This window comes from Tenrec ecaudatus, chromosome 17 (genome assembly GCF_050624435.1).
Source record: "Tenrec ecaudatus isolate mTenEca1 chromosome 17, mTenEca1.hap1, whole genome shotgun sequence".
NCBI classification, from domain to species: domain Eukaryota; kingdom Metazoa; phylum Chordata; class Mammalia; order Afrosoricida; family Tenrecidae; genus Tenrec; species Tenrec ecaudatus.
In genome coordinates, this window is record NC_134546.1 from 5,620,925 (window position 1) to 5,693,013 (window position 72,089).

General features: G+C 40.3%; 1 pseudogene; it reads right to left on the reverse strand.

The window, feature by feature from the left end:
• Nucleotides 1-24,413: 24,413 nt before the first annotated feature.
• On the reverse strand, nt 24,414-57,158 carry LOC142430997 (U2 small nuclear ribonucleoprotein B'' pseudogene; annotated as a pseudogene).
• Between the last annotated feature and the right edge of the window lie 14,931 nt (nt 57,159-72,089).

Sequence of the window (72,089 nt, forward strand, 5' to 3'; positions counted from 1 at the left end):
CTGAAGAGCAAGCGTGCCACAAAGAGAGGATATTGATAAGGAGACTAAATTCATTTGGAATCACTAAAACTCAGTTAGGGGCATATTGTATTAAGTGAAATGCCATTACTAAAGGGCCCAGGGAAAGACTGGATGCCAAATCATGAGAGCTTTTCAACTCACTGGAAGGCAGCCATTGCGCCCACGCACGACATTTGATGGTTTGGAAGTAGAGATAATTTGTGCATAGATCATAAAGGGACTTGAAATGGCTCAGTCCCTAGGAACAGAAGCATGCGCTGAATTGTTCCCCAGTGCAAACAAGCCAAGAAGGATCCCTGTGTAGTAAAATGCACACAGTAAATGGGTATGAATCCCAACTTTCCAGGCAGAATTGCCTTCACAGTGAAACACGGGGGGGATATGTGATGCACTGTGTACCAAGGACAACCTGTCCATTCGATGAGTTTTGCCAAGTGTCTTATTCTTGCTTCAGAAGAGCATGGCGGGAGGAATCCAGTTCATTTCATATTTGGTACCTGTTCTTAGTTTAAAAGTTCTTTCCAAAGCATTCCCTTTCCAGACAGGCCATATCAACAACTTGATGTCTAATCTAGTGCATGAGGGAGCTTGCCACCTACCACAGGTCAAAGAGGAGATTTGAAACTTCCTGAAGGTTGTTCGAGGTTTCCTTGCTTGATGTCGCTCTAGCTGCCCTTGCACTGCTAATCCTGGTGAACAAGGACACGCTGTAACCGCCAGCCCATTTCAGTGATGTGTATAAATCGTGTTCCGGGTATGCAGCTCCTTATCTAACAAGCAGCAGAGCCGACTTTGGAGAACACTTCTCACCGGTGACAATGGCGGCCTAGTTTTTCTCCTTGCCAGCAATGGACGAGACGCATGGTCTCATGTCAGCCCACGGCATGTCTTATTTATGCCAAATTCGTCTGGGTTCAACATTTTAAGACAGGCTGTGTATTAGGATTTGATTCCAGTATGGACTCCCGGAATAGCACTGCTCTGAAGGAGAAAGGCTGCTTTTTCTTTTAAGTAAAAATCTTTAATGACCGCACTGGAAATGGGTTCTTGTCCTATCTGTCTTATTTCACCTCACCCATTCTGTATTTAATCAGAATATATCATGTTTGAACCTACAATGAGAAATATACCGAAAACACCAATTGCAGTACAGAAACACTTTCCAATGATTCAGGTAGTCAGCACGCAAAACTAAGTGGTGCTTGGAGGGACATGCAGGGTTATTTACTACCCATTGAGGACGTACACCTAAAAATAAGCTTTATTTTTGGTTAGGGTATGCATGCTAATGTGAAAGTTCTAAGGGGATTATTCGCATAATAGGAGATACTCAAATTTTCAGACACACACACATTCTTTTCTCTGTGAGCACAGAGTACTGCCTGGCTTTGGGGTAGCACAAATATAATTTAATTCTTGATACTACCAAAACCCCAAACTGAACCTCATTTTCCATCACTCTTATATTATCTATCTATCTATCTATCTATCTATCTATCTATCTATCTATCTATATAATAGATATAGAAATGTAACTGTTTGTGAAATTGTCAGGCATGACTGGTGCTTAAGAATGAATTCCTTAGAGAAGCAAAACCAGGCAACTTTATATATGAGGAGTTTCCAAAAGCATGTGTAAAATGGAATGAAAAGATAACTGAATTTCCATGAACCTTTTGAAGACCCCTTGCATGTTTTATGTATATGTTTATGTATACATGTACACATATGCATATGCACATACATATACAAATGTTTTTGTGTGTATACATATAAGCATGCATGTATGCACATGTATACATGTTATTGTTGAGTACTCTCAAATTGCTTCCTAATCATTTGTGACCCTATGTACACAGAAAGAAACATGATAGATAGATAGATAGATAGATAGATAGATAGATAGATAGATAGATCTGCAAAAAGATCCCTTTACATCGAATCTTGGCTCTGGCAACAATGTGTGTTGCTCCCCACAATAATCTCCTTCTGCTTGATCAGATCACAGCACTCTCGGCAAGAGTAGTCCCTATGCAACTGCCACATGGCATCATAACCAAGTCAGTGAATCCTGGCTCAGCCGAGATGCCATGAAAATGCTATCATCACCGCTGGCAGCGTCTGTTTTAAAGGTCTTAACAATTTCATCAGTATGACAAAGCAAAATGCTCCTTCATTCACTGTAAGGCTTTCCTTGAAATAAAAACGAAGAAAAATCATAGAGTCGCTACACTGCCACCCAACAGTGGCAGTTCTCCTGCCACCCAACAGTCTACATGCTACCTGGCTTGCTCTTCAACATTCAGATCTGATCATATCATTCTTCCCCCCAAATTCCTCCATTGTTTCCCACTTTCTCTTGGATTGACATACCATTTCTTGGGGTGATTTTGCATATCCACTTCTGACACCTCTTTCTATCTTTTTCCAAGCCATCCTTTGAAGGTTCGGCAATTCGGAACTCCTTATTGCAGGCACATGCCGTATCTCCAGGCTTTTACGCTTTGCACTGCTACTTCCTAACCTTGGTAGCATAGAGGGTTTTCTGTTGGACTGCTAACTGCAAGGTCAGGAGTTCTAAACCACTAGCTGCCCCACGTCATAAAGGCAAGGCTTTCTATACCCATAAAGGCTTATAGCCAGGGTCGCTGTGACACAAAGCCAACTCAATGGCAGGAGGGCCTGTCAAGTATTCCTACTAACAGGCTGGCAAATTTCTATTCCTTTAAGCCTTAGGTTAAGTGTTGTCCCCTCCTGAATGTCCTTCCCAACTGCCTCAGACTCTTCTCCTTCTGTGATGCATCCCCCATCACCCGTTTTACTCATTCCTATTATAAATACTTGTTGATGTATCTGTATTTCCACTCAACTATATAAAATTCTTGAGGGCAGAACTCATGTAATTTCATCTCCCCCCTTTTTAAAGTACATAATACAATGCCTGTAATATACAGTCTTAAATAAGCTTGTGAAGTAGGGTCTTGAAAATTTTGTTGAAGGTGTGAATGAATAAATGAATGAATCAATCAATGACAGATGTGAAAAAAATAAATTTGAAGTTTCAAATGCAGAGCAATACAATTAAAATAAAGAGGAAGAGAATCTAAGTACCTATTTGTTCCATTTTAGTCTTTTCAATAGAATTTAGGGAGAGTTAGAGATGAAATTCCCAGAAATGACTTTGTGATTGTCTTTATTGGTCCCATGAATCACCCTTAAATTTTCTCAGAGGCATCATGGTACCATCTTCACCGCCATCTCCATTATTAATAAGCACTCTCGTTATGCTTTACTTTGTTTCAAAATCTGTTCATTCACTCAAGGAAAAGGCATCCTAATTTTTACACATTTCTATTTATGGTTCAAAGAAAACAAAATTTTCCTAGTGTGAAGAAAAACAACCTTACAGAAGCAAAATTATCATAGAATGAAAGAAATCTGAAGGTCCAAATATATGCTTTTGTCATCTTTTAAAATAAATAAAACATATTTCTACATAATGGCTTAATAATTGGAACTCACAGATAGCATCGTGCAGAGACTTGTGTCTGGCCAAGCAGTATGTTCTGTAGCAAAACAATGAGGAGATGCAATTGCTTCTGAATGCTCCTTTTATTCTGATAGGCTGCTTATTCATGGTTCCCTCTTTCTAAGATTATTTATTTGACTATTTATGTGAAGGCGCTGTCCTCAGATGCAATGTTCGCAGCTAATTCCCGGAGGTGGTATTCTAGATATGTAAGTTGGTATCTACAGAAGCTTTGATTTCTTTTTCAGGAAGCTACCTGGTGAGAACGTTAAGCAACACCATATCAATATCTGCAGTGCCAGGAAGTGTGCTTACCAATCTTCTCCCCTTGCTCCTTGAGTATGAAAATGTCCGTAGAGTCCTCAGCGGATGGAAACAGCACACATCTATGCTACCTGGAGATTGTACGTTTGAGTTTAGGCAGAGACCTCTTAGAAGTAAGGCCCTGGTGAGCTGCTTCAGAAAGACGAGTCATTCTCACCCTTGGGGAATGCAGTCCCACTCAGGCACACAGAGGGCCGCCATAAGCCAGAATCAACAGGGTGGCAATTGGCATTGGGACTTTCCTGGGTTGCCCTGTAATCAGGGGACTAGAGTTTGAAGTCACTCTACTTGAGTTCAAAACTATGCCATGGTAAATTCTGCCTGTGTGACTTTGGATAACTTTAGTCACCGGTGTGGACCTTCAGTGTCTTCGTCAGCACAGAAAACAGTGATCACATCTCTTTCCAGCACCAAGTCATATTCAAGCCTGAAGAAGCAGGGAAAGCATATGCCCTTGTGAACATTGCTGCAGTGTTCTTCCATGTCGTTAACTAGGTTGAAGCATGGAATACAAATTCCACAGCCAAATATGTCTGATTATATTTCAAGCCTTGTATTGTCCAATATTGTCCCACATTGTCCGGAGACTTTGAGCTCATTGGAAATTACTCTTTCAGTAATAAATACTAAGTCAGAATTATAAAATTCTTTAAAAACATTGGATTTATTTAACACTTTCAGTGTTTCATACACAGATTAACTACATTGCGTTTCACTTTCTTTAATTCTTGAATTAAAATAGAATTTATCTTGATTATTGATTGGTTTGGTATCCTTTAAGTTGTGCCATATGCAAACGCTTTGCCTGACCATGGCCCCACAGGTCACAGATGTTGCTGTAAGAATTAAAAAAGGAAGCTGTGTAAAACTTTTTTGTCTAATAGATACTTAAGGCTCTATAAGCATAATTAACAGTAGTTTTCATAAGCCCTGTCTGGGCATGGACCACTAACTTCAAATTACCTCCAAACATGGAGAGAACTGTGAGACTGAAGAAAAACGTGGGCCGTTCTATAATTATAGTAAAGGAAATTATTGAGGGCTTCTTACAGAGTCCTGGTGGCTTAGTAACTAGGAGTTAGGCTGATACCCTCAAGGTCAGCAGTTCAAACCACCAATAGTTCCTCAGTAAAAAGAAAAGGAGGCTTTCTACTTCCATGAAGAGTTACAGTCTCAGAATCCCACTGAGATATTTCTTCCCTACCGTATAGGGTCACCATGACTCAGTGGTCATGAATTTGGTTTTGAACATGGGAATGGGGTCCTAGGTGTCGGCAAGCCTGCCTTAATTCTCTGTGCCCCATAGTAGGTGTTATTTAACAGTGATTTAGCAAGGAGAAATGGCATCTTAGAGAGCAAAGAAGACAATATTTAGCTTTACAGAACACATGCATATGAATTAGATTTTTTGAAATATTTGAGTCATTTTAGTGGTAATTTTCCCATTATGCCATTGTTAGACCTGAATTTAGAGTTCTGTCTACTTAAACCACCTGACTTACCATATTACAAATTTTACAAATTTCTGGCTTTTGGTATTTTTAATAACTCTGCTACTAAATTGAAGACACTGATCTAACCTAACACTGAAGTTTATGACTTGCCAATGAAGTCATCATTTTTTGCATTCATTGACTCTATAGTTTGCACATAACAATTGAGCCTGTAGTTTGGGCAGAGTTAGTACTTAAGCTGTCTGCATTGTGAGGTAAAGTTGTTTCTGAAGAAAATAGAGTATTTGAAGACAGGTCTCTAATCACATTGCGCTTTGTGTCTTCATAAAGTGATACCTGTGCCAATCCTACCAGGCCTTAATGTCCCTCTGGAAGCAACACACCCTGCAGCCAGGGCAACATCGTCCTTTAGAAATCAATGTACTTGGCCAGAATAGGATGTTGTTTATACCTTGAAATGTGACACACAAATATTTAAAAGAGTGATTGCAATAGCAACCTTTTCAAAATATATTTGCTCTCTTTAAATGTAACGCAACAACTGCATGGCTGGTTTCAATGTACACAAAGCACACAGTAAATAAGGGGGAAAAAACAAATTCAAAAGGAAATTTAGCTGATACTATTTTCAGTCAAGTGATATTTGGTGGTGGGGGGGGGGTATGTGTGAAGTATTCCCATAACTTGCATAGGATGGTAAAGACTCAACTTTGGTAACTACATGAGAATATTATAAGCCAAGCCCACACAATATTAAAATAAAGTAAAATATATGCAAAATTTATGAGAGAATGTCAGGTGTAATGCTTGATAAAGTAAGCTTAATGCTTAAGAAATTTATCTTCAGGCAGAAAAAGCTCACTCTTGCAATTCTGAGGTAGAGTATAATTTTAGAAACTCTTTTCTGTAAAGTCATTCTTTTATTAATGAGATCAACTCCTGGGGAGCTCAAAGTGGTAACTTCCTAAAGCGGCTGGGAGGGCGGACAAGCGCATCAGAAGTCCCCGGAAGTCAAGATGCCAGGTGAAAAATTACCTAAAGGCAACCTCTTTGTGTTTCTTCGTTTATTTTTTATCTGGGGGGAAAACAAAGTGAAGTACATGTTCTCAAAATTTTCCAAATTTGTTTCCTTCAATCCATTTGTTTGTTTGTGTCTGCTAGCTACACTGCTGAAACATGTGAACAAAGGCTTTGGGACCCGTGGTAACTTTGCATCATTTTCAATGATTTTGGCCTCTCTCTATGTCTTCCAATTACTTTGTGTGATGCCCTAGTTACCGGGCCAGACCTCACAGTAAAGGCAACACCAGGAAGTCCACAGGGATGAGTTCCATCGACTAACCGAATGTTCAATGTTGAATGTTCTAGACCCTGCTCACATGCTGCTGTGGAATATTCTAGACCCTGCTCACATGCTGCTGTGGATCATCAAGTGTGTTAGACCGGGTTGACCAGAGAACAAATCCAGAGACACTTATATATGAATAAGAGAGCTTTACATCAAGAAGTAATTATATATCAAGAAAATAGCCCAGCCCAGTCCAGTTGAAGTCCCTAAGTCCAGCACTAGTCCCTAAGTCCCTCTTCAGAATGACACAGTCACAGGCAAAGATGCAGAGTAGCACAGGTCGGTGTATGCTGAGTGGATGTGGCAGTTACATAGTTTCATGTCAACTTGAAGAACTATAAAAGTGTATGGGGTGGTATTCAAACTGTCACGCAGGTCGTAGCCTGATGGCGCCTCCCTGTGGGCGTGGCTTTTCCCCTCAGTAGGTCCTGGGAACCTCCCCTCCTCTCTCTGCCTTCACCTTCTCTGTCTGTCGTTGGGCGCTACGAGAGCCCAGCAGATGTCACCACCGCCATTGGGACCTCAGGACTGTGGACCTGCCAGTCCATAGTATTCCTGCATTCTGCATCATTGCCTGTGGCTGCACGAATCTGAAGAGAGACTTATGGACTAGTGTCGGACTTACAGACTTGAGTTGCATTGGGCTGGGGTGTTTTCTTGATAAGTAAGTATTTGTTGATTTATAAAGATCTTTCTTATACATATATGAGTTTCTCTAAATTTGTTTCTCTAGTCAACCTTGCCTAACACAGTCATGTAGATCCAGTGGCAGTGGATGCCTCACAGGGCCCTGCCAGCAACCCAAGTCAGACAACAGAAAGGGGAAGGCAGAGAGAGAAGGGGAACTCCCCAAGGCCCTCCTTATGAGAAGTCCACCAGGAGGGACCATCAGGCTGTGACCTGATTGACAGGTTGACTGCCACGTCTACACTCTTATATTCCAGTTGGCACGAAACTGCATAATAAAAACGAGGCAATGGATGAAAAGAACATCTGCATGCTACATTGCTGGCTGCAGTCGGACATGGTCTACCTACCTTCCATTTGTAACACAAATGTCCTTTCTCCACAAAGCTCACTACTGTTAACTGATCAGCCAAGGTAAATAATTAACAGCAGGCATTGCTGACTTATCCGGGAAATGTTAGAAAGAAATATCAGACATGTTTAAACTTGTGAAGTTGCATAGTTTTAAACTCCACTAGTCATTTCTTGATAACCTTAAGATTCAGGCCTTCTGTCATGTAGCCGAGGGAACTGTAGCCTCATATGTCTGTCTTTTTCTTGGATATGCCTGTGTGGGTGAGAAGGTTAGAGGAACTTGGAATATTTCATGCATGACATGCTAAAATAGTCTCTTTGCAAATATTTCAATCCTGGATGTTTTTTCTCTAATGTGCAAAAAGTTTCCGAATAAGTATGGCATTCTGAAGCAAAGTTGGTCAGAAGAGAATGTCCTAATGATTGACTTCATACATTTCATGTCTCTTTACAGTAAAATGTTTGATTCCACAAGAAAGCATCAACAATAACAATAAAAGGAATGCAACAGTTTGTTTAACTTTGGCTGTAACTTCTCAACCTGATCCAAGAAATGTGTGACGATAGGATAAAAGACACTCACTATTTTAAAATGGTCTTGCAAGCCACATGGCAAAGTTGTTTGAATTGGTACTTTTATGAATTTCAAATAGGAACAATTAATGTGTTCATCATTGCTCTGCCTCTTCTATTAACCACCATAATTATTTTAAAAGTTGCCATTTTGAAGGCTACCAAAGTCTTTTGACATCAGATTAGCTTCCTTTGCTCAGAAGTCAATTATGATTGTCTCACAAGAAGGGTTATTTTCTATCTTTCATTTATCCCATTCATCCCTCTCTTCTTTCATTTTCATCACCTCCAATTTTTACATGATTTCATTTTATGTAGTTTTTATTTCATGAAATCTTTGTAGTAGCTGCATAATTTCGTGTCAACTTGTAGTCTAGGGGTAGAGTCTAGCCTGTCAATCAGGCCACAGCCTGACCGTACCTCCTTGTGGGTGTGACCTCCTCATAAGGAAGGTCCTTGGACCTTCTGCATCTCTCTCTGCCTTCCCCTCCCTGTTGAGGAGCCGCGCTGAGACCTGCGGCAGCCCTGGAAATACTTCCTTTGGATCCGGAAGGCTTTGCACCCACCGGCCTATGATCTTCCCGCCTTCTGCATCATTGCATGTGGTTGCTTGAGTCTGAAGAGGGATGTATGGACTAGTATTAGACTTATGGACAAGTATCGGACTTATGAACTTGATCTGGACTGGGCTGGTGGATTTACTTGATATAAATTACCTCTTCATATAAAGCTTTCTTTAACACAGACATGAGTGTCACTGGATTTGTTTCTCTAGTCAACCTTGCTTAACATACCATTCAACCCTTTTTCACAAAATGAGAATGACCAATAGATTATTTGCATGCCAATTCACTTTTTAAACTGTTTTCAAAAGGGAGAGAAGAGATGTTGAGGCATGACTGCCAGATGTCAGAAGAGGGAGAATTCAGATGATTAAATGCAAATCTCCATACACGAGGGAGTACGAATCTGGAGCTGGATTTCTATATTCAATGGAATTAGCTGTAGCTTTTACATCGATATTTGATATTGAACCTGACCTTTCTTGGAGGAATGCTTTATGGACTGGGCAGCTGACATGATTGAAGGTCATAAGGGTTACAAGGTAGTGTACTTACCGTAAGCATTAAAGGCTTCTGGAGAAAGAAATGGGTAGCTGTGGAGGCTCAGAGCTCTCAATATCTGTGGCCAGAGGCCAGCATGTCCGAAAGAAAGCTATCACCCACGTCTTCAACAGCGACTGCCCAGCAAGGGGGCACAAAGGCCTCTTTGGCATTCACTATGCCCAGACTCGGAATGTGGCTCCTTCTGGATTTTGTACAGGGCCTGGGTCTACGCACACTCATGACAAGGTCATTACCTTCATTATGGTGGACAATGCAATAATACTTTAAATGGGAGAAATTTGGCTCCCAGCTCTTCATGAGCTACTCTTGCAGGCCTTAGGGAAAATAGTGTCGGTGTTCGGGAAAATCGACTCTGGCCCACATCCCATCGCTGCCTCTACTACAAATCAGGAAGAGCCTCTGAGAAAACTGTCCTGGGTTCTGGTTCACGGGAGCTCTGATGATAAGAAGTTGTCCTTGCTGATCACTCTTAAAAGAGGACTAATTGCAGAACTGGCTTTGGGTAGATATAGAGTCCAAGTGAACTTAGTTACTCATGCCCTTCATTTACCCTTTCTGACTGATTTCCCTAACATCCTGGGTGTCCTTGCTGATCCCCTTTTTTCATGCATCATTTTTTCTCTTATAAAGAAAAAAAGTTCACAGGCATTCAACATTTACAAAATGTTGTTTCATGGGATCATCGACATTAAAAATACCCCATTCTATAAGGATTGTGGAGTCTAATAAATGCGGAGAATGTCTTTTCTCTGGGATTCTTACAGTGCACACAAGCATGTTAGAGAATTGGAGTCACTCCAGAGGAAAGATTTTGCTTAATTGTATTTAACTCTCCATGAATTAGTTCATTATGAACTACCTCTGTGGCCGTTATTATTTTAGAGAATTTAAAATTTCCAGGTTTTACCTTTCAGAGGTCCCACTGGAATCCATTGACTAATGTAAATGGTTGGAATTTCTAATATGCCCAGTGACACTTCATAAGAAAGGCCTGGTGCTCTACTTCCGAAAGATCAAGCATTGAAGAGTCTAGGGAGTTCAGTTCTCCTGTGACACACGTGGGATGTGATAAGTCAGAGTTCTTTGATGGCAAACGGTTTGGGAGCTGCATGGAGACTGGGATGTTTCTCGTTGGGCGTGTCATTGTGTTTACAGAGACCATTTAGAGGCAGAGCTTTCCCTGGGACATTCTTAAGCTCTTCAGCCTATAACTCATATCGCCTTTTTCTTACTCCTCATTCCCTCCCCCTTCAAGACAATCACATTCCTCATTAAAAGGTCAGTTTTCCTCAACACCCAAGATCTACCAACTGACTATTTAAAATCATGTGAGTGTTCAAAACCTTGTTGAACTAGGTGTTTTAGGAATGGTTTAGAAAAGTCACGAGGATTTATTAAGTCTTTGGAGAGAAAATTGCTTATTGCTTCTATTTGAGCGACAACGTATCTGATCATGGAAAATTCTAGGGCATGTGATGTTTATGATGGTGTTAACAACTGCAACTCATAATAATCCTGATTTAATGTGTCAACCGTGACAGATCAGCTCTAGTTCAAGAGATAAGGTTTGTCATTGAATCCATGCATTTTTAAACCAAAGCTAAATGTGAGCCATGGTGTGACTTGTAGTCTGAATAGCAATGGCTCTATTGGGGATATATGCCCTCTAACATACAAAGTAAAAATGTAAAACTCAGATTCCTAGTAATTTACCTGTGGTAAGTTTAGCAAACTGATTCTTTACAATGTGAAATTGTGGTCCCAGCAAGATTGTTTTTGCAAAGATGCCAAGTATTAGCTTGGCCCTTCTCTATAGAATTTCTGTGGAAACGTGATCCCTGGTCAACTAGCTTATTTTGTGGGTAAGCATTCTACCTACAGGGTAGAACTAACTTATCAAGCTACCCATTGTCAGCAGACTATGGCTTGTGCACAGGAATTAGAGACCCCATTGTGCAGTAGAGCTTGTTTTCATATGTCCATTCCCAAGAGCAATGGGGTGCTATTGGAACAAACGTGGGAGGAATGGCTGACAAAATGATGCATACCCTTTCTCCCATGGAAGTGATTCTTAATTCAGAATAAGGACCAGATTTTATTTTTTGATGCGAAAACCAAAACTGTATTGTCAATCCTTGTAGTATGTTATATGTGTGAGAAGGCCTATATACGCATGATAACCTAGCCCTTTCATGTAGAGATGCCTGGTACCAAAGAGTGGAGAAACTACAGGACCAGAAGTCATTTCTACTTAAGACCTTTTGATTCAGTGATGTTTCACCTGATGAAAACCAAGTCCAAGTCAGATCTATTTCCCTGACTGATAGCAAATCACTTTCCATGGATTCCAATCACCTGTATCTGGTTCTCACCCAAAATATTCCTTTTCTATTGGCCCAATCAGCTCTACTGTATACAAAGCCTTGTTGTTGATCAAATGCACAGATAAACTAGTGTTCTGAAACCATCACTGAATTTGAATCTTCTTGTGTTTGAACATCTACAATCATGTCCAAACTCAACACAAACGTGAGTGGGCTAACTTACCCCCACCACTGAGGCCTTTCATTCACATCCCTAGATAGTGCCTCGCCTCCCCATCACTTATATTTTAAATCCTTCAGTTTCTACTGCTTGGATCTATGACATCTAAGGCTTTAAAGTACTACTAATTTAGGCAAGCTCAAGGAGGTCCATTGTCAAATTAAAACAGTTGAACTACAAGTATAAGAACTTCAGGCAACGGTCAATAAGTCACAGGAAATGTCAGGACCACGTGTTTCTCCTGATGTGTGAGGCATCATAGGGTGCTGTGCGAAGTCCATCACTCATCTCTTGTACCTCAGTTTCTGTATTAGTAAACTATAGGTGAAGAATGCTGTAATAGGACTGACTGATGTAAAGGATGTTATTTATTTGTAGTTTAGGAAATATAATATGTGTCTAATCAATCAGTACAAATAGGTTCTAGATCTCTCAGAGTGGTAGCAATGAAGTGCTAAGTCCTAGGTCATTCATGATAGGATTCCAATGCCTTCCATCCCTATGTGCTTCCTTCAGCTCCTCTGCTCTTGACTGACACCTCTGATACTTGTAATATTTCCTTGAAGTGAGTTTTTCTGTATTCCCTCTTCTTAGGTTACTCTTTCTTCTCTACATCTTAATATTTTGCTTATTCTTCAGGGTTTGAATTCAGTTTGACTCATGAGTCAGCTCTTACTTCATCTGAACAGCAATAACCCATGAGGCAAAAGCATGTCTTCCCGTGAGTGCTAGACACATAGGAAGTGAGCTGACAGTTCAAGATGATAATCATTTCTCTGTTCTCCATTGGGATAACTGACCTTCTTCATCCTCCTGTCTCTGTACAGCAGGATTTGAGGTGACTGGATAACTTAACCTCCTGTCCTCCTTGGTTCATTTCTGTGGATTGAGGGTCTTCTCAGCCAGTAAGCATTTCTGTGTGTGATGACCAGCCCACTTCAGCCTATCTCCTCAAATGACTCTCACAGCACCAAGCATGCTTCTCTCCAACACGGGAACTGCCCTGGCACAGAGGGCTTCCTGCTCCCGTCTATCTCAAGTGGTTACTCCCTTGGCACAAAAATGGAGAAATATAGACTTACGCATTAACTTTTTTCTCGTGGTATTTAGCAACATTTATGTTGTTTACTGGTTTCTGCCTAAAATGTTCATCAGAGGTTTGCCGAGCATCCACTGTGCAAGGCCCTAAACAATCAGAGAAGGGGGATAAATAAAACTAAGCCAGCCCTTGTCTTCAGAGAACTCTTGTAAGGTCTTAACGTGTCTATTAATATGGCTATTTTACTACTGTACTCTCGGGGTTCTAATATCGATGGCAATGGCTACACAGAGAAAATTCTTTAGGAAAGGGTTTTTTAAGGAAATTAACAAGTTGTAATGACAGTGATAAAAGTTCAGGGTAGTTGTTGACCAGGACATGTTACAAAGTTTCAGGTCTGCCAATAAAAGCTCGAAGGGGTATACCACTCTGCTGTATGCCTGAACCCACAGGCATTCAGCAAGCTCCAGGGGTTCAGCCAAGCAAGCGTCCTGAATTAAGTACCCAGAGGCACTCCAGGAAGCCTCAGCTCAAAGGTATTCAGCTTTATTTCCATGAGTCAGCAAGTCCAACTTCCCCAAGTAAGTGCCCAGAGACAAGCCTGCCTCTTGCACAAAAGTATTCATGTTGACTTGCTCAGTGGGTTGGGACTCATAGTGATCCTGTTGAATCCAGCAGGGCTCCCAAAGCTGTAAATATTTATGGGAGAAGATAGCCTTAACTTTTTCCTTTTTAGTGGCTGGTAGTGTTGAACTTCTGACCTAACAGTTAGAAGACCAAGAATGAATAACCCATTAAAACACCAGAACTCTTCAGTGCTGCAAAAAGATGGGAAGAAGAAAAAAAAAAGTTTCTAATGAAAAAAAAAATACAAACCATAAAGCTTAGAGATATAGTATTGAGAGAGGTCGCGATTTATGGGCTCCGTAAGTCTATGGCAGACAGATCCCCCATTCTGTACCACCCTTGTGAATATCAGGATCTAATACAAAGTGAGTTATGTTAGACTCCAGTTACCTTAATATCTTCATACCTGAACACATTAAGAAATTAGTTGACATTGACTCTTTCTATTCACTCAAATCCATCTAGACCTTTCTAAAAGAACCCCTGGCTTGTTCAAAGCAAGCTGATCCCAGCTGTTCCATTATACACAAGAGAGACTCATATCACAGCAATTATTGAGAAATTAACTCTTCGATCTAGTCACTCCTGTAATGAACGTTCATTCTTAATCACTAAAGTGTCCTATCTTAACTATTTCTGATAGAAATATTTCTAAAGTGTCTCATTCCCTTAGAGTATAGTAAATGCTCTGAAATCATTCATAAAGTCAATCACTCAGGGTTTTTTTTGGTATTAATTCTGTAATGTACTCAGGAAATGTCAACCTATATATGACAGTTGATTTTATCTTTTTTCATAATGTGCTTTCTATAACATTCTTAGTCACTCTCTCCTCATATTGCCAGTGTTCCTCTCCTTAGAGCCTCCTCTACTCTGCTGTCCGTAGAACATCCTCTGCTTTGACGCACCACTCACAGTAGTTGGGAAACTACAGTTGGCAAAGATTTCTCTAACTAGTAGTTCCTTTCAGATGGCGTGAGATTGGGGTCACCCACTTCATGGTATCGCTTCTGCTTGCTTTCCAGAGCAGCATCAACGGTTTGCCCATTTGGGTTTGGAATAGGAAAACCTATTGCTGGCTAAATGACAGGAGATATATTGAATTATGCTATTTTATATGTCACTAGATTATCAGCTGGTTCAGAAAATGGGATTATCTTAGACAAATTTAGCGAGATATTTGATTTGATTGACTAGCTATCACCAGGTAAATTCAGTTGATTGGTTATGTGTGTGCATCAGTGTTAAGTACTTATACCCCCTCCCATCCCCCCCCCCAACCAAACACTCTTCAATGCAAAGTCTATGAGAACCAGGAAACCTCTAAAGCAAAATGATGAAATGCTCACCTGTCACTAGTAAACGTTACACTCTTCACTGGCTGGACATGTGATGCTCCTCATTTGGCTTTGCTCAGATTCGGTCTTCAGTTTTAGTTAACTTTTCAATGTAAAGAGATAGAAAAAGACACACACACTGGAATGTGAATAAGTATATTCAGGTCAAGACTAAAACATGCAAACCATAAAAACTAAACTTTAAGAATACTCAGACCAGAAAAGAGAACTACATGGCCATATGCTTATTTGTTTTCATCTGAATATGTCATTGTTTTCTTTATCCCCAATTCCAAGAAACTCCCTAAGTATTTAAAATCAGAGCCCCAAATATTTGTATTTGTACATATTTTAATCAAGTAACATATTTTGTGGTTATATTTTACACATATTACTTTCAGAGTGGAATTTAATAGTCTCTTAAACTCAAAATTTATAAATATAATGGATAAGATACTTGTGTTAGTCTGCGAAACAAATCCACAGAAACTCAAATGTATGAGAGTTTTATAAAAAGAGTAAGTGTACATTCAGAAAGCATCCCAACACAGTGCTGTCCAAGCCTATAAATCCAACATTAGCCCATATGTCTGACATCAATCTACAAAGTCCTCCTCAATCTCATAAAACACTTGCAATGATGCCTGCTGCAGGAGGAAAGCTGAATCAGTAAGCATGTAGGCATCTCAGCGCTGGCAGGGGTTTCCACGCAGCTGCTCCAGCACCTATGGATGCATCAGGGTAGGTCCATGTGGCTTCTCCACAGGGATGTTTTGCAGGAAGTGAGACTTGCCAGCTGAAGGAGGGAATTGGCTAAGGAAGCTACACCCTGGTTCGACCATCAGAGAACAAGATACCTGAGAAATTATGCTTTCTTAATGTACAGTTACTGTTTATATAAAACTCTCTCTTATATACATATGAGTTTCTATGGATTTGTTTCTCTAGTCTACCCAGACTAACACATTATGGTATGAACCCACACAGGCACTACCACATTGGATTTTAAATCCAATCCCTTAATCACTTGGCCATCCCGGTGGATGAGGCATTCTGTAAATCCTCAAGTGATAGGTTTGTCAGAAGGATTGCACGCAGGTAAATCAAATCCATATCCAGTGTAGGTGTTAATTCCATTAAGAACAAAATGCTACCCTGCTTGCTGCACCATATATCTCTCCACCCTTCAATTAATCCCACATGTGTTCAATGGCCAGGTTGGCACAATAAACCTATCTATCACAATACTTAATAAAAAAGACAACCAATTACAAGCATCAACATATAACCTCCTCCCTGGGGGACAGACAACAGAAAAATGGGTGAAGTGAGACATCAGTTGGTGTAAGACATGAAAAAAAATAATAACAATAATAATAATAATTTATAAATTATCAAGGGTTCATGAGGGAGGGGAGAGCAGAGAGGGACGGGAAAAATGAGGAGCTGATAACAAGGTCTCAAGTAGAAAGCAAATGTTTTGAGAATGATGATGGCAACAAATGTACAAATGTGCTTGACACAATGGAAGGATGTATGGATTGTGATAAAGTTCTATGAACCCCCAATAAAATGATTTAAAAAGAAGACAAGCTCAAACAATGCATCACTGCCTGGAACCCTTATGGTGTAGTGAGTTATACTTGGACTGTGAGCCATAGGTCAGTGATTCCACTACCCCAGCTGCTCCCTAGAAGAAAGGTGAGGTCTCTGCTCCCATAAAGATTTAGAAACCCCAAAGCACACAGTGTCAGTTCTATTGTCCTGTAGGATATATGGGAGTCAAATTCTACTCAATGGCACTTAGTTCTGTTGTTGTTGTTGTTGTTTTGCTTGGGCAAATGCTGGGTAAAAGATTTATAACTGAAATGAAAACTTCAGATAACACTAAATGTTTGCTCAACTCATCTGCCATTCTTTTATCTTAATAAAATGAGTTATGTGTATGTAAATTATTGAATTTGAGGGGTTCTTTATATATTTTGTATACACATATTTGCATCACTTTTCAATGTTCAAATATTTCCCCCTTTGTAAAATTTGTTTTTTTCATACTTTCAATACATTTCCAGAGTTTTAATTTTTATTATGTACAATGTATCAATGTTATTGATATTCTATCTAAGACATCTTTACCTCTTTCGATATCACAAGGATTTTTATTAAATATATTTTATTTTAGAAGTTTTTAGTGTCAGGTTTTGCAGTTAGTCTATGATCTAAAATGTGTGTAAGGGTTTTGTTTTCATCTTTTCAGATGTTGCAAGGTAGGGAACAGAATTTAATTCTTTACATATGTGTAGTCAGTCCAGAACTATTTTAAAATTATTTTTCCAGTACAATTTAGTTAACCATGTATGTGTGGATCTACTTTGGGTTATTTAATTTGTTCCATCAATTTTCTATCTTCACATTAATAACACATTGTTTAATTACTGTTGCTTGAAAATAAAGTGTTAAAATCAGGTAGTGTTAATACTCTAAATTATGTTCTTTATAAAATTGGCTTTATAAGCCTAGTTTTTTATATTAACATGTTAATTTTGAATGTTTGTCAATTTGCACACAAAAAACTCTGCTATCAATCAATTGGATAAAATTGTTATCTTAGTATTCAGCTTTTCTAGACGTAAGACCTGCTTTCCATTTATTTGCCATTTTAATTTTTTTTGCCTTAGTAATAAACTGTAGTTTTCAGTGGGTATATCTTTTATATCACTTGTCTTTCAGTATCCAAAATTTATGATGATATTGTAAATGTTATTCATTCTAATTTAGTTGCTATTCTTAATTCAAAATAGATAGAGATATAATAATTCTCATATTCTTCAACCTTGCTGACCTCAATTATTCTAGAGGCATCTCTAGAGATTCCATCAGATATTATACATGGTGATACTGTGCCTAAATTAAGATAGTTTTATCTTTCCCTTTCTCTCGGATTTTCTTTCATTTTCATTTCTTGTGTGCTTTCCCTGACCACAGTGGTGAGGTGGTGAGGGTCAATATTCTTGTCTTGATGCTGATCTCAGAGAGGGATTGTCACCATGTCACCACTATGGTGCTGCCTGTAAGCATTTTCATCGAAGCTCTTCATCGGTTTGAAGAAGTTCTTTTTATTGTTAGTTTACTTTGGATTTTAAAAAATCAGAAATAGATGTGAGATATTTATCGAATGAGTATATATATAGTGTATGGTGAATTTTAAATATGATGAATTACATTACTATATTACACAATTCATTTTCCAAAGTTAATTCATACATTCCTAGAAAAATGCATACTTGATTATGATGGGTTCTTTTAGATTAGTGTTGCATTCTACTTGACAACACTTTATTTAGAAATGTTACCTTCAGGCTGTGTCTTTAATTTTCTGGTAATATCCTCACCTTATTTTAGCCTCAGACTTCTTTTAGTTTCATAGTATTAGTTAGAAAGAGTTTCCTCCATTTCAGTTTCCTGAAAGAGATTTTCGCAGAACTGCATTATTTCCTAAACATGAAGTCAAGTCACAAGAGCCTTGAGTTTTGTTGATAACTACAATTAAAATGTATTTCCTAAAATATTGAGCTTTTGGGATATTTTTGTCTTCATGAGCAAGCTTTGTTAATTTGCAACGTTTAAGAAATGTATCCAAGAAACAAAGTTTTTTGATCAATATTCACTTAATTTACAAATAAAATCTTTGAAAGAGATAGTGATATAGTAATTAATGACAACTCTCTAATTTTTACATTTGGCAATTTATTCTGTTTCCTCTTTTCCTTCACCCATCTGGTGATAAACTTAGCAATTGTATTTGTCTTAAGGAGGAGCCAGTTTTTGCTTTCTTACATTTTCTCTATTATTTTCTTTCCTTTCTGCCTCCTTTCTTGCTTCATTTAGTGAGTTGCTTTAATTTTTATTTCCGTCTTTCTTTCACTTATTTTGGATTGAGTTTTCTCATCTGAGGTTACTCATTAGGGACTTGGCTCTGTCTTATATGCAAGGTGTTTACTCTCTCCAAACCAAACTCACTCTTATTGCATCGATTCCAACTCATAGCAACTCTGCAGAGCAGAGTAGAACTGCCCTTGTGCATATCAGAGACTGTAACTTTTTGTCGGGGGTCTTTTCCCTGCAGAGTAGCCAATGGCTTCAGACTGCAAATCTTGCCGTTTGCCAACCCAACGTGTAATCACTACGCTACCTGGAATAGTGCTGAAAACTATGCTGCAAACACTGTGTCAGTGGCATCTCACATGTTTTGGAATGTTTCTTATGCACAGTTTAAAATACCTCCTAATTTCCACATTTTACGTTCTCTTTGACCTAGGCACTGTTTCGACATGTGTTTTATAGTTTTAAAAATATTTTGAATTTACCTGAGATCTTAATTTTAGTATACTCCTGTTGAACCCCATTGTAATCAGAAAATATTGTTTTTACAAATCAAATATTTAATATTTATCATGATATAGCTATGGTTAAAGTATGCCATAGCATAAGATATGTTCTTTGCACAATTGACAATCGTTTTTTTCCTACTGTTCTTTAGTGGGGGAGAAAGGTGAAACTTTCTACTCACTCAAAGAGTTACGGTCTTGAAAACCCAAGAGGGCAATTCTACCTTATCCTGCAGTGTCACTCTGAGTAAGAATTGACTTGATGGCAGTGAGTTTGGTGTTAGTTGTGGGGTAGGCAGTTTTATAAATGTCCACTAGCTGAATTTTATTTATTTGTTGTTGTTGCTGGGTTCTGATGAGTCAATTCTGACTCTTAGCAACCTTATGTACTAGAGAGCTAAATTTTGCCTGGTCCTGCTCCATCCTGAGAGTGGTTTCTATGTTTGAATTCAATATTATAGCTACTGGATCAATACATTTCAGTGAGGGCCTTCCCCTTTGTGTGAGTCTGGGTAGATGGGAGAAACAAATTCATAGACACTCATGTGTGTAAGAAAAAGTTTTATAAAATGAGTATTTGTACATTAAGAAAACATCCCAGCCCAGTCTAGTTCAAGTCCTATAGTACAAAATTAGCCCATATATCCAATACTAGTCCATAAATTCCTCTTTAGATTCACACAGTCATGTAATAATGCCAAATGCAGGAAGATCACAGGGCAGTGGGTGGAAATTCTTGTGGATCCAGTGGCAGTACAAGCATCTCCACGTGGCTCCTCCAATTCCTAGGGCTCTGGCTGCCATCAGCATAGCTCCATGTGGCTCATCATCTGTAATATGTCGTGGGGAGTAAACATGTGTCCCACCTCCAGGGAGCTATTTTACTGCTTCCAAATGAGGTCATCAAGCTGTGACCTGATTAACAGGCTAAACTCCACCCCTTCACGCATAAGTCTTAAATTGACAACAGACTACCACGCTCTTTGCTGACTCTTTACCAGGCATGACGTCCTTCTCCAGGAGCCAGTCCCACTTGCTGCCATTGTTCAAAGTCCACGAGATAAAGTCTGGCCTTCTTTGCTTAAGGAACATTCCAGCTGGGCTTCTTGCAACACAAATGTGTTTGTAAGTCTGGAAGTTCATGATATATTTAATCTTCTTCACCAACACCAGAATCCAAAGACATCAATTTTCCTTTGTCTTCTTTATTCCCTACTCACTTGCACGTGCAATAATGAAAATACTGTGTTTGTCTTCCAACTGACAGCTTTTCTTTTTAACATCTTAAAGAGATCTTGTTTGACCAATGCCATTCATGATTTGATTTCCTGACTGTTGCTCCTGTTGATGTAAATGTGGATCCAATAATAAAGAAACCCTGGACAATGTCATTCCTAGCTTCATTTATCATCATGTTGCTCATTGATCTGGCATGAGAATAGTGGATTTCTTTTTTGTTCAAGGGTGATTCATCAATGAAGGTTGTAGTCTTTGGTCAGTCCTTCAAGTTCTTTTCACTTAAAGCAAACAAAGTTGTGTCATCTGCATAGCACAGGTTGCTGAAGACCCTTGAAACCTAAGACAACTCTATTCTTCATGCAGGTCATTTTCCTAGAGGATTGATTCAGTATACGTAGTGAATAAGTGTGGTGAATTGAGTCTTTTCAGTTTTGAAACCCTTACTGATTTTCTTTGTAGAAGCTCTGACAATTACTGAGAGAGATATATAAAAATATTTTAATATGATTGTACATTTTTATTTCTCCTTAAATTTACATTGTTTTTCATGTATTTGGATCTCTATTATGAGGCACAGAGACTGACTCACACTTTCATCATTAGGAAATAACTTTGTTATGAAATTTATAGCTAATATAGCTACTGCGGATTTCTTATTTAGCATGGCATATATTTTTCCATAATTTTAGTTTTCATGTTTTTGGGGTCTTTATGTTTAGTGTTGCTCTGTTTAGTTTTTGTTTTTGTAATAAGCCTGTAGTAGGGACTTGCTGCCTGACGCAGTTGACAGTAGTTACCTTTTTATTTAAATCATTTTTAGTTCATGTGCTTATTGTGTGGTTGAATTTAACTCTGTCATACTGACATTTGCTTTCAATCTGGCCTGTTTTCAGAAAATATAACTTTTCTTCTGCTTGAAAAACATCCTTTAATATATCTTATGGTTCTGGTCTGCTCTTAATGCATCTTTTGTTATGTCTGTGTTTTAAAGTATTTACCTTTTAAAACCATGTTAACCTTTTAAACCAGTTTTTTTTAACCATATTTACCTTTTAAACCATTTTTACCATTTATCTTTTAAAACCAGTTTTACCTTTTAAAGCCATTCCCTTTAAATAACTCTACGTTCTCCCCAGCCTCCATTAATTAATATTGCTTCACTGACTTCTTGATGAGAAAATTGCTATTTTTTTCCTACAGCTGTCTTTATGATGCTTTCTTTACTATTACGTGTCCTGGAGATTTTTTTCTTGACATGCCTTTTGATATACATTGTATCGACCTCTTGATTTTTAGGGCTATGTTTTAAATCATTGTTAGAAACATTTTGGTCATTACTAAGAAAATGAGTGGAGTAGGAGCACTCAGGGAAGCTTTGTTTATCGATGTCTACTTTTAACTTTTTAAATTGAAAATAGAATTTGTTTTTTTAGCCAGTGTGAGATTCTATGAGCTGAGCAATCTGGAAGCTGCATGAAAGGAAGCGTGGGTCAGCCAAGACCAAGAGCTTAGCAGCAAGAATGAGATTGACAGGAAAGAGAGCAGATGCCGGAGCATGGGGTGCTAGGCTGTACAGCAAGGTAGGTGGTGTCAGTGTCGGACTCACACTTGACACCGATCAGAGAGGGCGGGCTTCTGATAGGCATTCACCACGAGCGCGCTTTTACGGCACAATGGCTTTGCTTGGACTCTTCAGAGCACGCGCGCTGTAATGTGTCCTCCCACCACTAGACTGCTGGGAGCTGTACCCGGAGCTCTCAGATGAAGTAGACGCTATTGGGAAGGGTTTTCATCAGAACAAGGTCTCTATTCAGAGCGAATTAATATATACATAAATAAACAAATTTAGATTTTAAAAAAGAATAGCAAATTGTGAGGCAGGAAAAGATAGGAGCTGTGAACCTTCACCGCTCTTTTCTGAAGCACACAGGGAAAGCCCCCAGGCTGCCTTTTCAACTACCCAGCAAGCACTGGGAAATGAGATTTCTCTGTGATTTAATAACATCATTGACAGGAAACTAACTTAACTTTTAAAAAAATAACTGCTAAGAGAAAGAAGCAGAAGAATTCTAAGGCAGTATCCAATGAACAATTCATTATCTTTGTGAAAATGAACATGTAAATAATCATCTATTTAGTGTTGTGGATGTAGAATGGGCAGGAGAGAAAGTAAATCCTTTTCAGACATTTTGCTGGTGGCGATAAAACCTCTCTCACCCAGCTCTGTGGTCCCACTGACATCTTGGTGCTAAAGTACACATACTCTACCAATTCTAATAAACAGAAAATAAAAATAAACCGCTTAATTACATGGTGGGTGTTTTTGAATGGCTTCCTGAATTTTAAAGTGTTCATCATATGTTTCAATTATTCCCACATGCCACACAGCCTCCGTGATGAAAGGACTCAACGGAGGGACAAGGAGTGCACAGCCTGGAAGCTTTGTGTCTCGAACCCCATCACCTCTGTCTGTTTTCAGCACCTGAACATTAGTTATTGCAGAGATAGACGCTGTGGTATCATTGCCTATTTCTACCTGAATGTAATGCCCACCTCATAACTTTTATTTCAATTTGGAACTTTAAAAAACACCTATTGGGAGATAGGCATTTAATTAATTTTTTTAATTAACTGAGGTGGTGATTTTAGGTTTCAGGATATGTTGTGAGTTTCTGGGACCTGGAAACCACATCTTCTTGACTTGTTAAGGTGTTTCATCCAAAGAGAAACCTCAGCAAAGGCTTACCAATAAAAACAGGATGCCATGTTGTTCATAAGGAAAAATAATTTTGAAAACCCCCCTTCTGTAAAGCTCAGTTGGTGGACTTTGCATTGCAATCAGCCGATACATTTTTTTCCGTGTCTAACTTTTCATTTTATTAATAATTTTTTTCCAGCGCTAAGCTTGAGGAAGGGTTCACGCTGTTGTGTAATATTGATCCACTTTTTCTTTCCTCATTTTGGAGAGAGAGGGGGAGGGAGGAAAGCAAAAACAAATGAATAAAAAACAGAAGAAAAGAAAAACAAGAGGGAGAAAAATTGGAAAAAAAAACTAAAATTTTTACAATTCCACAAGTAATAGTTTTCCAAAAACTCTTCTTGGACCTGATGTGTGTTGGAAATAAGAATCCCTCTTCAGATGGTCAGAGACATTTTATGACTTATACCAGAGAATGGTCTTCTTCATCTTTTAATCCTTTTATTGGGAGCTCTTATAGATATTATAACACTCCATGGTTCCATCACATCAAGCAGTATTGTACAATTGCTGCCACAATCCGTTTCAAAGCACTTTCTTCTTGAGCTCCTTGATATCAGCTCCCCTTTGTCCCCTCCATCCTCCACCATACCCCTCTAGGAACCCTTGCCCCACCCCCAGGGTACTTTCAATACACCCATTCACATACAATTCTGTTGTTAGATCCCACCAAGTAGGGTTATACAATCATCCAGCAGTCTTATTACATTATACGCAATTTTATAATGAGCAAAACATATTGCCCATTCCATTTGCCAGGCTTATTTTTGAATTCTATTTCACCCCCCTTAACATTCAGCTATGTATCAGATTTATTTGTGAATTTTATTTCCTCCCACCCCTAAAACTCAGGCTGGGTTTCTTTCTCTCTCTCTGGAATACAAATAAAACTTGATTGTATAAAATTAAGGCCTTCATATTTCATAGCTAAGGCTAAAAAAAGATTAATTATTTAAGTTTGCAAAGTTTAATTTTACTTTCCCCTCTGTTCCCAACTCTAAAATGGCCTGACCAAAAGCGATCAAAATAAACACTGTGAATAAAGCCAAGATCATTAAAGAAGCTTACCCAAGGTGCAATTTCTTGGCGTAAGTGATCGGAAGGCATGGAATGGTGTGAACTAGAATTCTTGTAAAACTTCTCTGGCAGCTCCAGCCTGCTGATCATTTTCAAATTCATAAAAGGCAATGCCATGCCTTCCATGTGCCAACCACGTTTCCTTAAAACCAAGACACCGATTAAACAGCATGTGTGGCATCATCTCATCAGTCTCCCCTGGTTAAGTTATTGAGGTACAAAACATTGCTTGGAGGCTCACCAGGGACGTGAAGACATGGTATTGACTTTTCCCGGAGTGCTAGCTGACTTTGGTGTGCCCTGGCCACATCGTTGGATTTGAGTTGTTGCAGACTGTCCCACAGTGTGGGCTTTTATATTTTCTTTGCCAGCAAAAGCGCCATGCATATTAGATATTATAATCACAATCTGTCATTGTAGACTGGATCCACATTTGTTTGCCATAAAATGGGAGTCCTTGTAAGTCTCTCCAGGCATTTGTGGGCAAGCCCAGTGTCTGTAAATATCACAAGAGCCCATCCTCCTCGTCTTCAGACTCTTTAAAGCCAAAATGCTACCACTTGACCAAACTGAGCAAAGAGAGCAGCTAAGGATCCCTTCCCGTCTCCATTTGTAACACCGTCACTCATATTGTTGATGTAAATTGTAGGATTTGGTCTGCACCCCTCTTTTCATTGTATTGTTCATGCAACCTGATGCCTTCTCCATTAGTGCCCCAAGCTGAAAACAGAGGGGACTGATCTTTGGAAGGGAAGAGATGTAAAAATATGATAAATGTAAAAAAAAAAACGGTGAGGGGCTCTGTTATGTGAGCTGACAGAGAACCAAGTGGGTCCGCGGGGAGAGAAGGGAAAGGGGCCGTGCAGAAACATGGAGAAGCGGATGTCTCAAGCTTCCCGTGTCCCAAGGTTCCTTGGGGTCTAGGAGACATGTCTCTATTGTGTTTGATCTTGAGTGCAGTCGTTCCGTTTTTCATGTGCCTTCAATCACTAACATTTTTGAGCATCTCTTGTTTCTGTTACTACCTTTTACTTCTTCCTTTCAGAAAATTGTTTGCTCATGGTTATTCTTTTACCACTATTGGTTTACTTGATTTCTTTATATTCCCCAAATAATAATCACATTCTTAAGTATCCACTTTATCTTTCAAGTTACTATTACATATTATTTCTATGCTGCATTTGAAGGAGCCAATATCCAGATTTTAGAAGTGACTAAATATAGCTGATGGGTAGAACTGTCAATAAATATAATATTTTTGTTGTTAGATATTTCTTTCAAAGGAAAATCTAACCAGCTCAATCAGTAGAACTAGAAATATATTCATTTTAACCATGATTAGGATAGCTACAAATAAATATAGTCCCACTCCACTATAGACACAGATAAAAAATGCTATGTTAAATAAGATATTAACTTGCTTAATGGTATAGTAGATTAAACTATAAATATAACAAAATCAATGGCTTACTCAAGTAATTCAAAGACAGCTCAATATTATATAAACTGCAATTTATTAAGCATATTAAAAGTAAAATCATGCAATATTACATAGAGAATAAATTTGATAAACTTAAAATCCCATTAGTGATTAAAAGGGGAAAAAACCTCTTAAAATCTAGGCCTAGAATAAGAACTTATTTTAGTTTGACAGATGCCAAAAGTCAAAGCCCACAGAAAATATACTTAAAGGGAAAAAATCTAGACATAATTACTCTAAGATTAGAAAAAAAAAAAAAGGAAGGGCTCCCCATTATTAACAGTCCATCTTTGGCAATGCTGTAAGAGTAAGACAATTATACATATACGCATGCATACACACACACACACACACACGATTGAAAGACAAAAGAAAAAAACCATTAACTTTCTAGAAAATTAAACAAGATCAAGCAAGCTATTAGAAGAAATTAGACAATTTAATAGTTATCTAGCAGAAAAATAACCCCCCTTCAAAAAATATTCTTGACTACATAGAAAAATCAATTAAAATATTCTAGGAAAAAGAGTCAATGACAATGTAAAGATAAGCTCTAAAATATGTATATATATAATTAGAAAATTATAATAAAAACAAAATATATTTTTAGAAAAATAATCTCTAAAAATTTTAAAGGTATATTAAAGGATGAAACAGTGGAGCCAGTTAATCTATGGTCTGTCACCATAGTTACAAGAGCGTAACTTTTGTGAAACTATTAACCAGAGTGTACTTATGCTACAATTTCAAAACAATCTTTATTGAAATCCAGTCGGATGTCCTTAGATAATGTTGGAATACTATAAAATCAATTTTATGGAACAACTTAAATTTATTATGAAACAATTAATAATAAAAATTTATAAATACTTGGACAACTTTTTTTGGGGAAAACAAAAGTTAGCGCTCATCTGCTCAATATTGTGACATTAAAGTGATCACATGAAAGATGGGAATATGCCTCTAATGGAAAAGATAAAGCCCTACATCAATATTCATTTTTCATAAACAGACCCATGGTCTGTGGAGATTTGTTCAATGACAGTAAGGGTCACTCACCAAAGAAGGCAGGCCAGATTGTGGAATAGGAGGAATTGCCATGGCCTGTTACCATACACAATTTGAAAATTGAGCTTCAGATGGGTTGAAAAAGATTATGTAGAAAACCGAATTTTAAATTGTTGGAATGAAGTTAAAAATAATAACTTTTTCCCTAGTGTCAACAAAATCCCCTGGGGACTCAACACTTTAGGCAGTAGATGCAAAACTTGGGTGTGGTGTCCTGATAACAGCCCTCCTGTTAAATACAGAATAAAGTAAAGTGGAGAGCTGGTTATATGTTGGTTCTCATCCTACTTCATCAATTCTTAGAAGTTAAAGTTGAACTATCACCAATAATATGCAGCAGATCAAATAGAATCTGAAGAGCTTTTACAAATGAGACTTATAAAAATCAATGCACATAGAATTATTTTATGGAATGGAAAGATTACCTTTACCTTAAAAGGGTCCAATTGAAGGAAAAGCCTCATGTAGGTTTATGCTTTCTCATGCACTGGCTAGGCACCTGTGAATCATTGCCATTATGACATGGTCATTGACATGGGCCAAGAAACAATTGCTCAAACAGAAAAATAAATATTGCATGGTTGAGAATCAGGAAAAGTGTGCATCAGGGTCGTATGCTTTCACCATATTTATTTGATCTGTATGCTAAGCAAATAATTTGAGAAACGGGACACTTATGAAGAAGGGCAGGGGGATGCTTATTAACAGCCCATGATGACATAGACTTGCTTGTGGAAAGCAAGCAGGACTTGAAATATTTGCTTATGAAGATCAAGGACAATTGGGACAATCTGCGCAAGAGCTCTTCCAGTTGTGGGAGAACAAAGATGGCACTTCAGCTCGCAGGTGTTCGGCCCCAAGCCGTGTTCAGCGGCCTCATCTTCATGTGAACTTTGGACATTGGGAAGAACGGAGAAGAAAGGTGCGTTTGAATCGCGGTGCTGGTGAAGAAGACGGAGAGTCTCATAGATTGTCAAAGGAACAAACGAATCTGTCGTGGAAAACGTGCAATCAGAAGCCTTCCCGGAAGTGAGGATGGCAAGACTTAGTCTGAAGTACTTTGGACGCGTGAGAAGGATTCAGGCTTGCTAAAGTGAGTGCAGTCTAAAAGAAGAGGACCTATAAGGAGATGGATTTACACAGCGACGGTAACGGTAGACTCAAATTAACAATTGTGGGGGCAGTGAAGGACTTAGCAGTGTTTATTTCGGTTGTGTATAGGATCACTGTGAGCCAGTATCATCCTACTGACACTAAAAAGCAAGAATGTACTCTTGGGACTTGTGGCAAAGTGCTAGCCACGTGATCTAGGACCAGTGCTAGCCCGTGATCCAGAGCGGGGTTCGGTAAACTATTGAGTCATGAAGAGCCAATCCTGTCGCTCACAACATAGTAAAAATTATTCAAGAGCTACTGATATGTTTTTACAAACAAGTGGAATCACTGCTATCCCTTACATTTTTAGAAATGAAACTAGGGTCTTTTAGTTTCAATTTTACCTCAGAGCCGCAGGCACACACTAGAAGAGCCACATATGGCTCCCAAGCCACCGCTTGCCGATCCCTGATCTAGAGCAGCCTTCTGCAACATGGTTTTACCAAATAAACGAGGATCATAATGTGCCCCAAGTCTACGTACAGAGGGCTTGGGTGTAAATATGGGCACATTCTATGAGACAAAATGTGGGGAAGAGGAGGCCCGCTCCTGAAGCGAGATACACTGTGGGCTGCTAACTGCAAGGTCAGCAGTTTGAAACCACCGAGCAGGAAGAGGCTTTCTACTCCCGTAGTAAGTAATGGTCTCAGACACCCACTGGGACAGTTCTACTCTGTCCTACGAGGCAGTATCAATGCAGTAGCAGGTAGTTTGTTTTTGATTATAATGTCATGCGCTTGCCTTATAAAATAGACTGGACAGGGTCTTTTGAGAGGGAACTTGAACCAAAGCTGTTGGTGTTTCAGTGTGCACCATTTCTTCATCAGAACTAAGGATCCTGAGATTTACTCATCTTTTAAAAACTCTATCTCCCCATGAGTACAGTCCCATGTATATTACTATTCCTATGCTTATCTAAATACTGGACTTACAAGATCTCAATTTAACGAACATGAAATAAAACTATGCTGGAGAAATATATCTGGCCCTTCACGATTCCAGCAAGGAAAAAGAAGCTGCAGAGTAGTGCTCATGAATAGGTGAACAGGGTGTGGTCTCATGTCATTCTTTTTTATTATTATTATTTTAAAATCATTTTATTGGGGGCTTTTACATCTCTTATAATATTCCATATATCAATTGTACCAGGCATATTTGTATATATGGTGCAATCATCATTTTCTCAACATTTACTTTCTGTTTGAGCCCTTGGTATCAATTCCACTTTTGCCCTCCTCCCCTTGGCCCCTGATAAATTATAAATGATTATTGCTTTCATATCTTCATCTCTTATTCTTATTGGGAGAAAGATGAGAGAATTCAGAAGGTTTGGGGTGATATTCCATCACCCTTTAATTCTCTTACCCCATGAACCTTTTGAAGGCCCCTCATCTTTTGAGAGTAACAAAATTATACAACATGGAGAATATCCCAAAACAAAGTTTAAAGAGCTCTGGAATTCCGTGTCATTGTAAGAGGTTGGATTCCTAGAGAAGGAAGCTATGAAGGAGGTAAAAATGATTAGGAGAAGAGTGGAAATGCTACACATCCCACTCTAGTTAGATGAGACACATGCAATGCCTCCAACCACAGATAACGGGCTTTATTTTTCTTGATGCATCAGATAGAGAATCTATGTTTTAAATTTCTACCCTGGCAGGGTCAGGTGCACAAAAAGAATCATCTGGACAAAGTGAAGAACTGTTAGAAATGGTAAAATATGAGGCTACCCACCACTTTGGAGATATTATGGATATGGTCCCAGAACACCTGAATGAAGCTAATATTTCAATAATATGGGTCACATGAACATTACGCATTCTAAGTAAATATAAAATTATAAATATAAAATATACTTTATATTTTAAAATATAAAATAATGTATATATAAAATGTAAAAATACTAGACTGAAGTCTGTTGAGTGTGAGATAGCATTATGAAAAAGTTTGAAATATTGTGATAATTACCAAATGTGACATAGATACTCAAAGTGAGCAAATTCTGTTAAAAACCAAAAAAATGGCACCAATTGACTTGCTGCTTGCAAGGTTGGTACAAATCTTCACTTTGTAAAATATGCAGTATCTGCCCAGTGCCATCAAGTGAAACAATGAAACAAAATATTCTCCTATATCCTCCAGTAAGAAGAGAAACAATCATAGTACATTTTAGGATTTGTCCAGAAAGGAGACATTATGTTGCTTTGAGTTCCAAAGCCAAACTCACTGCCATCTCACAGTGACCATTTAGGGCAGGGTAAAACTGGCGCTGTGGAATTTTGGGACTATAACTCTTTAGGGGAGTAGAAAGCATTTTCTCCTACCCTTTGAGTAAAATTACAGGCTAATTCAAGCAGCAAAAGTACTGTGAGGCTAAAGGCGATTTATATTTTAAATCATTTTAGGGTCAAATATTGCTTGGCATATAATTCTGCGCTTGTTATTAAGTGCCATTAAATGGTTCTGACCCATAGTGATCTTATTCACAACAGAAACACTACCCAGATCTACACTCTCCTCACAAGAGTTGCAGCCACTGTGTCAATCTAGCTCCTTGAAGGCCTTCCTCCTCTTGGCTGGTCCTCTACTTCACCAAACATGATGCCCTTCTACAGGGATTAGTCTCTCTGGACAACAAGTCCAAAGTAGGTAAGAGAAAGGCGCACCAGCCTTGCCATTAAGGAGCATTCTAGCCCTCCTTCTCCCAAGACCCATCAGTACATCCTTTCAGTATTCCCAAGTATTTTCAACATTCTTCTCCAACACCACAGTTCAAATGCATCGAGTCTTCTTCAGTCTTATTTATTCAATGTGCAACCTGCACATGCATATGGCTTGGGTCTGAAGTACCTTAATCCGAAACATAAAATCCTTGGTCCTTAACACTCTCAAGAGGTCTTTTGCAGCAGATCTCCCCAGTGTAAAGTGTCTTTTGATCTCTTAACTGCTGTTTCCATAAGCACTGATTTTTGATCCAAGCAAGACAATATCCTTGACAATTTCAACCTTCTCTCCATTTATCATGAGGTCACCTATTGGTCCAGTTGTGAGCACTTTGGTCTTCTTGACATTGAGGTATAATCCATACTGAAAACTGACATCCTTGATCTTCATCCACAAGTTCTTCTGGTTCTCCTCACTTTCAGCATGCAAGGTTATGGCATGTGCAGATTTCAGGTTGTTAATACACCTGCCTCCCATCCTGATTCCACATTATTCTTCATTTAAGGAAAATTCTATGATTATTTTGTCAGCATAGAGATTGAATAAGGATGGTGAGATGATACAACCCTGATGCACACCTTTCTGAGTTTAAGCCATGTACTTTCCCCTTGTTCTGTTCACACAACTATCTTTTGATCCATGTACGTTTCCCATGAGAACAGTGAAGTCTTCTACTCTTCTCAAGATTATCCAAAATTTGTTATGGCTCATACTGTCAAATGCCTTTGCATAGTCTGTAAAACACAAGTAAACATATTTCTGGTATTCTCTGCTCTCAGCCAAGATCCATCTGACATCAGTAATGAGATCCCTTGTTCCATGTCCTCTTCTGTACCTGCCCTGGACCCCTGGCACCTCACTGTCAATGTACTACTGAAACTGTTCTTGGATAATCTTCAGGAAATTTTACTTACATGTGATATCCGTGATATTGTTCTATAGTTTGAGCATTCTGTTGACTCACCTTTCTTTGGAATGGGCATAAATATGGGCCTCTTTCAGTCAGTTGGCTAAGTAGCATATGATTATAAGTTACTCTTATTAAAATCAATAGGAGTAGAACATGATTTTGGGTAGAGAAATTAGATTTCATACTTTTCTGCTAAAATACGTATTCTTTTGTGTACTTAGTAAACCACTGACAATGGAAAAAAGACAAAGTTAACTCCATATGTGTTTGAAGTTGAGACAGGAGTGCCTTGATAATTCTTCATAAAATAAATTAGTTGTGGTTCATAACAGCTTATTAAATACAGTACACATTCTGCCTTCAGAAACTTTTCCTTTTTCACACTTTCTTATTCCCTACTCCCTCTTCTTTCTTTTGCTCCTCTTTTCCTTATTTTTTTTTAATAAAAAATTATCCAGCCCCTCATACGTGCCAGTTAAGGATGTATAACCCAAGAAGCCCAAGGGGCAGTTCTACTCTGTGATAAAGGACACTGTGAGTCCTAATTGACTCCATGACAATGGATATTTGGCTTTGTGCACCAACTCCTGTCATTTGGATTAGAGAGGAAAATTATACAAAATATGGCCTTTTCCCTTAATTCAGAGCGTGTAAGTGTTACACCTTTCTGAAACTGGACTTTCAATCCTCCATCAGGTTCTTTTTGATTCTTGCAATTCCACAGAACAAGAAGGCCATTCCATCATGAACACATCCTAAGATGGTAGTAATAGCAGTACAGTAACATCTTCTTTTTTAATCTTGAGTCATATTTAAAGTTTGTTTATTAATATTTCAAAGAAGAGGATGCTATCTTTTTCCTGTGTGAGGGTTTCATAATAGCATATAATTTTCTTAATTGGGAACATTAATTCAAGTTTCTTGAAAAATAATTTTACAATTAAGGGTAGCAGATTTTATATACAGAGAATCATTGATTGTGGAAGTAGAAGGACTTATGAATTGGTGACATTGGGCCGGTTAGCAAAGTGGGGCAGAGAGCTCTGCTTAGTCCACGTAATCCCTCAGCATCTCTCACGATGAACTTTGCTTAATTGCTGCTGTGGTACTTTAACTGCTTTCCATGGAAAAGTGAATTCCAACTTGTGCAAATGCTAACTCTATTTTTAAACAATGCTAGGTACACACATTTCCTCTCCATGTGCAATTAAAAAATGCCTTCTTTACATCATTTATTCATTGATTCAAAAATGTATTGTTAAAGAAGTGCATTAACTCCCACTTAGAGCCATTGTTCCTGGCTCTGCCCTCCAGGAGAGACAAAACAAAACAAAAACCTAAGCCCTTCTTAGACCTTGCGGAACTTGAAAGACTGGTCTGATTTTGTATTTTAGTTCCTTCAACCATAGCTTGCTTCTCAGACCCTTCCCACCTTGGCTTTCTTCCACTGCATTAAGTGTTCCCCCTGAAATTATGGCACCCAGAACTGCACAAAGTACTCCGGATGTGGTCTGAGCTCAGAATGCAGAGAGAATTGTACTGCCTGTAATGTAGACAAAGGGTTTCTCCTAATGCAAGCTAAGAATATGATTTTTTTAAGCATCTGTCTCGTACTGATGGACCTTATTACAGTTGTGGTCAGCTTAATCCTCCAGATATTTTTCACATGAATTTTTGCCAAGCCCAGACTCTCCATCCTGTACTTATACAATTAATTGTTTGAACTTTTATGTAGGACATTCTGTTTATCTGTATGAAATTTCATCATTTTGGAACTTGATCAGAATTCTAGCTTGTAGAACCATTTCAAATTTTGATTTGTAATATTTCCTATCATTTCCAGGTTTGATGCTTTCAGATTTCATAAACATCTTTCTCATGTTGTTATCAAAACTATGTAAAAAAATAAGTGTTTAATGGGGTTGGGCCAGATAGGGAGCAAATGACCATCTACTGAACTACAGAGGTTACCAGAGCCTGATTATTGAATTCAGCATCATCCACTTTCACCCAGTTAAAATTTCATCACATGCATGAATGTTAGAGAAAGTATTCTCGATTATTTTATTTAAATCAAGATGTCTCTCCATATTTATCATAATTGACCCACTCTGTAATCCTATTGGGAAAAACAAGTTCATCCATTGATACACTATTGAGCAAATCTTTGTTCATATCTATCATGCGCTAAGGGAGCCCTGGTGGTGTAGTGGTTAGGCATTGGGCTGTGATCTGAAAGGTCAGCAGTTTGAAACTACCAGACTCTCTGTGGGACAAAGACAGGGTTTTTTCTTCCAGTAAACAGTTACAGACTAAACAGCAGTGAGTGAGGATGTGCCAGGTATAATTGTATGAAAAATATATTAAAGGCATTTAAAATTTAATTGAAATTAGCAGCCCTTGGAGAGTTTATGGTAAACTCTCTAATCCATGTTTCAAGTTTTTAACATGACTTTGACATTGTGTGTAGAAAGATTGTAGAAGAGCAATTATAGAAAAAGGAAGAATAATTATGTAGTTGTGAGTTTAATTGAAGCTGGTCTAGAAAATCTAGATTGTAATTTTAGTCCTACCACTGATTGTATGAATTTGGAAAATGCACATCGTCCCCATGGTCTGAGTTCCCTCATCGATGTAATGAAGGATTTTGCAAGACAAACTCTGTGATTCTTACCAGTGCTAGCATTCCACGAGTGTGTGATTTAATCATCACCAGTGCCCTGGTGCACAGTGGCTACACATCGGGCTGTGATCCCAAAGGTCAGCAATTGCAAACTACAAGTCTGCTCCTAGGGAGAAAGACCAGGCTCTCTACTCTCATCAACAGTTGAAGTCTCAGAAAGTCCTGGGTAATTGTCACTGTCCTAGAGGGTCCCTTGGAGTCAGCAGCAACTCGGGAGCAGTGAGTTTGGTTTTTGTTTGTTTATTTTTTGTTTTGATGCTATTTATTTTTATTTTGGGGTTTTTAATTAATTTGTTTCCTGATCCAAGCCAGAAATGACTCATGGCTCAATAACAATATGTTCTCTCTGTAATTTCTGAGCTATATTATCCTCACTTATTTAAAAAGTGATACTTCCTCTGTTTCCATAGGTATTAAAGTTCAGACCTGTACTACTAAGCAGGCATATTTTACCTGAAGGTGCTATATTATCCATTATTAACCCCTCACTTGCGTGTTTCCAGTCACTTTAAATACTCGTATTTTTCTCTTCTCTTAAGACCTTGCTTCTTTTTTCTAAAGCCAAAGCAAACAAGGAATTGAATAATTCTGCCTTCTCGCTTGGCTATACAGCTTCGATCCTGTTATAATGTTGTTCACTGTCTTTGAGATGGCACAAAGCATAAGTCAAATGGAAGGTATCTCAACTGAAATGCCCTTCTTGTTGCATAGGCCATGAGAAGATTCCCCATCTTCAAGAAGAAGTGTATATTTTCCTGTTAAGACTGAATCATCATTACTTGTATCACTAGTAACATAATGGTCCCTGGAATTCATTGAATGTATAGCGTATGGCTGACAATGGACTAAACGATTTATGTGCATTATTTTACTGTATAGAGCATTTTATTCAGACATGCATTCACTTATTTGATTACTATTTATAGCCTACTTCTGAAGTACCAAACAGTAAGCAGTGAGGTGTGATGGTAAACCAAGCAGTCATAGCCCCTGCTTCATGTATGATATAGGTGAAAGGGGAAGATATACATTAACTTGCTTACCACAGTGAAGAAGTGGGTACCATTTTCCAGAAAAACACAAGGTCTGTGGTTTGAAATAGATGAAGAAGGAATAGGCTCACCACCTCAGAGGAATTAGTCACTTAAAACTTTATGGACAGTATGGAAATATTCTGTTCCTGAAAATAGAATGAATGGAAGCAGAACATTGTCATAGACAGTGCCAGAGAGGAATCCCTCATGTGGGAATTCACTCAAAATATGTCCAAGGAAGAGCTGTCTTTTCAAAGTAGAGTTGATCTTAAAGATGTGAATGAAATAAAGCTTCTGGGAGGAAAGCCTTTGAACCTACCTTCATTTGCTGATAGGACATGGCTGAAAATGAGAAGAAACAGCCACAACAATCAATTAATGGTGACTTGGAAAGTATGAACTTAAGAAAATTGGACATGGTTAAAAATAAAATGGAATTCAAAAAGATCAATGTTCTAGGAATCAGTGGAATGAAATGAGATGGTGTTGACCATTTTGAGTCAGAAATCATATGGTTTAGGCAGAGGGGGCAAGACAGTGTCCCACTAAGAGGAATATTCTACTCTTTCAGGTCACAGCATTAACATAAGTAAGCACAAATTCACTAGGATTAAAAGAGCAAGAGGCTTATTGCTTGCAGCTGCCACCTGTGAACCAAGACTTTATGACTGCCACCAATACCACCAGACAAGGGTTTCCCCTTCCCCCATCCCCACCACCCCATTGCCACTAGCCCAGGATGTTTTTCCCCGGCCATTGTCACCTCTGGCCTGGGGCATTTCTACTGCCATTGCTGCCATCAGCCTGGGGCTTTCCCCCCCCCACTGCCACCACCAGCCCAGGACATTCTCACACTGCTTCAGCAGCAGCAGCTTCCTGCCCGTGGCCTTTTCCTGCCACCTCCGACATGACTTCTTCCCACCACACACAGCTTCCCATCACCACTGGTACTCATGCTGCCACGGGTCCCCATGTGATTAGCCTTCCAGCACCACCCTCATGGTCTGCTACTATCCCATCCACGCTGCCTGAGAGGGCCACCCAAGCTGCCCTCCAAATACGTAAGTAAACCCCAGTGAGGTAGAGAAGCAGCCAGATCCCACAGCTTATTTGGCTATAAGCAGTCCTTAGAAACATTCTTCCTTGCCTCCCAGACAGAAAAATCAGGTATGCTGGACTCCCAGTAAAATATCACCAAGGTCAAACAAAATGTCACGCAGACAGGAACTCACAACAGCAACTGCTACAAGAAAATGAGGGAAATAGAATCCAATGTATGAGCAGGACCTGGACCTAATAACATAAATAGAAGAAGCTGACATTGAACCACCACAGAAAGAAATCTTCAGAATACTTCTAAGAGCCATACAGGATATGAAAGGATCAATACAGAAAAGGGATAAAATAATAGGGAAGATAGAGTCCACATACTGAAGGGAAATACAAGAGTTAAGAAAAAATGATGCAGAAGCAAAGAAAACAGTAAAAGACCTTACCAACAGAAGTGGAGAATAATATCTGCAACCTCAAAGATAGCTGAATAAAACTCAAAAAATATGAAAGACAAGATAATCACAGAAGCTAAAGAAAACCTAAGGAACATGTGTGATGCTATGAAAGACTATTAGAGTAATTGGGTTATCAAAGCAAGATATAGCAAAAACAATCAATAGCCGAGATAGCGAGGGAATTACCAGAATGAAATGTCCCCAATTTAATGGAGGAGAATCAGACAGTTATCCAGGAAGCAGAGAGGACGCCAACTAGACTAAATCCCAAGAAGAACACACCAAGAGAGATGGTAGTCAAATAATTCAACTTTGAGGAAAAGGGTAAAATCATAGGGGGAGCTTCAGAAAGAAACTCAGTCACTTCTAAGAGAGACCTGATAAGAATATGCTCAGACCCACCAGCAGAAACCATGAAGAGGAGAGAATGGAATAATATCTTCCAAAAGTAGAAGATTAATGGCAACCCGAGAATTCACTATTCTGACAAAATCTCCATAAAACTTTAGAAAACACAACAAAAATAAACCGCATCAAATTCACTTTCAACCACACATTGGCCAGAAGTCCAACATCCACTGAGCACAAACATGAGACTACGGCATAGTATAATCAATCCAGAAGTCAGAGCACAGAAAGCAAGACATCTTTGACCCATCAGTGAAAAGAAGGCAAGAATGAATCCCCACACACATACACAACACACTGCTAAGGAGAGAGGGAGGAAAATATTACAAAAGTATGAGATGACAAAGAATCCACAGGTGACTGTTAATAACTCTGAACATCAATGGGCTGAATTCTCCTATAAAAAGAGGAAAGCTAGCAGACTGGATTAGGAAACTAAACCCAGCAATCTGTTGTCTATTTTCTCTAAGAAATGCATGTCAAGCCCACAGACAAAATCAGTTTGAGAATCAAAGGTTGGCGGAAGGTATATCAAGCTAATGGCTACCTAAACAAAGAAGGAGTTGCAATTCTAATTTCTATTTTTTTTAAGACTCTAATATAACCATGTTGGGCTCAGAATTGTCCCCCTGTTTTTGTTTTTAAGTCATTTTATTGGTGGCAGATAGAACCTGAACCAAAAGACATCATCCCTGCCACCCACCTCCCATATGCCTTTTAGGCCCACAAAAGGGTGGGGGAATAAAGAAAAACAATATGTTAATGGGGAAACAGGACACTAATTCATCTAAGGGGAGGATATTGTTTATGTCTCCACAGAAAAGGGAGAGAGAATAGAGCTCTTTCAGGTGCACTACGTCTTGAGGCCCACATTCCTATTTGCCGGCTAAATCAGCCTCTCACAACCACAGAGTCTGTAGGCACAAGTGTACAGTTGTAATATATAAAGGTCATAGTAAAGCCATAGAAGATAAGAGAGAAAGTAAAATAATGGAATCAGACACATTTTATGGTAGCATGCTCACCTCCAGGGTGGTGATGATCTCAGCAGCCAGGTTCATGCAGAAAGAGGAGGAGGAGAGACCAATATATTTCTAAATAAGGCTTATATATACTTAGGGGGCATTCAAGCCCCTGTGATGACAGGTAACCCACATAGGTACAGGAAGGGACTATCCAATAGGCATACGCATGAGAGGAAGGGGATGAGCTCGGGGTGTACATGCAATAGGAAGGGGAGGGAGCAGGGGTACACATGTGACAAGAGGAGCAGATCCTAGATTCAAGATGGCAGTGAAAAACAAACAAACAAAGAGATGGCAGTCTAACTTTGGTTTTCCTTGGGTGGGCTTGACCTTTTCTCTGGGCTCTCCTACAAGGAAATAATCACTGTCCTTATCAGCAGGGAGTGAGCCCCACCTATGGTGGGACAGACAATAGTGTCTGATTGCTCTAGATGGCTGATACCTTCAGAGAGGAAACTTCTAAGCAGCTGACCTCACACATTTCCAGCAAGCAGCCTTCTAGGCTGGGTATATAATATGGGGAAAGACCTTTCTGTATCCCATACCTACCCAGAGCAGCTCCTTCACAGAAAGGACTGCAGGGTAGCCTCAGCAAGAGACATGACTTCCCTTCCATACATGACAGCACCACAGAACAGCACTGAAGATACAGTTCGGGTGTGTGACCGCTCTGACCCTCCCACATGAGGGCAAACCAAGAGGGAAATGCAACAGATCAGCAATGGGAGCAAAGCCACGAAGACCCTGAGGACTCTCGATTGTAGACTTCTGAATGGGGATGGGCAGCTCTTGGCACCTCAGCGGAACTAATTGGGGGATATTAATGAGGGCACATTACTGTAAGTCTAAAGCTGTAACAGCGTGGCTGATGGGGCACTAGACCACTCCATCCTTGAAGGCAGGAAGAACAATGGGGTCTTGAGAAAGTGTACCCCTTGGACAAAAATGCTGAGGACTAAGGGGTTTAAGCATTGTTAGGTAAGAGGATCATGGCACATGGATCCCTGAAAGAAAAAGAGATTGCACTGATGGATTGTAATAGGGCCTGCTTGCTATTAAACAGAGGGATACTCATCTACTCTGAGTCAGGGCAACAGTTAGACTCAGAGCGACTTGTACTGTTTATCTATCTATCTATCTATCTATCTATCTATCTATCTATCTATCTATCTATCTATCTATGGAAGCAGATGGATTTGGGGTCTCTACTTAGACCTCACCTCAGAACAAAAATGGCTTATTCTAATAATGTGGTGATATGTAATAATAGTCCCATTCCTGACATGATTGCTGAAGACAAAAATGGGTGCATAAGCAAATGACAAAATAGGTGCATAAACAAATATGGTGAAGACAGCTGAGGGTGTCAGGCTATTAAAAGATATAATATCTGGGGTCTTAAAGGGTGGAAGTTGAACAAGCAGTCATCTAGCAGGGAAGCAACAACACCCATGTGCTGGAAGCACACCAGTCTATATTGTCCTGAAATAATAATGGGAATAAGTATTAGAAGTTCAAAAACAAGCCATCAAATTGACACGAAAGAGTGTAGATAAAGTGGAGACCCAAAACCCACCTGTCAGTTCATTGGACAATCCCTCACAGAAGGGCCACATGGAAGGGATGAAATATCCAGGGTGCAGAATAGCACTGATGGAGCAATACACTATCCTCTACTCTTTAATATTTCCTCCCCTTACTATTATGGTTTTTGTTTTACCTTATTACTCTTGTTAGACCGGCAGATCTTCATTTGTATAATTAAGATCACTCGATGCATGAAATCCAAGATAGATAAACCCTTCACAAATAGTAATGGGAGTAATGATTCCCTAAGGGTCTGGGAAGAGGGAGGAGAAAGGGGGGAGGGAGAACCAATAGCTATGATGACTTTATAACCCCACTCAAGGGAATGAATAATAGAATGGTAGGTCAATGAATACATTGGATGGGGTAAAATATGGCAAATAACATAATATAGATATAATAATAAGGGTCCCTGGGGGTGGTGGTAGTGGTGGAAGGGTGAGCACAAAGGGGAGCTGATTTCAAAGGGTCCAAGAAGAAATAATTTTTCTCGAAATGATGGTGGCAGCAATTGTATAATTATTCTTGATTAAATTGAATTACAAATTTTTATAATATCTGTAAGTGCTATCAATAAAAGAAACTCATGTGATTTGCTATTCTGGGAATGACAGATTCAAGTGAAATGGCATTGCATTAATTGTCAAAAGGTCATTTCATGAGCTATCTTGAACTACAATGCAATCTGTGATAGGATAATGCCTATCTGCATACAAGGACATCCAATCAATTCAACTATTATTCAAATTTATAAACCAACCATTAAAACCAGTGTTGCATAAATTGAAGAATTCTACCCATGTCGTTGGTCTGAAATTGATCAAACATGCAATCAAGATGCATTAATAATTATTAGTCATTGGAATTTGTAACAGAGAAAGCAACCGTATTGTTAGAAACTCTGGTCTTGGTGATAGAAATGAAGCTGGAGATTGCATGATATAATTTTGCAAGTGCAATGACTTATTCATCAAAAAAAGCCCTTTTTCAACCACACAAAAATTGACTATATACATGGATTTCTTCAGATGGAATACACAGAAATGAAATTGACTGCAACTGTGGGAATATACTCAAGAGAAGCTCAATATAGGCGGCTAAAGCCAAGCCATATCCCAACTGTGGAACAGATCATCAATTGCTCATATGTAAGTTCAGGTTGAACTTGAAAGAAAATGAAACAAGTCCACAAGAACTAGAATATTACCACGAGTATATCCTACCCTAATATGGGAGATATCTTGAGAATAAATTTGATACATTAACCACTAATCACAGAAGACTTGATGAGCTGTGGGATGGCATCAAAAATATCATTTATAAAGAAAACAAGCAATCATTCACATGACAAGAAAGAAAGAAGCAATCAAAATGGGTGTCAGAAGAAACTCTGAAATATTCTCCACGTTGGAAAGCAGCTCCGGCAAATGGAATATATGATAAAGTCAACAAGATCACAGATAATTTCCAAGAGCAGCTCAAGAAGACAAAGTAAAATGTTATAATGAAATGTGCAAAGACCTAGAATTTGAAAACCCAAAGAACAAGCTAGCCATTTCCTAAACTAAAAGAAATAAAGAAAAGCGTTCCAGACTTGGATTACAATATTGAAAGATTCTGTGGGGAAAATATTGAATGATGCAAAAAGCATCAGAAGAAGATGGAAAGATTACACAGTCACTGTACCAAAGAGAATTAGTGAACATTTACTCAGGTCAAGAGGTAGCATATGATGAAGAACCAATGGTACTAAAGGAAGAATTTCAAGCTGCATTATAAGCATTGGCCTAAAACCAGGGGCCAGGAGTTGATGGAATACTGATGGAAATGTTTCAACAAGCTGATGAAGCACTGGAAGTACTCACTCATCTCTGCCAAGAAATTTGAAAGACTTACTTGGCCAAATGCCTGGAAGAGATTAATATTTGCATAAATCGTAAAGAATGATGACCCAATAAAAGGCTTAAATTATAGAGCAATACCATTGATTGCACATGCAAGTAAAATTTTGCTGAAGATCATCCAATAGTGAGTGCAGCAGTACATTGATACAGAGCCGCCAGAGGTTTAGGCCTAATTCAGAGGCATACTAATTAATATCATGGCTGATGACAGATGAATCTTGGCTGAAAGTAAACAGGAAACATTTTTACTTATGTTGTATTGACTATGCAAAGGCATTTGGTGGTGTGGATCATAACAAGCTATGGATAACCTTGAGAAGAAAGGGACTTTCAGAACATTTTATTGTGCTCATGAAGAACCTGCACATGAATCAACAGGAAGGGTTTCAAGCATAGGAGCACTGGAGGCACTTGCTGATAAAGATAAAGGATTGTATCCTTCAATATGGCTTATGACTCAATGTAACAAAGACCAAAATCCTGACAGCTGGACCAATAGGCAACATCATGCTAAGTGGAGAAAAGATTAAAGTTGTCAATGAGTTTGTCTTGCTTTGATTTACAATCCATGCTCACAGAAGCAACAGACAAAAGATCAAATAACACATTGTATCCGGTAAATCTGCTTGGACCTCTTTCAGTGTTGAAAAGCAAGGATATTGCTTAAGGATTATGGTAATCTTTACCCAAGCCATGGTATTTTCAATGGTCTCATATGCATGTGAAAGTGGGACATTGAATAAGGAAGACCTAAGAAAAATCAATATATTTGAACTATGGGGTTAGTAAAGTATATTGAAAAGTGCCATGGCCAGCCCACAGAATAAACAGTTCTACCTGGAAGAAGTACAAGCAGAATGTTCCTTAGAGACAAGGACGGTGAGACATCAGTTCAAGTACATTGAACATGTTATCAGGAGAGACCAGTTTCTGGAGAAGACAGCATTCTCGGGAAAGCCCAGGGGCAACAAAAAGAGGCAGGCCCTCCAGAAGATGGATTGACACCATAGCAGCCACAATGGGCCCCAAACTAAGAACTCTCATGAGGAGGGCACAGGACTGGTGGTGTTTGGTTCCTTTGTACCTAGGATCCCCATGAGTTGGAGCTGGTTGGATGGGAATTAGCAACACAGGGGTGGATATGGGCGATGAATCTTCTAGATGGCTTCAGGTTTTACTTTTTCTTAATATGTCCGGCATATATTTGCTTGAGGTTTTTTCACTGCCTTACTTCTGTTATCTGTAGATAAAGATATTTGTAGATATTTTTGTCTAGATGCTCACAAGGCTCACTCACAAACATGCAACCTTTTGGACAGAGCCTTTTTGTGTGACCCGTTTACCTATGATACAACTTCTCTTCCCATTGTTCTGTTCGCTTTTCTACCCATTTCTTCTTCATAGAATTTATCAACAGCTGAACATATGATGGTGCCTCCAATAGCTCATAGAGTGATGGAAGTAATAGATAAAAATGAAATTTCTCCACTAACTCTTTGACTCCCTCATTCATATGACTTCCTTTAACATGCCCCTAAGAAGTAAGCTGCATGAAATCAAGGATTTTATCTTAATCACTGCTAGCCCCTGAATAGTGTGAAAAATGATTAGTGCATACCACGATTTTGCTATAAAAGATCAGTTAATTGATTGGGTGAGTGGACAAGCGAATGGATACTAAACTATAGCCAGGCAACATCGCCAGCTGTGCTGTATTTACAATCAGAGTGTTGTGTTTTGCCCATGACTAAGTGAACAGGAGGGGAAAGTACATGGTTATCTTATCTCAGGCTCATATAAGGTTAAGTTCATACCTGCTTTGGATGATAGCTATAGATTCCTACACAGGTAGAAGAAATAATTTTAAGTAACCTTATAAGGCATGCAACTAAGATACAGCATGTGAGTTCAAAACATGTGGTTGTTTGATGAATCAATGGGTGTTTGTCGGAAGGGATGAGTGCTGTCCTGTCTTGGTCTCTTTGGTTATATAAGGTTATGTTCAAAATTTCCATCTCACTGTGTGCTGTGAACCTATATTTCTTCCTGGCTCACTCAGCCCCTCTCCCATTTAGGACTTCTTTCTACATGTCTGATTCTGTGCTCCAGAGTTAAAAGTCTAGAAGGTCAATCATAAGAAATTTATATTAAGCAGTTTCTTTATTTCTGGTCAGTGGAAGAGTACATTTAGCTGTAGGAAACCATGAGAACATTTTTAATCAACCCTATACTTAAGGGTTGGCATGTACACAAAGTCTACAGTGACAGTGTGAAGTCCAGAAGAACAATAATAAATGTCAAAAGGCATCCCAGTTCTGATACAATGGCAAAAGAAAAGAGTTGGGAGGGGGTTTGGTGAAATGTTCTTATTCCAGAAAGGATAGAAGAGCCTTTGAAGAACCATAGATTCCCTGGATGATGCAAACATTGAACTAAAAACTTGGAGGTTTGAGTCCTCCAAGTTGTTTATGAAGAAAGGTTAGCAATCCACTTGTGAAAAATTAGAGTAATTGACAATCCTATGGAGTTTCTCTCTCTCTCTCTCTCTCTCTCTCTCTTTCTCTGAATGTGTGTGTGTGTGTTATTGCCATAAGTCAGAATCAAGTTCACAGCAACTGGTTGGTTGGTTAACGCGGAATCATAGTTACAGCTTTACCGGGCGCAGTGATTAGTTGTTGCGTGACAATAATCCCCATGCTACAATGCATATTCCACAAGCAGGATTGTGAATTACCTTGGCAAATTAATTTTTCTGAGGCATAGCATAATAGCAGATTAAAAAGTACTCAAATCCATTGGCGGAGTCCATGAACTCACAACTGAGGCATTTTTGTACATGTCTTCCTGATTTTGTTTTCCTTGGTTGGATCCTTAATAAATACCCATGGAAATAACAGTGAAGAAATCAAGAGAGGTATTGCATTGGGAAAGGCTGATTCAAAAGCTCTGCTTAAAGCGTCAAATAGCAGAGATGCCACTACGACACGGTAACCCAGGCCGTCGTAGTCCAGTGGTCTCCGATGCACGTGAAAGCCGGGCGATGGTCAAGGAAGACGGCAGGAGAGCTGCTGCACTGGAATTCAGGTGCTGCTGAGGAATAAGAGAGACGCCATGGGCTGCCAGAACCCGGGACACATCTCCTCTGAAAGAAATACAGCTAGGAAATTCTTTAGAAGTGAGACTGTCACGACTTAGTCTCATCTACGTTGGACATGCTGTGGAGCAGGACCAAACCTCGGAACAATGACTCATTCTTGGTAAATGGGAGGAGCAGCACACAAAGAAATACGGTGAAGAAATGGACCGCCACCAGGGGCAACTCTAAGCTCAATACAGCGGAGACCCTAAGGATGGCGCAGGACTGGGGAGTTTCACTACGTGGCACATGCGCAGTACGGGTTGCAACTGCCTCCCAGGCACCTGACACAATGCCAGCCCTCTGATTGTAAGCTGCTTTGGTAGTTATTGGCAGGTCTACCATTCGCATCTTCATGGCCCTAAAGCTGCTATCAGAAGAAGCAGTGAGGAATTGTGCCGAATGGGAGTTTTTCAGTGCAAATTCACAAATGGGCATAGAGCATCAGTAGAGTAAGGCCTCTTGGCAGGTAAGCAGCGACAGGGGGGCTTGAAAGTTCCCTCCTTCTTTACTCCTTTAAGAACTATGAGATCATGTTCACTGAATCACCAGATGGAGGGTTTGTGCAGGCAAAATGGCTTTGCAGTTCCCTGGTAAATCGCCTCTGGCGTCTGAAAAACAGTAGCAAATGTGTGGAAGACTGAATTAGCTAGAACAGAAGTTTCACTTTTTCACTACAATAATTATCTGGGCCTGAGCTAAAAATCTGGACTCTTACAGCTAGAAAGAATGTGAAGAGACTGTCGACCAGGCCTGATTTCAGTCAGGTGGGCCATGAAAACATATGACATTTACAGTAGCGCGCGGTTCCCTCTGGACTTGTGGGAAATCCACTCCTGGGATACCTGGCAATCCATAGGAATGCATTACCATTGAAGTAGACTGAGGGTGGAATATCAAGCTTTGTTCCATATACATATTGTTATACCCTTGTTGAAAATCCCCAGCACCCTTGGGACATTAGGGAATGGTGGCCAATTTAAAGATGACAGCAGGATGTGAGAATCTTCTAGAGGACTTTCCCTTGGTGCCGACACCCCTTGGTTCCCACACTCCCCAAACTAGTGTTCAAACAAAGCTGAATTGCCCAATGGTCTCTCTCCTCCGCTGAGAGCTTCCTTACGTGACCCTCCATCATAAAATCATATGACTTCAAGGCTCTCAACTTGAGCATGAGGACGTCGCTAAGGAGTCTCTAGATACTGTTGGTCACACTCTTGACTTTCATGCAGGTCCGGGTTTGATTCCTGAAAATGTATAACAGGCACACAACTACCCTCCCTCGGTCTGGGAAGCTTGCGGCATGATGCTCTCATGTTAAACAGGCTTTATCCAGCTTCCAGAGAAAGATAACAAGGATAAATAAAATCCAAATCAATGGACCCAAACTGTGTGACCTACGGCCTATCATGGAGAGGGCAGCACACAACTGGGACGCTTTCTGTTCTGTGTGCCTGGGATTGCCAGGAATTAGCGAATGATCCATCCGCAGCTATCAGTAGCAATAATACTCAGGAACTGATTACCTTGGAAATAGACCCTCTCCTTTTCTCCCACAGATTGGTACACATGGGGACACTGCCTATCGCGTCTGCTAAGAAAAGAGTTTTCACCCTTGCTCGTGAGGTGGAAAGGAGAATCAATCACGGAGTGGGGATGGGAAGAGTTGCGTTCGGCTATTTTTAAATCTTACCTTTTCAACAGCTCGAACTGAAATCACGGCATTGAGTCAAAACCACAGAAGCACCCACCCTAAATTACCAAGCTTTGCATGGGTTTTCTTGCTTGAAACAATAACTTGCACTTTGTGGGGGGTGGAGGTGCAGGGAGAAAAAAAACTGGAGGGAATTATGGGGCATATGCAATTTAATTCTTTCACATTTTTTTTTCTGGCAAGAGAAAGATTCAGGTATTTTGATAATTTCATAAACCATTGACTTTTTGAAGAGGATATGAAGAAACATATGCCAATTGATTTAGAAGCTGGGCATGACTGCGAGATAGATATTAGTCCCTTTTACCAAAATGTAGTTTATGAGGCTTTTAATAGAGACTAAATTGGTGGAAACCAGGTTTTACCTTATTATGGATTTGCTAGTTTGCACATTTATTTCTCCAATGTAAGACTGTACTGTTGGGGGCCTAATCGGAACCTTTCACCATATAGATCACCTGATTCCATTTTAGAAATCAGAAATATCGATGCAAAAATTGAAAATAATGAATTGCTCCCTTTAGGACAGGCTCTTTCTGCTGTCTCTGTGACGGGCGGGCCCTGGGAAACCAGGTGCATCGCTTGGAGTCACTCTGAGCTCCGAGGTTCTACACAGTGCTCCGCTCCCCTCCTAGGCCATTCCTCATTTGACAGCATTCTACCCAATTCAGCAAGCACGACTAAATGCGGCTCAGTGTGAGAAAACCTCTTTGCTAGTGGATCTTTAGTAGTATGTGGCAAAATAAAGCCAATTAAGAGGTGACATAAAGCATCGATAGGCTGAGTTGCTAGCCAGAGATTTGAGTTCACCCAGAGGGTCCTCAGATAAAGAAAGTATGGTGATCTCTTCTGCACAAGTAGGCCCTGAGGCACTGTGGGGCAGAACTGTGAAGTGCAGCAGAGAGGAGCACCTGGACTCAAAGTCCACGTGAAGTTGACTTCAGAGACAACGCAGAGTTGAAAGAGTCGTCAGGAAGGGCAGACGCAGTGTCCACTCCTCGCTGGGGAGGTTGATAAACGAATGGGGGAACAAAAGACAGAGAAAGCAACAGGAGGCTAGTTGGCGTTCCTGGGCATCCCTGTGGCGTACCCAGGAAGCTAGAGAGAAGTGAGCAAAGGGTGGTCCAGGAGGGAAGGAGCAAACACAGAGGTAAGCTGAGCACAAACTTATCATCTTAAATCTTGTTTTCAACTTAAAACTAGTCAAGGGTTTTGAGCGTCAAACTGACACTTTGTGTTGCCAGTGCCGGAGAGACAGAAGATTCGCAAGGAAACTGGATAGACTGCCAACTCGTCCCCAGTAAGGACAGAGACATGTGTACCTGTAGCCCTCCAACCCGCGCCCGCACCTTCATTGGGTACCCTTGTGAAAGAGCAGGACGCTGGAGGACACAGCTTCCCTGGCTCCAGCTGCAGGCTTCCCACTCCTTCCGGTGGTGGCCATGGGGGGGGGGGGGGGGGCTGGCGGGCTGGCGGTTCCTGAACATATAGCGCCATCAGGACCCTCAGATTCCCTACGGAGGAATGTGGCCTTGGCCTGCTGGCTAATTGCTACTATTCCTTTTGGATCGTTCACATTCTTGGTTTTTAAAAAAGAGGAGAAAATCAGGCAGGGCCTGGTGAGAAATACATGGGGATCTCACTGCTCTTCAGCCCAGCGCAGCAAAGGAAGGGAGGAGACTCGTTGGCCTGGCTGCTGCTACTTCTCCACCAAGGCTCCAAAGCCTAGTCTGGGGCCCATGGTTCCCCAAAGATCCTGCAGCAAGGGTTGCAGACAGGAAATGGCTGCAGGACGCAGAGGCTGAGGCTGGGACCCAGACCTGGAGGGGAAAACAAACAAACAAACAAACAAACAAACAAACAATCAAACAACCACCCAACTCCTTTGCCCTTGCCCCTTTCTCCCCTTTAAGTAAGGGGCCCCTTACTTTCTTTCCATTCCGTCCAACCACTATTCCGGCTGGGAGGAACCAGAAGGCCCCATTAAGCAAAGGGAACCAGAGGGGTGGGTCCTGGAGATGGGGAGGTGGGGATAATGGCCACCATTCCACAGAGAATGGGAGAAGTGACAGGGGCAAACGAAAAGCCAGGCCCAGGCTTTCCTTGGGAGATAACTTACGGGGGCTTTTCCTAATTTGCAGTGTTTTGCAGGGGCTGGTGGAAGGTTAGGCAGAATGAGGAGCAGAGGGAAGCCAGTGCACACTGCTCCCGAAGCCCAGGGAATAAGGGGTCCGAAGCAATGCCACTTTTGTTCCGTTCCTGTGGATGCAAGCTGAATAATAAAAGCCCTTTATAATGCAGAAGTCAACCCAGAGCAATGAATACCGAACAAAGGTACTTTGGAATATGCCATCCTAATATTCCGTCTGCACAATTTAGTGTTCTTAAGTGTGTTTTATGTTTAATGAAAGAAACAATGAGTTTCAGTGGAGGGAAAAAATAGATCTTTAAAGATAATCAAAGCCTTGACTACTTACCTTAGGTAGCGGAGGGAAAGCTACTACACTCCTTATTTTTTAACACTCCAGATATGTAATTTAATGCAGGTAATGACAGTCTCAAACATGGGGCTTTAATCGAAATTGTTCAAGCTCAGAACTGTGACAGGAACTCACAAGCCCCCAACAGCGCTGTCCATTTTCTCAGGTTCTCTAAGGAAAAAGAAAAGGAGAAAAAGGTGGGGGGTGGGTGGGGGGAGAAAGAAAGAAAGGGGAAAAAAACCCTCTTGAACTTATGTTGCTATTGATGTGTAATATACAATAAAAAAACAGTTAAATTTCAATTACCCACAGGTAATTATAATTTTATTGTTTGACTGTACTACAGGGATTTTTGTAATTCCCAAGACTAATAATTTTCTATAATTTTACAGGTTGTCAAATAAACTATTAAAGATTATCTTTGAAAAGGCGTCTGCAATTGTAAGGACATATCATACTGTTCATGTGCGGTATTAGCAATTAGAGATCCCGGGATGGTGAAATATCTGTGCTGGGAGTTCACCACCAGGTAGCACATTTCCTCACAGCCGCCTCTAATCTCCCACGGAAGCTTTCAAACTTCTCAGGCATTCTCTTCACTGTTACAGGAAGCATGCTCCCATTTTACTAATATTCCCCCAGCGATTGCAAAGGCACTGCCAAGATAATCTCAACCTCCTGGTGGGGAGAAGTTAGACTATAAGAAAGATGGGCCCACCTATTGTTCAGGAGCACTCTCAGGACCAAATACCAAGTGAGAGGAAAGGTTTTGCAGAGTGTGGAGGGGAAGAGCCACCTGAAAGACCCAGACAAGAGTCAAAATGCCTTTCAGGAGTCCCACCAGGGTGCAGGATTGATAGTGCTATGTCTGGGATGAGGGGAGAGGTGGTGGAAGGCTCCAGTGGTGGAGAGTTATCAGAGCCATGTTTAGTGAAATGACACCAGGCAAAAGCAACCGGGTGGTAGAGGAGAGGCAAGATTTATTGGAATGGAAGGATTTAGAAAACAGATGCTGCGTGGTCTGATTGAAATGTTGAGTAGATAATTGTCTGAAAGGGATCGAAAGGCAGGATGGGTGTTGTCTGCTGAGTTACGCTCAGAGCCATCTTATCAAGTCTTGCCTGGGCCTAATAAATAAGACATTGCTTTGCAAACATTCTTTCATCCATCTGGTCCACCAACCTGGCAACACGGAAGGACAGGCATCCTGGTACTCATTTGGTGTTCCATGCAGGTAGCCCTGGGAGAAATGTTCAGTTTCCTTAGAAAAGTCTAAAATTTAGAGGTAAAAATGATTTCTTTTTTAGCCTTGGAAAATTCCCAAGTTCCCTTATTTCTTGAATTTCTATAACAGAAGAGTGAACCCGTCAGTCTGTAACCAGAACTAAGTATAGCTATGACAAGGGTCAGAAGTATGCTAGCTCTTTCTCAATGTGAGTCAAGTGATTGGAGACCTTGAATAAGAATCCCACTTGGTGAGAGAGGATGACCCCACTGACGGCGGGACAAAGTGCTACATGAGCATGGGAAGGGGGAACTGAGGCAGGAAGGAGGAGGCCATGGAAGAGCAAGCAGGGTCAACCAGAGGCTCTTGGGGACTTCCAAGGCCAATGTTGTCACTGTTTTGACTCCTTTGACTTGATAAGAGGAATTGCTCACTGCTGGATTATCAGTTGGAAAAACAAAGGGGTGGGGTGTTAAAACAACCAAATGAAGAAATAGAATAATAATCACATCAGCCAAATATTTATATTTATACAATCATTTTAAAATCCCTCAAGACTTTCAAAAATCCCATTACGTGGCGCTATATATTGGTGAGTCCATATGGGATAGTGTCAAAGTAAGGGCCAAGAATAGGATCCTTTGACTTTCAAGCCAGTTTCTTTCCACAATGTTCTGCTCTGTTCGGAGCTTTCCGTTCCTGCTTTAAAAGAAACCCTGTCGTGCACAGAAGAGACATTCCACAAGCAATCAGGTATGTTATGAATCAAATGAACTAGGTCAAAAACAGCCACAATCCTGGTGTTCAAACAAAGTCAGTATTTTCACCAATGCACAGTCATCGCATGCACTTGACTTTATTGCGATGTGTTCCCCTTACTGGCTGCTACAAAGCTAGCACTTGTCCCTGCCTGTGGAGGTTCTGGGGGCTTAAACTGTACAATCCTTAAGTAACTGCTCCTTGCTGCTGTGTGCCTTCCTCTTCAGGATGTCATTTTGATAACAGCGCTGTGCCCTGAGCTCAAGGCAATGCCAAGGCCAATTATTTCATTCAAGGCCCCTAATTAAGACAGCTTTTTTGAGGTCCGGAGAGCACATTAGTTTAAGAAGAAGAAGATCAAAGCTGTACCTTAAATTTCCTGAGTCATAGCAAGGCTATTTTAACCTGGGTCAGGTTGAAAAGGAGAAAAATGGTTGGCTTATTTTTGGAGTTTCCTTCACCCACCCTAAACGTCCTTTGGGGTTCAATAGTAATGAAGCATGTCTAGTGACAGAGACGACCTAACTTCCCAGCACATTGCACATTGTTACTCTTTTGCTTTCTTTCTTCTTCTTTTTTTTTTTTTTTTTCAGTTCTATCAAGTGATTCATCGCTAGCAAAAAAAGTCATCAGTTTGAGCCCACTTACCACCCCTGAGCAGGGCTGAAATGATCCAGGTCTGTTAGATCACCGGCCTTGGTGGCACAGTGGGTTCCATGTCAGACTGTTCACAATGGCATTAGCAGTTCAAAACCACCAACTGTTCCATGGGACAAAGATGAGGCTTTCTACTCCAGTAGAGAGTTACAGGCTCAGAAACCCACAGGCACTGTTTCATCTGTCCCACAGGGTTCCTGTGAGTTGGACTGGATCACAGTTGGTGTTTTGGTTCCTGGATTATAGTATAAGTGTGATTTCATTGTCAGAAGGACACTGAGTAATTTTGCTCGCTCTCTCTGAAAAAGAGGGGAGTAGGCCACCAAATAAGTCAGGGAGCACATGCTGTATACCTAACCAGCTTCACATACTGATCTTACCAGTCTGCTGTCGGTAGCAGGCTTACCCCACACCCATCTGCTTATTCCACTGGAATTCCCTTGGTTTGGAAGTAAGTAGTTTCCAACATGGGAGAAAGGTAAGGCTTTCTACTCCCATAAAGAGTTACAGTCTTGAGTAGAGACCCAATGTCCATCTGCTACCTTAATACCAAACTTATAAATATATGTACGTAGATCTATTTCCCCATCATCATATATAATTTACATATGTACATGCCTGTATTTAGACCTCTATACATGCCCTTTACCTCCTATTTCTTTTCTCTATTTCCTTTTACTTTCCTCTTGTCCCACTACATACTGCTTTCCTCTAGTTCTTTAATGCTTCCTCCCCCCAACTGTCATGATCCCAATTCTACCTTACAAATCTGGGTAGATCAGAGCATGTAAACAGGTACAGATAAGAGCTGGAAACACAGGGAATCCAGGAAATATAAACCCCTCAGGACCAATATTGAGAGTAGCCACACTAGGAGGAGAAGGGGAAGCTGGGTGGAGAAAGGGTGAACCGATCACAATGACCTACTTATAACCCCCTCCCAGGAGGATGGACAACAGAAAAGTGGGTGAAAGGTGACATCAGTCAGTGTAAGACATGAAAAAATAATAATAATTTATAAATTATCAAGGGTTTATGACGGAAGGAGGTCAAGGAAGGGATGGAAAAAATGAGCTGCTACCAAGGGCTCAAGTAGAATGAAAAGGTTTTGAAAATAGTGATGGAAAAAATGTACAAATGTGCTTGACACAATGGATGGATGGAGGGATGGCTGGATGGATGGATTGTGATAAGAGTTGTATGAGCTCCCAATAAAATGATTTTTTAAAGTGATTTAACTATGGAAGTATATGATATATGAACATTATATCAAGAACTCTACTAAAAAGAAACCAAAGTTTACTAATGGTTACCATGGGTGAAGGAGGAAGAGTTTTAGCTCTGAGGGCATTGAGTTTATTTTACTTGTGGTAGAATAATTTGGAAACAGATATCAATAATGGTTGAACAACATGCAGAGTCTAATCAATGGCATTGAATTATACATGTATAAGTTGTTGAATTAGAGAGTGTTTTGTTGTGTATATTTTTGCCACAATTAAAAAAAATAACTACAAGAATGACAATGAGTACAAGGAAGAAGAAAATGTTCTAAGATCTATTATGGTAATGATTGTACAACTCCTCTTGATATGATTAACTATCATATTGTATGATATGTGGATGAAGTGTCAATATAACTGTTAATAAATAAATAACAACAACACCCCCCCAAAAAATAAGAGTTACAGTCTTGGAAACACACATGAGCAGTTTTACCCCGTCCCAAAGGTGGCTGGTGGTTTGGTTTCTGGAGAAGCGAGATGCTAGGGGTTCCAGTCTAAAGAAAGACCTGAGGATCAATTTCTGAAAGTCAAATATTAAAAAACCTTATGGGTCACAGTTCTGTCCGAAACACGTGAAATACATATGCATCAGAGTCAACTCCACAGCATCTGGAATGAGATTTTAGCTGCTGTCCAGCCAGCCTTGACTCTTGGCAACCTGGTCTACAACAGTTTTGCTTGGCAACCTTGTCCTATGCCATCGCAATGGCTGGTGGCAGAGGAGACCTTCTGACCAATAAGGCTGCCTGACTCTCAGAAACAATCTCTGAGCGGCAATGTCTCTTGGTGTGACTCTCATCCAGCGTGTGGCTCCCACTGCCATCGAGCTGGTGCCGACCAATATCTACATAAGGTTTCAAGAGTGAAAACTTTATAAGAACGTTCTCATCATCTCCCACTTAGTGGGTTTGAACCAGTCTACCAGCCCGTCAGAGCCAAGGAAACTCGTTAGTGTGTGTTGATTCAACTCTCAACTCACTGCCAACAAATTCATTCCAACTCAGCCTCCCCAATACCCAATGGAAGGACTCTGAGGTGCCTTTCACATGGCCACTCGGAGGGTCCCCAGGGCAATGGAGCTCTGTTGCCCATCACGGTAACCCCCTCATTCACACTTCCTTTCTTGGGTCTTCTTTTCCTGACTCACTTTCTGTGCTTCCTCATTTGAGCTTCCTGGGTCACCTCCTAAACAAACTCTTTGTGCCAAGGCTCTGTCTCAGGTCAGCTTTCAGTAGAACCTCAACGAAGATGATATTTCAATGAATTGAATAGTTACAAACTACTAGAATGATTGGTCAGGACTGGGATGGTCCTAGCATGCATAGCACAGAAGGAAAACTTGTCATTATTATATAAGATGACATAACCTGTATAAGATAATTGCTTTAAAAATTGGGGCGGGTGGTGGGGTGAGGTGGGAAACATCTGTATGGAGACTGAGAAAATGAACAGTGCCCAAACGTAAGAGCACTGGGGCCGGGCACGTGCAGACTCAGATGAAGGATGCATTTTGAATCTTTGCAGCCCATCAAAATGGAGGGAGTCAATTTGTGAAAACATACACCTTTTTCTTCAGAAATTTAAAAAGCAAAATCTCCCAAATCCATACAAATACCTGTCACCGATGTGGCCCACACACATTCGTGTAATATGACAGTCATGAGGTTACATATGGTCTTGCTATTCATCAGGTTGAATAGCATTTTTAGAGATCTCTTCAGAAGAAGGAGGAGGGGGGAAATTGACTTTACAAAGCTGTAGTTTGGGAGTGGAAGAAGGCTTTAATCCCCCAACACTGTAGGGATATTGTTTGACACCCACATAAAACCTAAGAATGCCTCAAATCAGACAGCTTTATTTACTTATTTTTACTTTCACATTGAGAACCTCCTAAGAGCCCAGGAATGCCTAGGATCAGATGAACTGTCTATTATCTGAAAGCTACTGGTGGTGCTGCAGGGAAGAGGACAAGGATTCCCAACCTCAGACGGGAGAGCAGGCTGGGTGGGAGGAAATAGCTGAAATATTTGGAAGATAGACCCTCCCAGCTTGTGCATTCAAGTGTTCGCCACTTCTGCCCTACTTTCAAAGCTGCAAAGCAATGAGGTGGTCAAATTAATGAAGTATTGTAATCAGAAATGGAAAAATTACAGTGTGCCTAAGAGTGAAGAGTGGGATACAGTTTTGTTCTCGCGAGAGGCACACTAGCAAAGAAGCACTTTGATGTAAGAGGCTGGCTGGAGGGGCTATTCAGCTTTAGTGTTACCAAAAAAAAAAAATCAGAATGGATTAGCATGATTTTGTTATCATCACAGATAGGATAATGCACAAGAAAATAGACATTACCAGGTTGTAATTCAATAGAGAGTTTTAGATACTCGTAAGCTGGAATTGCAGGCCCCCGTCAGGGTGCATTTTAGCAGAACCTCCTGTGGATTGAATTGCTTCTCCCATAATGGCCAGCAGCCCTCCTCTTTATAGGAAGGATGCCAGTCCACCCAACACAACTTAAAATTAAATGGAAATTCATTACAAGGGGACACAAAGGACCTGACGGAACTACCAAATGACAGTCACTGGCGTTCAGGGACGCATCTACTCTAATTGCTAGCTAACACAATGTCAAACCATGGAGTTCGCGTCCATTCAAAACATGTAGGTTTAACTCTGGCATCAGGATTTTTAAACCTGAGAATGAGAGCAGAGGGCCTTGGATCACAAGAGGCAGCTGTAAATTGTCCACTTACCTCAATCCATCAGCATCTCAGGTTCCCTATAACAGCACACCCCCCTGGTCTTTAGGAGATTTGATGCTGTCATATTCTGTGTCCCAGCACACTCTGACATCTGTAGAAGGCATCCTGGCTTCGGTCTCTGTGTGTCAATGAGTGGGTCATAGTGACAGATGATCTCTTCTCCTCCTTGTGGCTCTTGATTTCTCTGGGATTTTCTTTTGATGATATTTAAGGATACTAATTCCACCAAAGATAATTAGGGCGCAAAGAAGTTTGCTTTAGTCTCGGTGCCTTCGGGATATACAGATTTCACATCTCAAGGAAAAAGGAGCTTCCCTGAAGGAGAGAATAAGGAAAATTCTGTTTTAAAAGAGAAATTAATGCAGCTGAGGTTTGGAGTCATTGGCAGAAGGAAAACGTTTCCTGATGACCCATCTGATGATAGGATGACATCATCCCTTTAGCTCCTCCTCCTCAGGACCAGTCAGCCAATGAATCAGGTGGTTGTTTGTAAAAAGAAACTCATATGTCCATCATCCGGTCATTCAAATAGATAATCCTATTGTGTCCCATTGGAACAGCAATATCGAAATATTGTTTCCCATTTAACAAGTGTCACCATGGCATCCAACCATCTCTTTGAAGATCTTCCTCAGTTTTATTTCCTCTCAACTTTACCAATAATGATGTCTTTTCTTTTTTACGGACTGATCTCTCTTGCTAGCATGCCCAAAGTACCGAAGATTAGGTCCTAAGGAGCATTCTGACTGTGCTTCTTCCAAAACAAATGTGTGTTCTCCTCGAACTCGGGTCCTTTCAATATTCTTTGCCAGCACTAGAATGCAAATGCATCAGTTCTTGTTCAGTCTTCTTCCTTCGCTGTCCAACAGCCACATGCTTCTGACGTAAGGGAAAGTAGCACTGCATGGTTCAGGCATGCCTTTGTCCTCAGAAGGTCATCCTTGTTCTTCCAGCTTTAAAGTGGGCTGTACAGCTGATTGCACTGACTGCTGCTTCCCGAGCCCTGCGTGCACTCCCATGCAAGATGATATTCTTGAAGACATCGGCCTTGTCTCCGTTTCTCATGATGACATCTACTGGTCCAGTTGTGTGGCTTTGGGTTTTCTTTACATCGACTTGCAATCCATATAGAAAGTCGCAGTTCTTCATCTTCATCAGCACATACTTCAAGTCCTTTTCGATCTCGACACACAAGGTGGTGTCCTCTGCATGTGCCAGGTTGTTACTAAACATTCCTCTGATCCTAAGGCCAAGATTTTCTTCAGATCTTCATTTCTTGACTTGTTTACCCAGCACACAGATGTACACCTTTCCTGACATTAAACCTCATAATAGTCTCTTGTTCTGTTCCAATGACTACCTCTGGGTCATTTACAGATTTAACCACAAACACAGTGAAGTGCTCTGGAATTTTCAGCCTTCTCAATACTATCCCTACTTGGTTATGATCCACACAGTTGAATGAACCACTTGGAGAGTAAGACAGAAAATATAATAATACAACAATCCAGCTAGCTTGCACAAACATTTCTGATTAAAGTCCAGTGTGTCCCTAGTGGTGTATCACATGGCCTGTGGTGTGGCTGGCAGTTTGGAAGCTTTTACTATAGAACCAAACACAATGAAGATATCATTGCCATGCATTGTTTTAGTGAAGGAATAAATCACCACTCTTCCACAGTATTCCATCGCTAGTAATATCAACCTTAGAGTACTAACTCCTTAATATACCATATATACTTATGTATAAGCCGAATTTTTCAGCACATTTCCCCCCAGCACATTTTAAAGGCAGTTTCTGTAGTAAAATTAGGTGCCTCGGCTCATATTCGGGTGGGCTTATACTCAAGTATATATGGTAGCTATTGGGTCTATGCTAATTATGTGCAGAGGTCCCAAGACTATATGATGTACACAATAGGCTATCAATAGTCGCAGAATTTAAATTATGTTTATTTTTAACTTGTTTGAAAAATATGCCATTTAAATATCAGATATTTTGCTGCTAGTACTTTAATCAAGCTAAGATTTTACAGTCACATTTAGCCTTTGGTAATGAATGTCTTGTGTCAAACTGAAGAAGCTGTAAAGTACTTGGAGGCATTGTTCAAGTTTTTACTGTTACAGAATTCATATACCAGATAAACAAATTCTACCCAACAGACCAGATCTGATGATGTTTGACAAACTTACTGATATTGAGACTTCTCTAAGTACACACAGATAATACCAATGAGTTCCAATGCGAATGTGGGTCTCAGAGAAGATGAAATTAATATGTAGAGGGAGAGACTTCAGAGCAAAGTCAATTATCTTTTCAGTGACTGGGTACTTTGCATATACAAATTAAATATTATAAGTAACTGAGAATTAATTTTATACTGGAATCAATTCTGAATATGGCATTCTCACACACCTGTTATATTAGTGAGACATTTTCTTAACAAAAAGTAAATGAAATTGGTGATTTCTCTAGCTATATAGTTCATAAAAAACCAAGTCATATGGAAAAAAGTAGAAACTGTGGAAGAGGAGAGGAGAAAAAAGCAATTGCTTTTAAAAAAATTTAGGCTATATACTTGTGTATTGGGCAAAACACTTAAAAATAACTACTGTTTCCTTTTATATAATATTTGATACTTAAGTATGATGGTATATAAAGTATAATCAAGTTATAAATCATGACAATGAAGTAAATATTCATAAGTTCATTATTATACTTAAGAAAACAAATGTTAACAATTTCGTTGGTTCTATATGATGGCTTTTCATCCTATTTCTTAGTATTCCACAATCTTGCATCTGTATTTGTTACATTCTTTATATTCATATACTTGTGTGTGTGTATATTGATGATAATTATTGAAATATAAGTGATGTATACCATATATATAGGTCTCATATATGTATGTGTATATGAATTATGTACATGCATACACGTGCACACACACGCATTGGTGGCCCAGTGGATTAAGTGTGGGGCTACTCGCCTGAATGTCAGCAATTCAAACCTGCCAGCTATTCTGAAGAAGGCTGTGCCTTTCTAGTTCCGTCAAGAGTGATCGTCTCAGAAACCCACAGTGCAGTTTTTCTCCGTCCTTTAGCGTCACGATAATCGGATTCACTTTGATAGCTGTGAATTTTGACTTGAGTTCTGGTAGCACTGTCAGGCAAGCATTGGACTGTTAACCAGAGAGTTGTTCATGCAAACCCACCAGTCCTTCTGTGAGAGATGAGGCCATCTCTCATACATCTCCACAGAGGTGTGCAGTCTCAGAAACCCTAAATAGGCTGCTGGGAATCAGAATGAAGTTGATGGTAGTGGGTTTGGTCTTGGTTTACATATATATATATATATATATATATATATATATATATATATATATATATATAGAGAGAGAGAGAGAGAGAGAGAGATGATATAGATATAGATATAGTTATATACAGTTATATGATATATGCATTTGAAAATATAGTCTTAACACATATGTATATCCCCAAGCAGTATACTATTAACTAATTATCATGTTTAAGCTTCAAAAATATAGCTGTGTTAAATGCAGTATTTTTTACATGATTTTTATGCTGTTTTAAGATTCATCCTTTTGCTTATATAGCTGTTTTTAGTCATCTTTACCACACAGATGATTTATATCTTGCCCTATTGAAGTTCATCAACATGTTTGCTCTTCAAATAAACACTTCTCTGAACATTCCTGTACACTGATCCTAGACTCATAAGTAAACACTTCCCTAAATCAGAGGAGAGGTGGACTCCTAGGCCAAGAGGCACACACTTGTTCAGATTCACAAGTCGGTGCCACACTGTCTCCCAGCATGGTTGCAGCAAATGTCACTTCCATGGGAATTGCCTGTGCATCCTCAACTCCTGTCGTTCTTATCCAACATATTCCATTGTTTCCTGTCTTAAACTAAGTCTCACTGAGTCACTTCTGACTGATGTTTCAGGAGTTCTTTGCTGGGCCTTTCTTTTACGACCTTTCTTCAAATACATGGCTCAAACAGCCAAGCTTTTGGTGTTAACCTTTTATTCCACCTAGGAACACATTTTCTCCATCTACGGGGAATCAAATGGTATCTTATTGAAATCTTTGATTTCATTGCATTGGCTTGATCCTTTTTTCTTTTATTTATTCCTAATTTGTGTGTGCGTGTGTGTGTGTGTGTGAAATTTGTATTTATCTGATTCTCATTTTTCCGCAGGCTTGTATTTTTCAAATTGACTAGTAGATATCTATGTGTATTTTTTGGGACAATACCCTCGTGTTTATCATATATATATATATATATATATATATATATATATATATATATCATTTCTTATCATACCAATTATTTCAAAATATTTTATTGTAACTTAGATAAAAGTTTACAGAGAAAATTAGTTTTCTACTTGTGTTAGTCTGGGTTGACTAGAGAAACAAATTCAGACACTCATATGCATATAAGAAAGAGCTTTAGATACAAGAGCAGTTGAATATTGAGAAAACTTCCCAGTCCAGTTCAGATTAAGTCCATAAATCCAATATTAGCCCATATGTCTGATACCAAGCTATAAAATCCTCTTCAGACTCACAAAATACATGCAGTGACGCCGAATGCAGGAAGATCACTGACCAGTGGGTGGAAAGTCGTATGCATCCAGTGGTGGTAGAAGCATCTCAGCCCTGGCATGTGTCTCCACATGGCTGCTCCATCTCCAGGGCTCTGGCTACATCAGCTTAGCTCCATCAGGCTCATTGTCAGTAATGTTTCACAGGGAGTGAGTGTATCTGGCCTCCAGTGAGCTATTGATCTCTGTGGCACCTCCAAATGAGGTCATCAAGCTGTAACCTGACCTAGAGGCTATACTCCACCCCTCCACCAGTTGACAGTTAATTATGTAACCACCACATCACTCAACACTTGATGTATATATTTCATGCGATGGGTTGCAATCCCTCAGCATCACTCCTCCTGTTATATCCCTGAGCTCCCCAGCTCCATTTATGTTTTATTTCTGGTGGTCCAAATATTTCGATTCTAATGTTGTCTAATTTCTCATTTATTTCCTTTATGTTTAATATTTTGGGGGCCTTTCTTTTTTTTCCGTTTGCTTCCACAGGCTCATATGATTTCCTCCTGTGTTGCCATATTTCTTAAGCCCTTTCTTTCAACCCCACCAGATAAAAGAAAGAGTACTTGATCTTTGATTTTGTAAAACCCTTGCCCAATTTGAATCTGAGATGTTTTGTATGGAGCACCAGATGTGGTGATTTGCGTAACAGGTTCTCGGAGCATATGTTCTATGAAAAGATACTACTGAAAACACTGCATAAGTTCTTTCTTCTCACCATTCTAACATGTCAACCAAGGAGAATCAAACTGGTACAGCAGAACCTTATAGTATATTCTTTGATTTATAAGAGAGGTGCCCTCAGATCCCAGACCTCTGCTAAGGAAATTTAAAGCTGAATGAGTTTGAATTCTTATATTGTGCCAGGACATCTCACCGTTTCCTCAAAAAGTTTATGATTCTTTTATTGCTGACTATAAAAATGGGCAAAACCCAGGGGACCCTGGGAAGAATGTGCTCACTCATTTGGACGACTGCAGCCAACCAGCAAGATGTCCGTGGAAGGCAGGACTCCATGGACCCTCTCTGCGCTCTTCTACTGCTCTCCCTTCTCACCGAGAGAGAAGGTGGGGCAAGAAAAGCAGCAGCTCAGAATGTGGCACTGGGGACAGGCTTTGAAGGATCAAGGAGGAACTGTGGGAGGCAGAGGGGATGGGCGTTGGCAGAAAGAACGTCAAGGATAACCCACGGCCTGTTTTGGAAACAGTAAGTAGAACATAGGACTACTTGCCCAGCTTACAGAAGAGGGTGGAAATTTAGATCCACGAAGAGAGAAATTTAATTCCATGAATGGACCATTGTCTATCCTCTAGATTCTATAAGGTTCATTTTCTCCCAAGTCCCTCCTATCTGTAGCCCTCTAGCTTGCCAGCCTATCAAGGAGAACCCTCACTACACGCCTATTCCAGGAAGTGTGCATTTATTTTTCCCTTCCTCATGAATCCTCTTTACTCGTGGTCTCAATGCCTCCTCCCTGTTTTGGTCTATGACACAGTGCTGTTGAATGTCAAGGCTTTTCCTAGAAATCTTATTTAAAAAGACAACTTCACTCTCTGTTTCTTTATCTTTCGTCATAGCATGCATCTTTACAAAACATATAAAATCACTATTTATGTGTATTCCAAGGCAAAATGTAGATGGTTTTTATCCTTACGATAACCTGATGATATCCTTACAGAAAGTCCAGTAACCATTGTCAGATACTGAAGGTCTCAGGATTGGAAGAAATCATTTTCTGAGATAGTGCTAGAGGATGGGCCCTTCCTATGGAGGACACTTGAAATGTGATTGAGGAGGAGCGGATTTCTCAGGAGTAGAGTTGACCCTGATGATGTAGGTCAGTTAAAGCCTGAGAGAGAGGAGTCTTCAGGCTTTTCATTTGCTAATGAACACAATTCAAGGTCAAGGGAAACAGCTAGCTGCAAATAACTGCTATGTTTGGAACTTGAAATGTTTGTGGTACGAATCTAGGAAAATTGGAAGTTATCGAAACTGAAATTGAACACATAAAAATCAACACCCTCATTGTATGGATACCCGTGAGCCAAAGTGGACCGATATTGGACCTTTGGAACCAGAAAACCATTTACTTCACCATGCTGGGAATAACACAACCAAGAGGAATGGTGAGGCATTCCCGTCAAAAAGGACATCGTAAAATCAGTCACGAAGTACAGTGCTGTCTGAGATAGGATAATATCGATCCACCTTCAAGAAAATTCAGCCAATGCAACTATTATTCAAATCTATTCACTAACCGCTAAAGCGAGTGATGAAGAAGAGTTCAACCAATGACTTCCGTCTGAAATTGATTGAACATGCAGAGAAGATTAATTGAAAATGATTGGTGATGGAATACAAAAGTGGGAAGCAGAGAGGAAGGGACAGTTGATGGAAATATGCACTTGCCGATAGAAACAAACCTGGAGATCCCATGATAAAATTTAGCAAAACCAACAACTTATTCATAACAAGTAAACTTTTTGTCCAACAGTAGAAAAGATGATTATTTACATAGACTTTTCCAGGTGGAACACACAAAAATTAAATCTACTTTTGTGGGAATAAACCATGGAGAAGCTCAATATCAGCAACTAAATCAGTGCCAGGACTGATTGTAGAACAGAACATAAATCTTCCATATGTAAGTTCAGGATAAAGTTGAAGAAACTTAAAACAAGTCCACAAGAGCCAAAATATGACCTGAGTCTATCCCACTTGAATTTCTAGAACATCTCAATAACAGATTTGACTCATTGATCCCTAAGGACACAAGACCTGATGAGCTGTGGGAGGACAGGAAGGACATCATTTACGAAGAAAGTTAAAGGTCATTCAAAAGACAGGAGAGGAAGAAAAGATGAAAGATGCCAGAAGAGACACTGAAACTTGCTCTTTATCAGAGCGTAGCTAAAGCAAATGGAAGAAATGATGGAGTCAAATAGTGAATAGGACATTTCAAAAGGCAGCTCCAGAAGACAAAGTAAAATATTATAATGAGATGTGCAAAGATCTAGAATTAGAAAACCCAGTTATCTGACATCCCCTTACAGAAGGGTCGTGGGGAGAAAAGCCAGTCAGGATTCAGTGTAACAATGAAACCCCATACCATCACCACCATACCATCACCACCATCATGATCCTGATTCTACCTTACAAATCCGGCTAGACCAGAGGATGTACACTGGTACAGATAGCAACTGGAAATACAGGGAATCCAGGACAGATGATTCCTTCAGACCAGTGATGAGAGTGTGATGTCAGAAGGGTGGAGGAAGGGTGGGGGAGAAAGGGGGAACAGATTACAAGGATTCATATATAACCAGCTCCCTGGGGACGGACAACAGAAAAGTGGGTGAAGGTAGACATCAGACAGTGTAAGACATGACAAAATAATAAAATTTTTTTAAATTATCAAGGTTTCATGAGGAAGGGAGGGTGAGGGAGGAATGGAAAAAATGAGCTGATTTCAAGGGCTCAAGTAGAAAGCAAATGTTTTGAGAATGATGTGGGCAACAAATGTACAAATGTGCTTGACACAATGGATGGATGGATGGATGGTGATAAGAGTTGTATGAGCCCCCAGTAAAATGATTTTTTTAAAGTTAAAAAACCAAAAGGAAAGAACACACCCAGCCCATGTTAAACTAAAAGAACTCAGGAAACATTGAAGCCTCAAGTGTCAGTACTGAAAGATTCTATTGAATGATGCATGAAGCATCAATGAAATATGTAAAAAATACACAGAGTCGGTGTATGAGGAAGGACCCACGGTGCTGAAGGAAAAAGTTCAGGCTTCCCCGAAAGTCTTCGACAATAACCAGGCTCCAGAAATTGATGGAATACCAATTGAAATGGTTCAACAAGTTAATGAAGTACTGGAAGCACTCACTTGTCTATGCAAGAAAATTGGGAAGATCTGCTTGACCAACTGGCTGTAAGAGATCCATAATTGTACCCATTTCAAAATAGAATGCCGACAGAATGCTCCAACTATAAAGCCATATCATTAACATCCCATGAAAGTATTATTTTGCTCTCCAAGGTCATCCAACAACGGCAGCAGCCGTCCATTGACAGAGTGCTGCCAGAGGCCCAGGTCAGACTGAGGAGAGGCTTTGGAACAAGGGATGACATTGCCCATGCCAGGTGGTGGATCTTACCAGAAAATGGTTTACTTGTGTCTTATTGACTATGCCAAGGTATTTGAATGCATGGATTGTAAAAATCTCTGGCTAGATGAGAAAAATGGGAATTCCAGAGTACTTCATTGTGCTCCATGTGTACATGGATCGAAGCAGCTGTATGAACAGAAGAAGGATACTACATGGTTTGAAATCAGGAAAGGTGTGTGCAGGGCTGTAACCTTTTCCCATACTTATCCACTCTGTATGCTGAGCAAATGATCAGGAGTGGGCTTATATGATGAAGAATGGAGCATCAGAATTCAAAGACAGCTCATTAACAATCTGAAATATGCAGGGGACACAACCTTGCTGGCTGAGTGTGAGGAAGAGCTGACACACTCGCGGGTGAAGTCCAGGACCTCAGCCTTCAGTGTGGATCACAGCTCAATGCAAAGAGGACCGATCCTCACAAGTGGCCAATAGGCAACATTGTGGCAAATGGAGAAACGATTGAATTGATCAAGAAGTTTGTCTTGCTTGCATACACCATCAATGCTCGCAAAGCATACTCAAGGGGTCAAAGACAGCACTGTATTGGGTAAATCTGGTCTGGTACACACAGCCTCTTTAGCATATTTGAAAACAAGCATGTTACTTCAAGGACTTTGTTTCTCCAGACCCAAGCCATGATATTTTTAATTGCCTCGAATATGTGTGAAAGATGGACATTGAATAAAGAAGAATCAATGCATTTGAATTGCAGTGCTGGTGAAGAATCTTGCAAAAATATTCTGCTAAAAGGACAATGACATTTGTCTTGGAAAAATATACCGGTAGCTCAAATGCTCTTTAGGGGCAAGGATGATGTCATCTCATGTAGGTTGGTCATGTCATCAGGCGGTATCTACAAAAGAACGTCATGTTTGCTAACTCAGAGGAGGAATGGAAAAGAGGAAGACCTTTGACAAGATGGATTGATACAGTGGCTGCGATTATGGGCTCAAACATAATGATTGTGAGGATGAAGCAGGGCTGGGCAGCTTTTATCTTTTGTAAACAGACTCAATGGCAGTTAACAGCAACGAAGTCTACATTAGTGCTTCCCAAAGTGGGCAATGCTGCCCCCTGGGGAGTCGTGGGATGCTCGAAGGGCCTCTGCAAAAGCAAATAGATACCTGCACAGGATCCTGGACAATGGGCTTCAAGCATGACTAATCGCCAGGGAGGCTCTGGGTATCTTTTTTTTTTCTGAAAAGGGAACAATAAATTAAATAAATTTGGGGACCTACTTTGCCTAGGACGTAATGTGCAACTCATACATATTTGCTGAAAAAAATGAAACAAAGGAATGGATGGTGAATGCAGGATGGATGGACATGAGAAGTTTTGTAGGGTGTGAAGTGAATCTATGATTTTGTAAGCAGTCCCTGGGGAAGGAGGAACAGGAGGGACAAGACCCACGCAGAGAAGACAGGTAGGATGTTTAGATAACAGGAACCAACCTGGTGCTTCAGGATCCTTCTTTGGTGGTCGGGGTTCGATTCCAACACTCAGACCTCCTACTTGTAGGTCTTGGCAAGTGACTGAGACTTTCTACCCTTCCCTTGCTCTGTTAAATGGGAATAATATTGTCACAGAATCATATGGTTTAAATGAGATAAAGCATTTATTAAATAATACTGACACCGTTTGGGTTTTTAGAGATAATAGGAAGCTTGGTTGTGTAGTGTTTAAGAGCTAGGCTGTGAACCACATGGTCAGCAGTTTGAAGCCACCAGAAGCTCCATGGGGGAAGGACTTCCCTTTTAAATACTGTAAGTAGTTGCAGTCTCAGAAAGCCACGGAGTGTGTGTGTGTGTGTGTGTGTGTGTGTGTGTGTGTGTGTGTGTACAAGGAGTCAGCATTGGCTCGGTGGCAGTGAGCTCAATGATAATGAGAGCCCGCACTAGAATAGTGTCAAGAAGAGTTGAAGGAGAAAATGAGCATGAGGCATTACACAGAATAAGATTTGAGGGTAGTATATAAGGCTATGCTTTAAAAAGACTCACGTTTCTGTTTCATTAGAAAATGATAATACAGTAACATCAAGTGAAGGTCAGTAATGGGTGAGAGGGTGACTTTTGAATATGTCAGAAGGTAAAAGAATGGAGGGGGGAGGGAGTGACTGAGTTTTGAAATCATGAGTTTGTGGTGCATCCAGGAAGGAATCTTCCCTGGAGATCTCTGACAAAAATGGAGACATCAGTAAAGATGTGGGCATATATTTTTCAGTGCCAGGTCTCTTCTTCAAGATTATTTTCAATGTTCTTTTCTGGAATAGCCACCATCCTAGGTCAAATAGAGTTTATCTGACCTACTTCCTGCCTACTATCCCACTAAGCCTTAATGCATGCAGCAAGCATCCAGTTGTTAATTGTAGGGTCACCTGTTCAAATCCACCAGACACTTCCAGGGGGTGGAAAGAAGCTGTCTGAGCTTGTAAAGATGAACAATCTTAGACACCCTAAATAGAGTTGCTACGAGTCAGAATCAACCCTGTGGATGTAGGTTTGGTGTGGAGGTTAAATGTGATTGGCTCTCCTGCGTGATGCAAGAGGTCAAAAGCTTGGCTGCTTACCAAAATATAGGTGGTTTAAGTCTCACAGAGGTGCCTTGGGAAAAGGTCCAGTAATCTACTTCCCAAAACACCGTAGTGTTTGTTGACAACACTATGGAGCATGGTTTGACTCTGTCTCACATGAGGTCACCATGTGTAGGCTGCAACTCAATACCATCTGGTTTTGGAATATGCCCAGTGGAGCTGCTACAGGGCCAGGGGACTTTTTGTTCTGTTGCACATCAGTAAGCCACCTCAATGGTCACTAACCATCATTAAATATTCCATAAGCTCTGTTGCAGGTTCTGAGCACACCCAAAGTGTAAAATCGTGGCAGCTCCAAATCATTGCACTGGGGAACCCAAGAAGGAGTCTCACAGACCATAGGGATCCTAAAGACAGGTCCTGATGATTGGGAAGATGGCCGTGTACTGTGGAGCTGGATAAAATGCATGCCAAGGCACCCTCTGCAGGTGACAGTAGTGTGACACCCTGGCTTGGCTATTATTCTCGGGAGTTTGGCAATTATGTAATGATGCCATACCACAGTTGTATAATGTGATCTCCTCCTTGATGGGAGTATATCTAATCAATCAATTTGTTGCCAGCAAGTGCCTTGGAGATGCAGTCTGCAAAGCTCACTCTCTCAGCCTGGATCCGACATTTAGCATGTCATCATTCAAACACCTCCTGGTATTTGAATTTGTCAGTTTCCACAGGCCAGGAGCTAGCAGCCTACCTTCTGACCTGCTGATGTGGGAAGTGTGAGCCCCTGCAGCTATGTGAGTCAGGAGAAGCCTCCGCCCTGATAACTGGTCCATAGACATGGGGCTTGCCTACCTTACCAGCAACTGCACAAGTCATTTCCACCTAGAGAAATCCCTGTGTGTACACCCTTCACCAGTTTTCTTTTTTTCATTCCTAGAGAATCCTTTCAAAGACAGATACTCTCCTTGCCCCACCAAAAAGGATAGGACCAGTCCTCCCCTTTTGCAAGCCAGAAGGCTCTTATTTCTCACCACCAGTGTTGAGCACACACATTGCTACTCAAAGAAAGTAGCATTCTCAGAAGCAGTCAGAGATCAAACTGGACTCATGAGAAATCTGTAATAAATGTATGTAAGTGAGACAGAAAATTAGAAAATGCCCACCTTCCAGCAGCCACATAAATTTTGGAGAAAATGCATTTTCTACTAGGATGCTTTATCATAGGAATTGCAAATATTTATTAAAAGTATTAAAATAGTCAGAATGGTAAATGTTTCTCCCAGTGCAAAATTTCACATTGCCACATTAGAAGATGGGATATTCTGATACAGTGTTTATTAAAATGACTTCATTTTATTAGTCTGTCAAACACAATAAATGGGCAGGTGCCTTTAAAAAGGGATCTATTGCAGACTGATGATATGGGGCGGGGGAGACAGCATCTCATTGTATGACTGTGACTTTGACCGCACACGTCTTTAAATCTTACAACCGTTCCTAAATGATGCCAACCCATTGTTTTCCGCTTTTAATTTTCAGTAGCACTTTTGTTGGGATCTGTCATCACACAAAAACAACATAGGTAGTATTTTCTTCTGACTCTCTTGCCCTCTCATGCAAAGTCTCCCTGCTAACCCTCCGATAGGCTAGCTCTTTATGGGGTTCCACGTGTAATTACTGAGCATACCCCAGTACAGATCCTCAACTGGACCCCAAATGCACTGCACTGAAATGCACTGAAAGGCAGCTGCCACTGTTGTGGCAGCAGGATAACAGAGATGGCAGCCAGAGCACATCATTACCGCGTGGCATTAAGTTGCAGGATGGCAGGCTGAGCTGGACAGATTACCTCCCTAAGAGGCTTGTGACGCGTGTAAGGCACTGACCTAATAAAGATCTTATGCTATCGCCCCGGAACGGCAGAAAGAGTCTCTTCCTATCTTCAGACTCTTTTGTGTCACTCAGACCATCTCGCTGGATCCAGCCAGTAAGACTGCTCATGGTCCTGAAGGGATCTAGTTCAATTGGGTGTGTGGTTGGGGAGAAAGGTGCAGCCTGCTGGGAAGTGGGGTACTTCTGAGACAGGCTATTAAGGGAAGACTATCTTCGCCTTCCACAAGGGACTGCGGTAGGCGGGCATCTTTCTCCCTGGAACGGACACATTTTGAAATGCAGGATGATTCCTATTCCATTTCAGCCATTTGCTTCTGATAAAATCACTTCATTTGGGTACGTTTTCCACCAGTCAATCGCGCTCTGGCAACAAACCCTACTGTGTTGATGACAAGAGAACAAAGAGGGTCAGGTCCTGGCCTCGGGGCTGTGCCACAGTAGTGCGGAGCACATACGTGTTTATAAGTCACTCTGGAATGTGTTCCGGTGCTTTGGAAATGAGTGCTTTGAAGGACAAACAAGAACAGAGGTTGGAGCATAACAGCGAGAGCTTCTTTTAGAGCAGGGAAACATGGTGAGGTGAGAAGGCGCTTGATTCTGGCCCTCCATGCAGTGATTGACCCATCCAAAACCTTGTGGGGGACAATGTCAAGCGTTGACTTGTGATCCTCAAAGTGTGTACTGGAATGCTGTCCTCTGCCATTGTAAAGGTGTTCCTGGCTGGCACAGATGGTTAGCATGGTCAGCTGCTAACCAAAAGGTTAGAGGTTTGAGTAGACCCAGATCCATCACAGAAGAAAGGCCTGAAGCTCTACGGCAGAAACATCTGCGATTTGATGTGGTCATGAGGTGTCCTTGGGACCAAGTTAAAGGCATCAGAAGACTCATAACAAACAAACAAAACCCATATTGTTGAGAATGAGAGGAGGTGGAACAGAGACCCAAAGCCCATCTGTAGACAATGGGACAACCCATTGTGAGAGGGAGTCATCACAGGGAAGGGACGATTCAGCCAGGATATAGTAAAGCACCGGTGAAACACACAATATTCTTCTGGCTCCTTGAGGCTTCCTCACCCCCCTCCCCCTACTATCCTGACCCCAGTACTGCTTTTCACCATGCACAGGTACAGATAAGAAATAATAGCTCACAACACATGGGATATAGGAACAGAAATGGAAAAGTTTATACCAGAATGGTAGAGGGAAGGTGGGGAGGGGAGGGAAGGAAGAGGGAGCCAATCACAGTGATCAACACACAACCACACACACCCTTCCAGGGGGATGAACAACAGAAACCATGGGGGAAGGGAGACCAATGGAAGATATGAAAATAATAATAATTTATAACTTATCAAGGGGTCACAAGGGTGGGGGGCAGGGGAAAAAGAGGAGCTGATACCAAGGACTCAATAGAAAGTAAATGTCTAGAAAATAATGATGGCAAAATATGTACATATATGCTTGATACAATTGATGTATAGATTGTTATAAGAGCTGTAAGAGCCCTCAATAAAAGGATCTTTTAATTGTAAAAACAACCACAAAACACATCTGCCATTGAATGCATAAAGGGGCATTCTTTTACTTGATCTATAGGGTGTCAGCATCAATTCAACAGCAATGGGATTATAGCTATACTTAGGATCCCGTTTGGAGGTAGCTTTTTTTGCATGTTCTGTTCACAAGGTCATGCCCCTTTAGGGTGGATACAAATCCTAATCACTTGGGTTTTTAAAAAGAAGAAACATTAAAAAAACTAATATAAAATATAGAGAAAACAGACATCATGTGAAGATTGCTTACAATACACAGTAAAGTAGGGATGCCCAGGTCTACTGACAGGGAAGAAAAACAGAGGCGAGACCATGATTTGAACTGTTAACCCCCAGAATTGTGAGAACATACATTTCTTTTGTTTAAAGCCACCTCCTTTGGGGATGTATGGGTATACTTGTTACAGTTGCACTAGGAAACTCAGATGAGCACTTATTTCTTGGCACAGGGAATAGCAGAGACAAAGCCCTCCCGGTGTGAGCTCTGTTGGGGGACTGAGAGTTCGCCAGCCTCGAGTCAGGCTACCAAAAAGGAATGGTAAAGATCTGAGGGAAAGATGGATCTGCTTGGTCTTTACTGGTTGCAGGATCTCTTTAGGGGCTACTATCTGACATGGTTTCTGATTCCCTGTATCTTCTCAGAATTGGGATAAAAATCACTGAGAGCAACGAATCAGTCTCTGGATATTTGCAAAAACCTCTGTGGCAGGTGTGGTTAAATGGTGATTTGTGTGGTTACATACTCGTTATTAAATAGTTAATAGACAGAGATGCCAACTTCTACTAAAACCTCAAAGGAACCAGGACCCATGACAGCCCATTATCATTACGTTGATTCTGACTCAGAAACACCCCACACAGTGCAGAGAATTGCTCCTCAGGGTTTTCAAGATTGCTATCGCCCCAACTTCCTCTCGAGGAGCAGATGGCAGGTTCCAACCATTGACCTTGAGGTCCTCTTGAGTGACCAGGACAGATGAGCGTATATGGCATGAACTTGCCTTGACAACAACGTACACACGGACTCTAGTCAGTCAGGCAGTCATCCCTCCCTCCTTCACTCCTCTCTCAAACCTTCTCTCTCTATAAATGTGATGCAGTCGGTACCTGGGTGCTGTGGGGGGAAACTGGGCGGTGGACAGGGTGAGGAGTAGACCTTGATTTGGAATCAGTGGTCCAGATTGAACAGACTCAGAGATCAACCTATTTGTCAACATATAACAGTGGGGCTACAGCACCTGCTTCATAAAGCTTGGGACATTGTTAAATGAGGTATTTTTTACTGTATTAACCATCATGCCTAGCACAGAGTAAGTGCTTCTGTAAGTATGAATTCAAAGGTATCAGTGTTTGGGGAGGGAGTGTTAGG